Below are 72,089 nucleotides of genomic sequence, written 5' to 3'. Positions count from 1 at the left end.
GTAAATCTTTAAAGATATTCACTAGGAATAGCAGGTAAAATTACTTGTTATTTGGTATCTTTCAGCTATGTCTCCACAGGACACCCAGGATTTGATGCCAAAGAATCCAGCATTGGAAGATGTATTCCGAAAAGTAAACCTAGGAATGTATCAAATATTTCACCTCAAAAACTTAAATTTAATGACGGATTGGGAATATACCAGGGTAAATGAAAGACAGTTCTTCCCCCAACAGATATCTTCTATCCATTCCAAGATGTATAATGTTGATGATAATGGAAGAGATGCAATCCAACCATCATTGTTCAATACATATTGTGGTATGGTTAATACACAACAGCTTTCCATGTATAATAAAATGAGTCAGACCTTAAGTAAGAGCCCCAGCTCCAATAATTACAAGAGTATTTATGGCGGACTGAGAAGATATTCCGGCAATGAAACTAGGTATACATTTGAAGGAGACTCAAACCTTAAGAAACATCAGGGACCTGAATCTTCAAACAAGGATTCAAAAACTAATAATAGTAGAAATACCTTTGATCAAATGTCAGGTTTTTCTCTAGATAAGAGTACTTGTACTGGAGACAGGACTTGTAGTGAATATGGTAAGGTTTCTAATCACTGTTCAGAACTTACTCAACAGGATGCTGTTCAGAATCCACAGAAAGAAAACAAGTGTAAGATAGGTGAGAAAATATTTAGTAAGTCATCCAATCTAAGTAGACATAGGAGAATTCATACAGGAAGGAAACCTTTCAAATGTACAGAATGTTGCAGAGCATTTAACTGTCACTCACTTCTTACTCAACATCAGCGAATTCATGCTGGAGAGAAACCTTATATATGTAAAGAATGTAACAAAGCCTTTCGTCGTTCCTCATTTCTTACTCAACATCAGAGAATTCACGCTGGAGAGAAACCTTATAAATGTACAGTATGTGGCAAAGCCTTTACTTACAACTCAAGCCTTATTAAACATCAGCAAATTCATGCTGGAGAGAAACCTTATAAATGTACAGAATGTAACAAAGCCTTTACTTACAACTCACTTCTTATTCAACATCGGCGAATTCATACTGGAGAGAAACCTTATAAATGTACAGAATGTAGCAAAGCCTTTACTTGCAACTCAGACCTTATTGAACATCAGCGAATTCATACTGGAGAGAAACCTTATATATGCAAAGAATGTAACAAAGCCTTTCGTCGTTCCTCATTTCTTACTCAACATCAGAGAATTCACACTGGAGAGAAACCTTATAAATGCACAGTATGTGGCAAAGCCTTTACTTACAACTCAGGCCTTATTAAACATCAGCAAATTCATGCTGGAGAGAAACCTTATAAATGTACAGAATGTAGCAAAGCCTTTACTTACAACTCACTTCTTATTCAACATCGGCGAATTCATACTGGAGAGAAGCCTTATAAATGTACAGAATGTAGCAAAGCCTTTACTTGCAACTCAGACCTTATTGAACATCAGCGAATTCATACTGGAGAGAAACCTTATATATGTAAAGAATGTAACAAAGCCTTTCGTCGTTCCTCATTTCTTTCTGAACATCAGCGAATTCATACTGGAGAGAAACCTTATAAATGTACAGAATGTAGCAAAGCCTTTGCTTACAACTCATGCCTTATTCAACATCGGCGAACTCATACTGGAGAGAAACCTTATAAATGTACAGAATGTAGCAAAGCCTTTGCTTACAACTCATGCCTTATTCAACATCGGCGAACTCATACTGGAGAGAAACCTTATAAATGTACAGCATGTAGCAAAGCCTTTACTTATAATTCAGACCGTATTGAACATCAGCGAATTCATACTGGAGAGAAACCTTATATATGTAAAGAATGTAACAAAGCCTTTCATCGTTCCTCATTTCTTACTCAACATCAGCAAATTCACACTGGACAGAAACCGTATGAATGTACAGAATGTGGCAAAGCCTGTACTTACAAGTCAAACCTTATTCAACATCAGAGAATTCATGCTCGATAGAAACCTTATAAATGTACAGAATGTAGCAAAGCCTTTACTAAAACTCAAGCCTCATTCAACGTCAGTGAATTCATGATGGAGAGAAACCTTATAAATGTACAGAATGTAGCAAAGCCTTTACTTACAACTCACACCTTTTTCAACATCAGCAAATTTATGCTGGAGAGAAACCTTATAAATGTACAGGATGTAGCAAAGCCTTTGCTTACAACTCAGTTCTTATTAAACATCGGCAAATTCATACTGGAGAGAAACCTTATAAATGTACAGAATATAGCAAAGCCTTTACTTACAACTCACTTCCTATTCAACATTGGCGAAATCATACTGGAGAGAAACCTTATATATGTAAAGAATGTCACAAAGCCTTTCATCATTCCTCATTTCTTACTCCACATCAGAGAATTCACACTGGAGAGAAACCTTATAAATGTACAGTATGTGGCAAAGCCTTTACTTACAACTCAAGCCTTATTAAACATCGGCAAATTCATACTGGAGAGAAACCTTATAAATGTACAGAATGTAGCAAAGCCTTTGCTTACAACTCATGCCTTATTCAACATTGGGGAATTCATACTGGAGAGAAACCTTATAAATGTACAGAATGTAGCAAAGCTTTTACTTGCAACTCAAGCCTTATTCAACATCAGCGAATTCATACTGCAGAGAAACCTTATATATGTAAAGAATGTAACAAAGCCTTTCATCGTTCCTCATTTCTTACTCAACATCAGCGAATTCACACTAGGGAGAAACCATATAAATGTACAGAATATGGCAAAGCCTTTACTTACCAGTCAAACCTTATTAAACATCAGCGAATTCATGCTGGAGAGAAACCTTATAAATGTACAGAATGTAGCAAAGCCTTTACTTACAACTCAGGCCTTATTCAACATCAGTGAATTCATGCTGGAGAGACACCTTATACATGTACAGAATGTAGCATAGCCTTTACTTGCAACTCAGACCTTATTCAACATCAGCGAATTCATACTGGAGAGAAACCTTATATATGTAAAGAATGTAACAAAGCCTTTGTCATTCCTTATTTCTTCCTGGACATCAGCGAATTCACTCTGGAGAGAAATCTTATAAATATTCAGAATGTGGCAAAGCCTTGACTTACAACTCACATCTTACTCAACATTTGCAAATTCATACTGGAGTGAAACCTTATAAATGTACAGAATGAGCAAAGCCTTTATCTGTTACTCAGATCTAACCTCTCATCAGCAAATCCATACTGGAGAGAAGCCTGATATAGGTAAAGAATGTAACAAAGCTTTTCATCATTGCTCAATTCTTACTCGACATCATCGAATCCATTTGGTGAAAAACCATACAAATGTAAAGAATGTGGCAAAGCCTTTATTAGGAGTTCAGCCCTTTTTCAACATCACCCAATTCATACCGGGGATAGACGTTATAAATGGACAGAATGTCTCAAGGCCTTTATTACGCGTTATAATCTTACTGAGCATCGGCGCATGCATACTGGAGAGAGACCATATAAATGTACTGAATATGGCGAAGTCTTTGGTTACAACTCTGCTCTTACTCAACATCGGCGAATGCATACTGGAGAGCGACCTTATGAATGTACTGAATGTGGCAAAGCCTGTAGTCAGAGTGCTTATCTCACTAAACATCTGAGAACACACACTGGAGCGAAATTCTAGTAATGGAACAAGTGATGGAAGAGGTTTGCCCTAAACATGCACCAGAAAACACAAGAGTTTATAGAAAAAAAAAAAAAAAAAACCAATGGAAATGACGTAACCAATATGTAGAAAAGTATTTAATCAAAAGTTAAATGGAAATAAATATCAGAGATTGCATAATAGAAGGCATTTCATCAATCTTGTTTTCAAAAGTTTCTCTGAAGTACAATGACTGTAGGGAGTACTCCATAGTTAAAACACATAGAAAATGGACATATTAGCATGAATCGTGAGATGAAGGTTGGTGGTTAGAAAGTTACAATTCTTAGCAATGTATGTATGAAAGCAAAAGTAAAGTCGCTCAGTTGTGTCCAACTTTGCAACCCCATAGACTGTAGCCTACCAGGCTCCTGTGTCTATGGGATTTTCCAGGCAATAGTACTGGAGTGGATTCCTATCTGTATGCTTGTTTAGAATGACGTGATTTTAGATTCTTTTACATGAATGTAATTGAACACTCCATCCATACTAAGCTTTCTACTGTGTTGGAAAACGTAGTTTTTTTATGGTTTGTTAAAGATTAGCCTTTTTATATTGTGTTGCAACCATTTCTATCTATCCTCCATTAGAAGATGAAGGATACCATAATGTAAAATGGACAGTGACCATCTAAATGGAGGTGTTTGGCACTGATGTGAAATATCTGGAAGTTGCCATGATGTAAGTGATCATTTAATCTTTCCATGTATTAAAGTAAGATAGAAGTTGGTTCTAAAGTTTCAATAGTAATATCCTTGATTTGTAAGAAAAACACAATGAGAGTTCACTGCAATATTGATGTATCTTTATAATATCAACACACAAGTCATGATTATTACTTGACAATGTTGAAATGAAGACAGGTTCTGTGATAACCTGGAAACGTATTAGAAAGTCTTCCTGGAAGAGGTGTGGAATTAGTGTATACCACGCTTCCTAAGTGCTTCCTAGGCTTTGTCTGGTAAGCTGTAAAAGTCACAAATCTCATATCCTTATATCAAAAAATGAATATTGTTGACAATTTCCATAAACTGGTCCATGCTGTTGCTGCCTCAGCATCTGTCTGGGCAGCAGGCAGCCTGCGGTTTCTTGAACTCACAAAAGCCAGTCCTGTGAGCACCTGGTCTAGATGACCAGCTTCCTTGAGATCAACAGTCTTGCTGAACTCCAGGGTCTACTTTACAAGCCCCCCTTCAATGACACCCTCACAGTGCTCACCGGATTTGTTGTATTGGTTTAAATGGGTTAATTCACACACACCCTAGGGATCCCAGAGCACCTCACCCAGCGTAACTTCTACAGGCTAAACTGCAAGAACTGGCGTTCTCTCTGCCTGATTCTAGCTTTGCCCTCTCTCAGAAATCCCTGCCCGAAATCCTCCCCTACAGAGAGGTCTTAGGTGTGGTGAGTGTGAGGCTTTGAGTTCAGGACTCCTGAACGTTGGTTTGGGAGAAGAAACATCAGAAAAAAGTGGGATTTGCTGATGACTCCATTAACGGCCACACTGTAGACCTGCAGATTGATAACTACTTGGAGTGGGGACCTGACCACCAGGGATTTGTATTCATTGAAATGGTTCAGAAAGAATCTTTACCGAAGTAGTTTCCATCTGGTTTTCCATCAGGATCACATGACCAGTGTCAGGAACTGACCTCACTGATGCCCTCCCAACAGAGTTCTAGGTTGGTCCTGTGGGAGCATCACTGTGGTGTCTAAGAAGTGCTCCAGGGCATTCTAAGCAGAGGCCCTGGTTAAGGAAGTGCCTCGTGATCCATCTGTGAGAGCTGAGCCCTGGCTTTCTCCACGGAGAGGCAACAGGTTGGTCTAGCTGGATTTGGACAGGGAAATGCAGTCAGCTCACATCATCTGTGTGAGGAGAATGTTAGGAGCTCTCTATGGGGAGAGAACAATCAAGAAATAAGTTCACAGGCTGGTCTCCAGGTAGGAATTGATTGTTCCTGAATCTCTCCTGAGACAGAGGACAGGAGAGGTCAGTCTTCTCAGCTTTTCAAGGCCCTTCTGTCTGTAGGAGCATTGGTTGTAGGTTAAAGAGCTATTGTGATGCCCTCAACGGTATTTTCTGAAACTTCAGAAGTGCGTTTGCAGCGTAATATCCCCAGAGAAGACAGAGCAGGAGGAAGAAGAGGAGGAAATGGCAATTTCTCAGGTAAATATCCTGTCCTGGGTCTGGGGCTGCATCTGCTTTTCCTCCTGAAATGCCCAAATGAGAATCTGCAAGCCTTTAGCTTTCTGCTCCTAGTTTTTCTTCCCGGGCATCTCATCATCTTATTTCTTCCCATTTCTTCTTATCATAGTGAAGACCAGCCCTTTAGACTTCCTTCTGTCCCAGAGCCTTTGCTCCATTGTCTGCATCCTCGCTTTCTGTGGAGCATAATGAATTCTCAACGTGAATCAGGGACTTTCAACTGTTGAAACTATTCTTTTTGTGAGAGATCAGCATGGGGAGTCACTCCTATCCTCACTCCCACTGGGATGTGGTTTGGTGTTGGGATTTTAGGGATGTTGCGAAATGCAGTGATGACTTAGCACCTGGGTGCAATATAGATATTTAAAACAGAGTTTGAGAGTGCCATTATACAAAGAACCAACTCTCTTCTGTCCATGGGATTTTCCAGGCAAGAATTTTGCATTGGATTCCCATTTCCTCATCCCAGGGATTCTCTCCACCCCGAGACTGAAACTGCATCTCCAGCATTGGCAGGCAGATTCTTTACCACTGAGCCAGCTGGGAAGCCCAGTGACTCAACTCAGAGGAACAGAGTTTTTCAGAAAATTTTCAGAAATAAAACTAGGAGATGCTGTCTTTTGCATTGCTGAGTCTTACTACTTAAATGCATTATTAGGATACTAAACAGGGGAAGTATATGTGAAATGAAATTTGCATAAAATTGAGATTTTTAAATGTTAAATTCAAGTTATAATTTCATTGTTAATTCCAGAATGCCCAGGCAGTGATTGTGCATTTCATGTGATTCATTTACACCGTGACATCTGATGTCCACTGGTTCTGGAGACGTCACTCTGACATCATGAGACTATGAAGTTCATACTTCTCTCTCTCTTTAAACAAGGTTGTGGAAAAAAGGAATAAGGAATGTGTGGAAATGCTCATAGTTAATGGAGAAACTCCCCATCTTCTTGGTTTCTCTTTGCTTCTGAGAATGAACACTCATTGTGTTGATTATAGATAGTGGGTTTTTCAGGTAGACGAAATGATCAGTCAAGCCCAGGTGTGATGTTTCCAGAACACTCCAGGCTCAAATCACAGACACAGTCTTTTTACCACCTCCCTGTACTTCTACCCCATGACTCATGTTCACTGGTTTAAGTGTTTCTGTGAGATTCCCATGCTGTGAATTTGTTTTTTTCCACTTGACTTGAACAAGTGTCTTGGAAAGAAAAATGAGGGATGCGCCTAAACTATCACAATTAATGAAGTAACTTCCTGTCTTCTTACTTTCTTTCTGCTTTGGAAAATGAACACTCGTGTGTGTTTAGCAGAGATTCTGGGTTTGGGGAGTGGTGGTTTTCATCCCAAGCCCAGGTCTGATCTTTTCCAGTACACTCCATGCTCACATCACAGAGTCTCATCACAGCTTTGTATTTTCCAAAATGTTTACAAGAATCTTATTAGTCCTAATCTATGCTCAACTGTATTAAAATTTAAAATACAGCTCAGTGCAAATAAAGAATATCATCCTCTAACACTATGTACTTTTTACTACATTCAAAATTACCTGAGTTTAGTGACATGAAAATGTCTCTCTCTTCCCCCTAATGAGCATATAGCCCCATTTGAGTGTATGTCTGTACTCCGTGGAGATGAGTTTGAGTAGGCTCCGGGAGTTGGTGATGGACCAGGAGGCCTGGCGTGCTGTGGGCCATGGGGTCGCAAAGAATGGAATACGACTGAGCAACTGAACTGAACTCTGTGTATGAAGATATTAACATGACTTGATCAATTTTTTCTTCTTCTTCTTTTCTTTTTGCTTTGTTTTTCTGAAGAACTTCTGGGGAAGGGAATGACTACCCGTTCCAGTATTCCTGCTTGGGAATTTCTTGGACAGCGGAATCTGGCAAGTTAGAGTCCATGGGGTCACTAAGAATGGGACATGACTGAATGACTAAAACTCTTCTTGTCTTTAGTATTGTTTACAGTTACAGAAACTTCTGTCAACTTTTCTTAGAGTTGTCTCTGTGAATCTGTCTATTTTATTAAAGTCTAAAGGACATAAACTGAAGTAACGTTTAAGCTCTGCTATTTAATGGCTATTTGTTAAAATATGTGCCAAAAAGTACAAGAGCAACATTACTGATTTTTAGTTATTTCTCTTGCACTTTCAAGACTCTGATAAAAACAATCAGAAAGATACAGAGTATATACTAAATAGATAAAATGCTTCTTTCTGCCAAGGTTGTGGTTACCCAACGTGTGAAGAGCAGATAAAACCAAGGAGGGTCTTAGAATGCAGAAACTGAAAAACCAGACCTGTATTGTCTCATGTCTGGAAATTCTTTTCCAACCAGCACCCAGACCATGATATTTTTGGTGCCTTGTTCAGGGACTTGGAGTCTCTTGTCCCCGCTCCTCACTTCTCCTTTCTCACAGGGACCCTCTTCCAACGGGCAACTGCTTGGTGGCAACTGAGTTACGCTGGTGAGGGTTACCCTCTGGTGTGTTCCAAAAGCCCCACTGCTCACTGCGCCCAAAGTAGCTGCCACTTGAATGGGTGAGGGTCTCTCCTTTGTCTTTTTTGCAAGTGAGGACTATGCCAACCAATATTCTGTGGGCACCGATCAGATGCGTAAAAGCCATTAGGGCTCCTGCCACAGAAAGACTCCCATGTGAGGATGGGGGCACACAGAATGGATCAGGCCACAAAGGCATCCACCCGCAGCAAGACAACTTCCGTCCACCATGTTGGGCTCATAAAGGTTGAAGCAAAACAGACCATTGTTCCCAGGCCACCGCCTCCCGGATATATTGTTCGGCGGATGCCTCAGCCTTCTTCCCTGTCACTTTCTCTTCTTTCCATTTTGGTTTGGATTGATTTACAGAAGCCTGGGTGTTGCCTTTGAACCATCCCAAGAGTGCCTTCCACGTTTGAGGGAATCACCAAATGGTGAGTCACCTGGTTGCTCCCAGGAATCTCTGTCTTTCTCTGCCCGTGTCACCTGGTGGCTTAGCTGCATGGTTCTCAGAGGTCTCCTCTCACTGTTGGATGTGACTGTTGGGCCACTCGGCCATTCTGTGCCCTCAGTCGCACGGAGAGACCACTGGGGGAAAACGGACGCCTTTCTGTCAGCCAGTGACTCTCAGTACTCCCATTCTGTGGTGGATAGGCTATGAGTGGGTTCTGTTACATCCCAGGAGGCTCTCTCATACTCAACCCTTGGCTACATTCTCAGAAACTGGATACTTTTGACCCTCCGAAAGGCCTGGCTCCAATACAAACGGGGGACCCCCCAAAAATGGCCTCTGAGTGGCACACTAGGTTTTTCCAAAAGAAGGAAAAGGACTCAGAATTTCCTTACGTTCTGTTACCTCCCTGTCTCCTGTTCCTCTCTGCTCTCTCCATCAGATTTCCTAGATGAACTGTATGCGAACTTTTATATCCACATGATCTCTAGGAAAGGATTCTGAGGTTCCCTTTTGCCCAGGTCTTTCTTCTATATTCAAAAGCCTGAAGGATCCAAAACGGTCCTAATATTCTAAAGAATCCCTTTCTAAGGAAGCTTATCTCTCAGGTGGAGAGGGAACCAAGCTTCCCCCACTCCTGTACATCCTAAAGAATTCCCTTCTGAGTACTCCTGTTTCTCAGGGCTGCCAAGGATCAAGCTTCCCCCAGTCCTGCAAATTCCCTTAACCCTTCAGATTCTTCTGATGGGACAAAGACCTCACTTCCCACCACAGGGATGGTCCAAAATTTTTATCAGCTGAAATGCCCCTGATATCAGAGTCAATTTGAGCATTATTTGGTCTATATTTTAGCTATAAAACTAAGACTACAGAAAGGGAAGATAACTTTTTGACAGAGGATGGCCCTGATATTCTTTAGACTCTGGAGAAAACTGGTTAAAATGAAAGTTTCTTTCCCTTGGAAACTGCAAAACCGGTTCCTTTTGCATATGCATTTTAAAACAACTAGCTTGTTAACAACTAGGTTGGAGAAGGAAATGGCAACCCACTCCAGTATTCTTGCCTGGAGATTCCCAGGGATGGGGGAGCCCGGTGGGCTACCATCTATGGGGTCGCACCGAGTTGGACACGACGGAAGCGACTTAGCAGCAGCAGCAGCAGCTTGTTTAAAGGCCTGCCTAGGGAAAAGCTTGTAATTAACCTTTTCCATGTCCTTGAATGTCACTGCCCACTTTGCCTGAGACCTGAGTCAGCCTTGGGCAAATCAGAACTTCAAGCCAAACAAAGAAACAAGCAAACAAAAAAGGGTCAAAGAGATGTTTTAAATCTTAAGCAGGAAACTATGAAATCTCTGTCTGTCTGTCTGGATTTATGTATGTCTCAGTGTGCATTTTTTTTTTTTTTAAATAATATTGCTGAGTTCTAAATGAGTTCTAATTTAATTGGCCTAAAGGGCTTCCCTGGTGGCTCAGAGGTTAAAGCATCTGCCCGCAATGCGGGCGACTTGGGTTCGATCCCTGGGTCGGGAACATCCCCTGGAGAAGAAATGGCAACCCACTCCAGTATTCTTGCCTGGAGAATCCCATGGACGGAGGAGCCTGGTGGGCTACAGTTCACGGGGTCGCAAAGAGTCGGACATGACTGAGCGACTTCACTCACTTCACTCAAAGGAAGGTAAGTGCTTACAGATCAGACAATTCTAACTCCAAGAGAAATTTACCTAAGTGAATTTCAGATTCACGTGAACTGGGAAATATTAAATATCTAGCATTAATGTTTGTTTGCTAATCTAATGTAGATATGTCTAAGAGTCATTAAGCACAGTAATTTCATTGTGCCTAGCTTTATTATTACCTACATATTGTTATATTTTTATATCTGTTCCAAGTTTCTCAACCAGGAAAGTACCTCTAGGAAAGGGAAAACAAAACTTCAAAGAAAATGTAAAAGAGATATGATCTTTCAAAGAAACTCTTTTAAGAATAATTATACTTTAGAAATATCTCTCTAAAACATTCTCTAGATCTCTGTAACCTGACTTTCTAGGGCTGTGCCAAACTAAGTGATGGAAGTTTATGGAATAGCTAGGTCATTTCCAAGTAAAATAAGATTCTGAAACATTCATTACTGAGGACTAACTTCCTCTTACAGAGAAAGTAGAGATGTTGGACTATTCATGACTAATGCTTGATGCCATCCTGAGATGTTCTCTAGAATATTTTTTTTAGAAATTATCACTGGTATTTATGTTCACCAATCCACAGAATGCTTAAGTTCTAGGCTGCTTAAGGAAAGTAGCATGTGTATTTTCAGTAAAGAAGGTATGAGGAAAGAAATTACATTTTATGAAGAGAAAAGGAAGTAGGTCTGACTTTGAGGTGGCTCTTTCATCATGGGAGAACAAAGTAATGGGTACAGAAAGTGATAAGGTTTTATGGAAAGTGAACACCAAGGGAAGAGTTTTGTGCATAAATACATGTTTTCTTGTGATGTTGAGCTGCCTTTGATAATGGGTTTTAAGTTTCTTTATCTCTGAAGTGATCTGTTCTAGGTTTACCTTTGAAATCTTCTTTGTTTTGGGCTAAGTGAATATATTGTTTCCCAGTGATCTATATGATTTTATCTGACTGAGTGTTATAACCCCCTTTGATATTTGTCCACAAAACTTCCTAAATGACTTGACTTCTAGCTGACTTTGGAGTGCTTCAGAGGGCCCGTGAGACATCCCAGGGAGCTATTAAACTACCTGGGTTCATTGGACATGTTAAATTACATGGGAAGTATGGTTGAAGGGGTGATAAATCTTCTCAGATTGTGCTATATGGTTGATGTTACTAATATAGATATCCTAGAATGATGTGGAAGTCATATATAGATCTGATACGCGCTAGTAAAATGTGGTCAACTAGAATTGTACTTATCCTGTTACAGTGTTACAAGTCACAGCAGTGACCAGGCTACATTGTCAATTGCAGTTCAATCAGATTTAAACATGACTTCTATGGTTTCACTCTGATGCCTTTGTAAGAATACTGCTATTTCAAGATTTATGGAAAGGATTTTTCTGAGATTAACCGACAAACAAATTTTGTTTGCTATCTGATGCAAAAGACAAATGGCTGTCTGAGGAGGCCTTACAAGTAGCTATGAAAAGAAAAGAAGCCAAAAGCAAAGGAGAAAAGGAAAGATGTGTCCATTTGAATGCAGAGTTCCAAAGAATAGCCTGGAGAGATAAGAAAGCCTTCCTCAGTAATCAATGCAAAGAAATAGAGGAAAACAATAGAATGAGAAAGACTAAAGATCTCTTCAAGAAAATTAGAGATACCAACCAGTCCATTCTAAAGGAGATCAGTCCTGGGTGTTCCTTGGAAGGACTGATGCTAAAGCTGACACTCCAATACTTTGGGCACCTCATGCGAAGAGTTGACTCATTGGGAAAGACTCTGATGCTGGGAGGGATTGGGGGCAGGAGGAGAAGGGGACGACATAGGTTAGATGGCAGGATGGCATCACTGACTCGATGGACATGAGTTTGAGTAAACTCCGGGAGTTGGTGATGGACAGGGAGGCCTGGCGTGCTGCAATTCATGGGGTCACAAACAGTCAGACACGACTGAGCGACTGAACTGAACTGAAGCTGGTACCAGGCTGGAATTTAGTCTAATCTCTATGTTAATAGAACAAAGTTTTCTTAGAATGCAGCTTTCAATATGAGCTTATGAGTTTCTTTGCCTTTAAGTGATTTATATTCATTTTAAAAACCTTTTGTTACATTGGTAAAGTAAATAAGCATTACTTAAGATTATGGTCCTGTGGTCATGTACGGATGTGAGAGTTGGACTGTGAAGAAGGCTGAGCGCTGAAGAATTGATGCTTTTGAACTGCGTTGCTGGAGAAGACTCTTGAGAGTCCCTTGGACTGCAAGGAGATCCAACCAGTCCATTCTGAGGGAGATCAGCCCTGGGATTTCTTTGGAAGGAATGATGCTACAGCTGAAACTGCAGTACTTTGGCCACCTCATGCGAAGAGTTGACTCATTGGAAAAGACTCTGATGCTGGGAGGGATTGGGGGCAGGAGGAGAAAGGGACGACAGAGGATGAGATGGCTGGATGGCATCACTGACTCGATGGACGTGAGTCTGAGTGAACTCCGGGAGTTGGTGATGCCCAGGGAGGCCTGGCGTGCTGCGATTCATGGGGTCGCAAAGAGTCGGACACGACTGAGCGACTGATCTGATCTGATCTGATCTGAAGATTATGGTACATGTAGACAAAGCTCATTCTTCTTCTACAAAAATAACCCCTCATGGTTAGACTTTTGCCATCCTGATATCCTTAAAACATGGCCATAGTCTGCTCCTAAATCGGGGAATTAAAAAATGGGTGAACCGTAGCTGTAAATCAAAGACTCAGGGCTATGGGAAATCCAACATGGCTGCCTGGCTTTTCCCGGCTCCCTGACAAACCTCATTTCTATATGATGGGTTAAAGCCTTCCCAGGCTACAGGGTTAATGCCCTCAAAATGAAAAAATTGTTTCACTGTATATTAAGTTTTGTTCATTGTTAAACTAAGTTTCTAGTTTTGTTAATTAAAGTGTAGTGTTTACTAAGCCTCACTTCTGAGATAGTTCATTCTTATGTTATCTTTCTAAAAGATTTAATGAAGTTATTAAAAAGGACACTCTAAGTTTGTTTCTAAAGGTAATGTCAGGAAGCAATCTTCAGATAAAGATTAGATGCTCCATGATATACAACCAGGAGATTAACACCTGGCTATAGCCATTTAACAAATGAAGTCAGATGACCTGTGGTATCCTGAGCTCTACTTAATGAAAGTGCTTGACTTATCATTTTTACTTACAACCTGACTAATAACTGCTAGCTAATCCCGTGGACGGAGGAGCCTAGTAGGCTGCAGTCCATGGGGTCGCTAAGAGTCGGACACGACTGAGCGACTTCACTTTCAGTTTTCACTTTCATGCATTGGAGAAGGAAATGGCAACCCACTCCAGTGTTCTTGCCTGGAGAATCCCAGGGACGGGGGAGCCTGGTGGGCTGCCATTTATGGGGTCACACAGAGTCGGACACGACTGAAGTGACTTAGCGTAGCATAGCATAGCTGTATTATTTCCTATGTCGCTTGCTTCAGAAGATTGTTTCTTAGGTTACTAAATGTGTGACTGAGCCTGTGATAAAATGTTGATATGTAGCTCCATATGCTATCAATGATTGTAATCATGTAACTCTAGATATGGGAAGAAGCAACAAGAGGGAATATTTTCCGGGACCTAGAAGCTGTAAGACAGGTATGGTCCAGAGACTTTTGCTACTCACAAGGCCTGCTCTAGAAGCAGCACATTGAGTGGCCTATCAATGGAACTTTCCCTAGACCTGGGAATGAGTCTTGCCAGTGCCGTTGGACACAATGGACAAGAAATGCCCCCAAAGCATGGTTAAATATGTGGCTATGAAGAGACCCTGCTGACTGGACTCTGCCAGCTGTCTCTACAAAGATGACATCATGACCACTGCAAGCTCCTGACTTTCTACACCCCCTGAAAGGAGTTCAGAGTAGAGATCAGAAACAAGGAACCTTGTGCTCTGGGAAAAACCTAGAACTGCCTCCAAAGGTCAGATGTTTTCATGTAAAGATTTTATGAGCCCAAATTCTTGCTGCTTCTTGTACCTAGAGAAACACTAACATCACGAACCGATGTCCGGTTCTGGTTTTCCTGGCTAGCCCCTAATCTTTGGGCCATGTACCTTTAACTTTCTTGTAAAGTTTGTTTCTTCTAAAAGACCACAAATTTCCAAGTGGTCGTGCAAGAATATTCCCTGACCAACACCTAAACAATGCTGAAGCAATTCACCTTATCATTCAATGGACTCTCATCTCTCTCTATAAATGCTCCCTGACAGAGTAGGCAAAGGGAACCCAGAGCCCCATGGCGCCCCTGCTCAGCCTGAAGAAGCCAGAGCAGTCATTGCTCCATTTTCCCTGAAACTGGATTCCCAAATGTGTGAGAAGGGAAATGGGTAGATAGTTGGACATGAGCAGGCTATCAACAAGGGCCAAAGAATTGGCCCTAAAAATAAAGAGAGGGAGGTATGTGGTGACCCAGGGACAAAAGACTAGATAAAACCAAGGAGGGTCTTGGAATGTAGGAATGGAAAAACTAGACCCATTAGCATCTTTCCCTCTCCCATGTTGTAACTGTTGATGGATTTCAGGTCCTCCTCAGCAGTTTAAATGGTCTCCCCTCCTACCCCATAAGGAGAAAGTATTTTTCTTACTCTTCCCCCACCCAGTATAGGTGCCTCATCCAGTCAGCAAATGATCTGCAAGACCCCTGTCCCACTCCTTGTATCCTGCCTATGAAAGTGGACTAAGGACCCCTGTTCAACATCCATTCTCCCTTGAGCTGGCCAACTGTTCTAACAACGTCCCCCATTCTAATAATCTTTATGTCCCTCTCATTTTGTCTCATGTCTGGAAATTCTTTTCCAACAGGAGACGAGACCACAAGAAAGGTTACTATCCTATTAGACCTGTTAAAATCTGTAAAACAATTAGAGTTCCAACTTATGTATGAATTATTACCTTACTGTTCTATTTCATTGTGGTTCAAAAATCGTCATTCATCGAGCAGAATTTTCAACATTACTAACTCAAATAACCTTTCTAAAAATGTGGCACTTTGGCCCCACATCAGAACTCTTGGCTCAGAATACACTTGAAAAAAAAAAAATTCCTGTTTCTTTGATAAACAATTTGTCTTATCTCACACGAGTAGAACACTGAAGAATAAATATGTTAATGTTGCCCTGATTATTTTATAATTGCTCTTTCAGATGAGACTAGTCTCCCTAATGGCTTGTAGATCATAACTCATCCTTTTTTCTCCACATTAGAAATTGGATAGAAAGGAGTACTGTGTAAAAAGTATATTTTGTAATACCAGCCAAGCCACTAAATCACGACCAGTTCTCTGAACTTGCCGTTTTCATCTTGGGTCACATTGTGAAGTCTTCCCACGGCCACATGGCATCTGTACTTTGTATTTCAGGGACGGCTGACGTTCCAGGATGTGGCCATAGACTTGACTCAAGAGGAGTGGGAATGCCTGGACCTCGGTCAGCGGGAATTGTACAGGGACGTGATGTTAGAGAAGTACGGGAACCTGGCCTCCTTGGGTGAGGATAACTGCCTTCCAGAATCCCTTATCTACCCACTGGGTTTTAGTTCCGTCATATCAAGAATGTCTTCTGAAATGTTCTGCTTCCCACAGTTGTTTCAGATCTCTGCTTTCTAGGGGAAAATGGGTATTTGTCAGTTTAGAAAGAAAGGCTTCATGATGATTCGTTATGCTGGTGATGTTTTTCTTCCTTGATGTATTCTACGTCCTTCCTTCTAGGTTCGTGGTAATTGTGTAAGTTCTGTGGTATTAAATAGTTGCACCCTCTCAATTTCACATTGACACTACTTACTTTCACCTTAGTACTACTTGACCATAATCTCAGGATCTGATGTTAGGTGTGTGTTAGTATTGTATAGCTGCTTTGAATAAAGTATTTAAGGAAATCATTTTCTAGAACAAAATGCGTTCTTGTCTCACCTGAATATATATTGGATTCGATACTGATGAATCTCTAACAACACAAATATTTCTTTCTCTGATAAATAGGGCTTGTGTCTACGCTGGACCTGGTCTTCTTTCTGGAGCAATTGAAGGATCTCAGGAATATGAGGAGAATGGAGACAACAGCCATTTACCCACGTGGGTATGAATGGATGGAGATGATGACTCAGATGAGAGGTCCGAGGAGCAGGGAGGAACTAATCTTTTGTCACATGGTTTTGGAAGATTTTCTTCAATAGAAATGGTTTTCAAAAACCTGGGTTTGAGTCTACTACTGTGATAGAAATGTATCACCTGCCCCATTCTCTCTCTAAAAGCATTCATAAATTTATCTCGTGATTACTTTTCTCCATCACAGTATGACCTAAAACTCTCCTCTTGGCTTGTGACAAACTGCATTCATTCGTTGCTCTTCCATTTCTGGGGACCCTAGGAAAACTCTGCTCCTTTCTGAGTAACCATATGACAGTCCTTTTAAAGTTTCCTTCTACCTCTAGACAGAAACGTGTGAGTGAAGTCGTAGACAAACTGCCAAACTTCTAGGAATACTGGGGACGGGTTTTTGTTCTCTGATTCATAATTTCCTATCCACTGGGAGGGACACATAGGACCTTCTGAATAAATTTCAAATTCAAGTAATTTTTCACTGCAGAAAGCAAAACCTGGTGAAAATGAAACAATGCACATCTCAGGTTGACTTGAAAGTTTCTCTTTTCCTTATATGATCTCATACTAAACATCTTTAGTGTATCCCCCCCAATTCTAACATATTAAAATACTTATTATATTCTATTACCTCATGGAATTTTAAAATACATTGACATAAAATCTTAGCACTTTTCCCACTACATTATTAATGGTTGATTCAAATTATGACAATTTTTAGATTATATAAAGAAATCTTTATTAAAAGTTCTAATTGGAATATAGATGTTTTCCAATTTTGTACTTCTATACAGCAAAGATAATCAATTATACATATCAGTCAGTTCTGTTCAGTCACTCAGTCAAGTCTGAGTCTGCGATCCATGGTCTGCAGCAGGCCAGGCTTCCCTGTCCATCACCAACTCCCAGAGCCTGCTCAAACTCATGTCCATCGAGTCAGTGATGCCATGCAACCATCTCACCCTCTGTCATCCCCTTCTCCTCTCATCTTCAATCTTTCCTGGCATAAGGGTCTTTCTCAGTGCATCAGTTCTTTGCATCATGTGGCCCAAGTATCGGAACTTCAGCTTTACCATGTCCTTCCAATGAATATTGAGGACTGATTTCCTTTAGGATGGAGTGGTGTGATCTTCTTGCAGTCCAAGGGACTCTCAAGAGTCTTCTCCAACACCACAGCTCAAAAGCATTAATTCTTCGGCACTCAGCTTTTTCATGGTCCAACTCTCACATGCATACATGACTACTGGAAAAACCATAGCTTTGACTAGATGGACCTTTGTCAGAAAAGTAATGTTTCTGCTTTTTAATATGCTGCCTAGGTTGGTCATACCTTTTCTTCCAAGGAGCAAGCGTCTTTTACTTTGATGGCTGCAGTCACCATCTCCAATGATTTTCAAATCCCAAAACTTAAAGTCTCTCACTGCTTCCACTGTTTCTCCCACTGTTTGCCATGAAACGATCTGACTGATGCCATGATCTTTGTATTTTGAAGGTTGAGTTTGAAGCCAGCTTTTTCAGCCTCTTCTTTCAGTTTCATCAAGAGACTCCTCAGTTCCTCTTTGCTTTCTGCTGTAAGGTGGTGGTGGTGTCATCTGTGTATCTGAGATTATGGATATTTCTCCCTGAAATCTTGATTCCAATTTGTGCTTCATCCAAACCGGTATGTCACATGAAGTACTCTGCATATAAGTTAAATAACCAGGGTGACAAATGATGTGCTCCTTTCCTAATTTGGAATCAGTCCGTTGTCACATGTCCAGTTCTCACTGTTGCTTCTTGACATGCATACAGATGTCTCAGCAGACAGGTAAGGCAGTCTGGTGTTCCCATCTCTATAAGAATTTTCCACAGTTTCTTGTGATCCACACAATCAAAGGCTGTGGGGTAGTCAGTAAAGCAGATGTATTTGTTTTTCCAGAACTCTCTTGCTTTTTATATGATCCAAGGGATGTTGGCAATTTGATCTCTGATTCCTCTGCCATTTCTAAATCCAGCTTGAACATCTGGAAGCTCTCGGTTCACGTGCTGTTAAAGCCTCACTTGGAGAATTTTGAGCCTTTGCTATTGTTTGAAATGAGGGAAATTGTGTAGTAGTTTGAGCGTTCTTTGGCATTGCCTTTCTTTGTGATTGGAATGAAAACTGCCTTTTTCCCGTCCTGAGGCCACTGCTGAGTCTCCAAAATTTGCTGGCTTATTGAGTGCAGAACTTTAGCATTATCATCTTTTAGGACTTGAAATAGCTCAGCTGGAGTTCCATCAGCTTTGTTGGTCATCATGCGTTTGAAGGCTGACTTGACTTTGGATGCCGGGATGTCTGTTACTAGGTGAGTAATACCACCATCGTGGTTATCTCGGCCATTAAGATTTTTTTTGTATACTTATTCCATGTATTCTTGCCAAGTTCTCTTAATATCTTCTTCTTCTTTTAGGTCCATCCCGTTTCTGTCCTTTATTGTTCCCCTCTTTGCATGAAATATTCCCAGTACCTCTAATTTTCTTAAAGAGATCTCTAGTCTTTACCATCCTATTGATTTCCTTCCCATTTAGGTCTCCACAGAGCAATGAGTAGAGTTCCCTCTTTCAATCATAGTTTTAAAGTCTCTCTTCTTTTTTAATTTCTGAAAACTAGTACTATATTAAGTTTATCTTATTTGTATTCAGCTTCCTCGGACACTGTCTTATGTGTCCTCAGTTTCTGACTAGTTCTCTGTCACTATCATTTATGATTTTTAGATCAAAAGACCGAATAGAACATTCTCAGAAATATGTGTGGCAAGAAGTGCATTAAAGAATTACTAGGCACCTAGGATTTGTGAAAGTGTTTGGTGTCTCCACTTAAGATGACTAAAAGCAAGATGGAATCATTAGATTGCCTATCACCTCTTAATTCAGTGGTCCTTGGAGGTTTTTATCTTGTTTCTTCCCCTATAACCTATTTCTTTGCCATCTCATTTTGTCCAGCGTTCTGTTTGTGGTCTCTGTTTTGAAGGGTGCAGAAACTTAGTTAATCTTCCTTTTGGTATCTGCACCTTGGTGGGTGAGGTGGGTCCAGAGGTTTGTACCCTTTTCCTCTCTTGATCTGTGCTTTGATTGCTGTTAACTGTGACCAGAACCTGCTGGGGATATTCAGGGCTGTTTCCCCCTTGTCCTGTGGTTGTTACTGCCCTGTCTCTGGTGGTGCCTGCTCCCTGCGTGGTGGAATAGAGCTCCCAGATCTGAGTCTTCGCTGTGATTCTGATCTGTGGTGCCAGGCAGGTGGGATTGGAGCACACCCACCGAGAGAGAAGTCACTGAGTATTACTCCTCTAGGAATGTGCACCTCAGGGTGTGCTCTGGTGTCCCCTCTCATGCGTTCTGCAGGCTCTCATGATATGTAGTGTTGGCACTGGTCTTGGACCACCTTAACCATGGGCATGATGGCACATGGCCCTGGTGTCTCTCAGATGTTGTGTTCGCAAGGTCACCAGCATAGATTCAGTGAAGTCAGGTCCTGGGATTGCATTGAGTGTGCAGCTGGACCCGCTGTGGTGCTACGCAGCAGCTCTGGCTCTGTCCTGGCCCAGCCCCCTTGTGTAGGAGCCCCCAAAGTCTACAGCTGTTAAAGCTACACCTGCCATGACTGGGAGAGCCCTGGTTGTTGATTCAGATGCTCTGTAGGGGCTGAGGTTACAAGGCCGGTCATCAGTGTAAGACCATGGCTTATGTTGCTCCAAGGAGAGGTTTCAGCTTTTCTTCTTTATCCCTGGGTTTCACCTGTGCTTTCAGCTCCATCTGTGTGTGTGGCCAACTCACAGGTGTCTTCTCCTGAAGCTGCCCCAGAGCACAGGATTCTGCTCATTGTGGAAGAGATCGATGGGGGAGGCCGTGGCTGGGGGCTCAAAAGTCCTATAGTCCTTGACGAGCAGAGGGCAACACAAGGAACATGGGATGCAATGGGCTTCTTGTTTGGGCGTCACTCACCAATGGCACTCTGCTCTATTGTGGTTCAGGCTTCACCACAAGCATCTTGTTTGCAGAGCTCCTCCCTCATGGCCATCCCTTCAGGATGTTTCCTCATAGCCAGCAGTAGTCCTCTGCCTCGGTCCACTTTACAAAGCCCACATTTCAGCACCCATCCCTTGTCTGCATTGCTGGACATGCCTCTAAGGCTGGGTGGGCAGGGCTGGGGTCAGCACCCTGTGTGCAGGTCTCACTCTGTCCTGCTGCCACACGCTGGTTGCCATGTTTTCTTCCCACAGAGAATGAGGCTCTCCTTCTCTCCAAACTGAGCTCCCCCAGTGAGACTCTCTAAATCTTTAAAGATATTCACTGAGAATAGCAGGGAAAATTACTTGTTATTTGGTATCTTTCAGCTATGTCTCCACAAGACACCCAGGATTTGATGCCAAGGAATGCAGCGTTAGAAGATGTATTCCCAAAAGCAAACCTAGGAATATATCAAATATTTCACCTCATAAACTTAAATTTAATGAAAGACTGGAAATATACAAGGGTATATGAAAGACAGAGAGGATGTTTATATGGACATAAAGAAATGGAGACAGTTACACATAATGCTAACAATACTGCCAAAAGCAATGAGCAACGTGAGTCAAACTGGGAAAAACACCAACTTCAGTCTTCAACATCTAACAAGAAGTGTAAGTGTTTAAGAAAAGATTTCCATCCTTTTTTGAAACGTACATATTCTCTAAAAGGACACGTGGAAAATATGCAAGGTAATTTAGTCTCTATTGCAAATACTCATTCAGACAATTGTGAACGTAGGCTTCGACTAAACATACATTCAAGGATGTCTGAACACCTACAATTTAACAATGAGTGGGAAAATTCACTATCTAATCAATTTGAGAGGTCCAAGAGAAGAGAGTCATTTTTCTTCCCCCAACGGATATTTTCTCTCCATTCCAAGATGTATAATGTTGATAATAATGGAGGAGACATAATCCAGCCATCATTGTTCAATAAATATTGTGATATGGTTAATACACAACAACCTTCTTTATGTAATAAAATGAGTCAGACCTTAAGTAACAGCTCCAGCTCCAATAATTACAAGAGTATTTATGGTGGACTGAGAAGGTATTCAGGCAATGAAAATGGGTATAGGGTTGAAGGAGACTCAAACCTTATGAAACATCAGGGTTCCGAATCATCAAACAAGGATTCTAAAAGTAATGAATGTACAAATACCTTTGATCAAATGTCAGGTTTTTCTCTAGATAAGAGTACTTGTACTGAAGAGAGAACTTGTACTGAATATGGGAAGGTTTCTAATCGGTCTTCAGAATTTATTCAACAGCAGACTGTTCAGAATCCACAGAAAGAAAACAAGTGTAAGATATGTGGGAAAATATTTAGTAACTCATGCCATCTACGTAGACATAAGAAAATTCATACAGGAAGGAAACCTTTCAAATGTACAGAATGTACCAAAGCATTTAACCATAGCTCACTTCTTACTAAACATCAGAGAATTCACGCTGGAGAGAAACCTTATAAATGTACAGAATGTGGCAAGGCCTTTAACCACAACTCAAACCTCATTCAACATTGGCGAATTCATATGGGAGAGAAGCCTTACAAATGTACAGAATGTAGCAAAGCCTTTATCTGTTCCTCACATCTAATCTATCATCAGCAAATTCATACTGGAGAGAGACCTTATAAATGTACAGAATGTAGCAAAGCCTTTATCTGTTACTCACAGCTAAGCTATCATCAGCGAATTCATACTGGAGAGAAGCCTTATAAATGTAAAGAATGTGACAAAGCCTTTATTCAGTGCTCACATCTTACTCAACACCAACGAATTCATACTGGAGAGAGACCTTATAAATGTACAGAATGTGACAAAGCCTTTAGTCATAGTAGTAATCTCACTAAACATCTGAGAACACACACTTGAGAGAAACCCTAGTAATGGAACAAGTGATGGAAGAGTTTGGTCCAAACATGCATCAGAAAACACAAAAGTTCATATAAGAAACCAATGTAAAATATTTTCCCACATATCTTACACTTGTTTTCTTTCTGTGGATTCTGAACAGTCTGCTGTTGAATAAATTCTGAAGACTGATTAGAAACCTTCCCAATGTATATTCCCAAAAGCAAACCTAGGAATATATCAAATATTTCACCTCATAAACTTAAATTTAATGAAAGAATGGGAATATACAAGGGTATATGAAAGACAGAGGAGCAACGTGACAAATATATAGAAAGGTATTTAATCAAAAGTTAAATCGAAGTAAATATGCGTGCTGCTGCTGCTAAGTCACTTCAGTCGTGTTTGACTCTGTGCGACCCCATAGACGGCGGCCCACCAGGCTCCCCCGTCCCTGGGATTCTCCAGGCAGGAACACTGGAGTGGGTTACCATTTCCTTCTCCAATGCATGAAAGTGAAAAGTGAAGTCGCTCAGTCGTGTTCGACCCCCAGCAACCCCATGGACTGCAGCCTTCCAGGCTCCTCCATCCATGGGATTTTCCAGGCAAGAGCACTCCATAGTTAAAACAGATCGAAAATGGATATTTTAGCATGAATCGTGAGATGAAGGTTGACGGTTAGAACATTACAGTTCTTAGCAATGTATATATGCTTGTTAATAATGATGTGATGTGAGGTTATTTGGACTGAATGTAATTCACCACTCAAATAATCCACGTTATGCTTTCTTCCTAGTGTGTTTGCAAACATAGGTTTTTGATGATTTATTAAAGATTAGCCTATTTATATTGTGTTGCAACCATTTCTATCTAATCTCCATTAGAAGATTGAGGATGCCATAATGTAAAATGGACAATGAACATTTAAATAGAGGTGTTTGTCATTGACGTGAAATATCTGGAGGTTGCCATGAAGTAAGTGATCATTTAGTCTTTCCGTGTATTAAAGTAAGACAGAAGTTCGTTACAATAGTAATATCCTTCATTTGTAAGAAGAACACAATGACAGTTCACTGCAATATTGATGTATCTTTATAATATCAACACAAGTCATGATTATTACTTGACAGTGTTGAAATAAGGACAGTAATAAGCTAGAAACATAAGAAACCCTTCCTGGAAAAGGCATGGAATTGGTGTATATCATGCTTGCTAAGTGCTTCCTAGTCTTTGTTTGGTAAGCCATGGAAATCAGAAATCTCACATAATTCTATCAACAAAAGAATATCTTTCTCCGTACTTTTGATCTGTATTTAATCATGGATCATACCGCGGATTGTAAAAGGTTTTATTTCAACTATGTGTGAAATTTAATACATGGTTATTCATAAAAGTGAATGGCTTTTATTGTTTTGGTTGGTTGTAATAAATGAAATGTTAACCCACCACCAACAGCAACCTCGCCCACCTTATTTAAGGTTGTAGTGAAGAGACCGCAATTAACTGTTCGGTAACACACAAAGATGGCATATGGGGAAATTAGTTTACTCACTGGATTTAACTTCTCATAACTTCATGTACATTCCCTCATTTCTAGGTTGTATCTCCTCTCTCATTTTGTAACTACTTAGACACTGGGATGATTCTAGTAAGAAAGATGATACAGAGTATTGTTGACAGTTTCCCTAAACTGCTCCATGATGTTGCTGCCTCAGCATCTGTCTGGGGATCAGGCAGCCTGCAGGTCCTTGAGCTCACACCAGCCAGTCTTGTGAGCACATGCACTAGATGAACCCCTTCCTTGAGACCAGCAGTCTTGCTGGACCTCAGGGTCTATCCACAGACCCCCGTTCAATCACACTGAGAGAGTCAATTTCTTGGCAGGTTCATAAGTCCAGGGGTCCCCAAGGAGAGAGGAGTCTGGAATTCTCAAGGAGGAAGAAAGGACAAACGTGGTTTTTTCCTGCTTGAGGACACTCTCTGGAAAAAAACTTTCTGGCTAATCTTGTTGTCTTAAAATGTAAATTATGGGAGTGGGTCTAGTGAGGTCTTTACAACCACCAGACATTCTTTTGATTAACTGGAATAACTAACTAAAAGTATGTAACCCCTTCTGAAGTCTATGTCAGAAGCTTTCTCTATCTCTTTTATACTTTAATAAAACTTTATTACACAAAAGCTCTGAGCGATCAAGCCTCATCTCTGGCTCCAGATTGAATTCTTCTCCTCAGGAGGCCAAGAATCCAGGGGTCTTTTTGGTTGAACAACAACCTTTCAACACCCTCACAGTGCTCACCAGAGTCCTTGACTTGGTTTGAATGAATTAACCCACACTCAGCCTAGAGAGCCTGAGGCAAAGACTCAGGGTAAAGTGTAAAAGCTGAACTGCAAGTACTCCTGTTTTCTCTGCCTGATTCTAGCTTTAACCTCTCTCAGAAATTCCTGCCCTAAATCGTCCCCTACAGAGAAGTCTTAGGTGTGGTGAGTGTGAGGCTTTGAGCTCAGGACTCCGGAACGTTGGTTTCGGGGAAGAAACATCAGGAAAAAAAGGGATTTGCTGATGACTGCTTTCACGGCCCGACTGTAGACCTGCAGATTCATAAGTTCTTGGAGTGGGAACCTGACCACCAGGAATTTGTATTCATTGAGATGGTTCAGAAAGAATCTTTAGCCAAGTGGTTTCCTTCTGGATTCCCATCAGGATTACGTGACCCGTTTCAGAAATGACCTCACTGATGCCCTCCCAACAGAGTTCTGTGTGGTCCTGTGGGAGCATCACTGTGGTGTCTAGGAAGTGTTCCAGGTGATTCTAAGCAGAGGCCCGGGTTAAGGACGTGGCTCCTGGCCCATCTGGTCCATCTTAGAGCTGAGCCCCAGAGTCTTTCTGAGGAGAGGCAGCAGGGTTGGTCTAGCTGGATTTGGACTGCGGAAGTCAGTCAGCTCACATCATCTGTGTGAGCAGAGTGTTAGGAGCTCTCTATGGGGAGAGAACAATCAAGAAATGAGTTCACAGGCTGGTCTCCAGGTAGGAATTGATTGTTCCTGAATCTCTCCTGAGACAGAGGACAGGAGAGGTCGGTCTTCTCAGCTTTTCAAAATCCTTGTTTGTAGGAGCGGTGGTTGCAGGTTAGAAAGTTGTGTTGATGCCCTCCAAGGTATTTTCTCAAAACTCATAAGTGCGATTGCAGCGTAATATCCCCAGAGAAGACAGAGCAGGAGAAGAAGAGGAGGAAATGGCAGCTTCTCAGGTAAATATCCTGTCCTGGGTCTCAGTCTGTGTCTGCTTTTCCTCCTAAAATGCCCGAATGAGAATATGCAAGCCTTTAGCTCTCTGCTTCTAATTTTTCTTCCCGGGCATTTATTATCATCTTATTTTTCCTATTTCTTCTTATGATAGTGCAGACCAGCCCTTTAGACTACTTCCTTCTGTCCCAGAGCCTTTTCTCTGTTGTCTGCAGCCTCGGTTTCTATGGAGCATGATGAATTCTCAGCGTCGATCAGAGACTTTCAACTGTTGAAAATATTCTTTTTTGTGAGAGATCAGCATTTGCAGTCACTCCTATCCTCACTCCCACTGGGATGTGGTTTGGTGTTGGGATTTTAGGGACGTTGGGAAATGCAGTGATGACTTAGCACCTGCATGCCATTTAGATATTTAGAACAGAGTTTGAAAGTGCCATTATACATAGAATCAACTCTCTTCTGTCCATGGGATTTTTCCGGGCAAGAATTCTGCAGTGGGTTGCCATTTCCTCCTCCCCGGGATTCTCTCCACCCCGAGACTGAAGCCGCATCTCCAGCACTGGAAGGCAGATTCTTTACCACTGAGCCATCTGGGAAGCCCAGTGACTCAACTCAGTGGTCCAGAATTTTCACAAAATTTTCCATGGGCACTGTACAGGGACGTGATGTGAGAGCACTCTAGGAAGCTGGCCTGCTTGGATGATGACAGCTTCCTTCCAGAATCCCTTATCTACCTACTGGGTTTTGGTTCCATCATTTCTAGAATGTTTCTGAAAATTTCTGATTCCCACAATAGTTTGAAATCTCTCCTTTCTAAGGGAAATGGGTATGTATGAATTTGGAAAGAAAGGCTTCAGGATAATTCATTATGCTTGTAACCTTTTTCTTCCTTGATGTACTCTGCCTCCTTCTGTGAGAGTCAATTCCTAGGCAGGTTGATAAGAAGTCCAGGGTCCCGAGGAGGAAGGGGGAGGGAGGTGGTCTGGGACTCTCAAGGAGGAGATAGGGGTCTGCAATTCTCAAGGAGGAGGAAAAGACAAATACCTTCTTTCCCTTTACATTCCTTGGTCTTAGACACATAAAATGACTTTTTAAAGTCTTTATGTGTCTTAGACACAGCACTTTTTCTTTAAGCCGAGAGCTGATGATTATACAACAAAAAACTCGGTTTAAACTTTGTACTAGGGATTATATAACAAAATGTATCCTGCTTGAGATCTTAGAATTTATATTATGGGAGAGGGTCTGGTTCAGTTCAGTTCAGTTGCTCAGTCTTGTCTGACTATTTGCGACCCCATGGACCGCAGCACACCAAGCCTCCCTGACCATCACCAACTCACGGAGTTTACTCAAACCCATTGAGTCGGTGATGCCATCCAACCATCTCATCCTCTGTCGTCCCCTTCTCCTCCCACCTTCAATCTTTTCCAGCCTCAGGGTCTTTTGAAATAAGTCAGCTCTTCGCATGAGCTTGCCAAAGTATTGGAGTCTTAGTTTCAGCATCAGTACTTCCAATGACTATTCAGAACTGATTTCCTTTAGGATTGTGGGAGTGGGTCTGGTAAAAATTTTAAAACCTTGAGACATTCTTTTGATTTATTGTAATTACTGATTTAAAAAGTATATAGCTCCCTTGCTTAGACTAGCAAGGGGGGCACTCTCCACCCCCTTCTGATGTCTACGTCAGAAACTTCTCTGTCTCTTTTTCACTTTAATAAAGTTCTGCTACACAAATGCTCTTCAGCGATCAACCCTGGTGCCTGGTCCCTGGTCCCAGAGTTAAATCTTCTTGTTTGGAGATCATGAATCTGACACCCTTCACTGGAACCTATCACTGCATTCTAGGTTAGTGGTAATTGTATAAGCTCTGTAGTATTAAATAGGCTCACCTTTTCTTTTTTAATTTTTTCTTTTTTTTTAGTTTTATTATTATTATTATTTTACTTTACAAGATTGTATTGGTTTTGCCATACATCAACATGCATCCGCCAGGGTGTACACGTGTTCCCCATCCTCAACCCCCCTCCCACCTCACTCCCCATACCATCCCTCAGGGTCATGCCAGAGGCACACCTTTTCTTAATTTCACAGTTACACACTTACTTTACCTTCGTCGTACTTGACCAGTATCTCAGGATCTGATGTTATGTATTTGTCAGTGTTATATAGGTGATTTGAAAAAACTATTTGGGGAAATCATTTTCCAGGCTGTATTAACATTGTCTCTTGCGTTCTTGTCTCAACTGAACATATATTGGATTGGACACTGATGAGTCTCTGAAACACAAATATTCCTTTCTCTGATGAACAGGTCTTGTGGGCTCTAAGCTGGACCTGATTACCTTTCTGGAGCAATTGAATGATCCCAGGAGTATAAGGAGAATGGAGTCAACAGCAGTATTCCCAGGTATGTATGAATGGATGGAGATGATGACTCAGATCAGAGGTCCAAGGAGTAGTGAGGAAGTCATCCTTTGTCAGGTGGTTTTGGAAGATCATCTTTGGTGGAAATGATTTTGGAAAACCTGGGTTTGTGTCCACTGCTGTCATAGAAATGTATCAGTGTGAACTAAAAGTCTCCTCTTGTCTTGTGAGAAACTGCATTCATTGGTTGCCCTTCCATTTCTTGGGGGTCCAAGAAAACTGTACCCATTTTGAGTAACTGTATGACAGTCCTTTTAAAGTTTCTTTGTACCTCCAGGCAAAAATGTGTGAGTGAAGTGGTAGACAAACTGCTAAATTTCTAGGAATACTGGGACAGGTTTTTGTTTTCTGATTTATAACTTCCTATTCACTGGGATCTAGAAGGACCTCCTAAATAAATTTCAAACTCAAAAACTTTTTTCACTACAGAAAGCAAAACATCCCGAAAATGAAAGACTGCACATCTCAGGTTTCTCTTTTCCTTATATGATCTCCTATTAAATATCTTAAATATATTTGCCCCAATTCTAAAATGCAAAAATATTTACTATATTCAATTACCTCATAGAATTTTAAAATGAACTGGCATAAATGCTTAGCACATTTCGCACCATATTATTAATACTTGATTCAAGTTATAAACATTTCTAGATTATATAAAGAAATTAGTTTGAAAAGTTCTAACTGGAATATAGCTGTTTTACAATTTTGTACTACTGTATAGAAAAGAGAATCAATTATATCTATCAGTCAGTTCAGTTCCGTCACTCAGTCGTGTCCAATTCTTTGGGACCCCATGGATTACAGCATGCCAGGCTTCCGTGTCCATCACCAACTCCCAGGCCCTGCTCAAACTCACGTTCATTGAGTCAGTGATGCCATCCAACCATCTCATCCTCTGTCGTCCCCTTCTCCTCCTGCCCTCAGTCTTACCCAGCATCAGGATGTTTTCCAACGCATCAGTTCTTCACATCAGATGGTCAAAGTATTGGCGCTTCAGCCTTAGCATCAGTCCTTCCAATGAATATCCAGGATTGATTTCCTTTAGAATAGAGTGGTGTGATCTCCTTGCAGTCTAAGAGACTCTCAAGAGTCTTCTCCAACACCACAGTTCAAAAGCATCAATTCTTCGATGCTCAGGCTTCTTTATGGTTCAAGTCTCACATCCATACATGACTACTGGAAAAACCATATCTTTGAGTACACAGACATTTGTCTGCAAAGGAATGTCTCTATTTTTTGGTATGCTGTCTATATTGCTCATAGCTTTCCTTCCAAGGAGCAAGCGTTTTCTACTTTCATGGTTGAAGTCAACATCTGCAGTGATTTTGCAGCCCAAGAAAAGAAAGTCTGTCACTGTTTTGATTGTTTTCCCATCTATTTGCCATGAAGTGATGGGACCATATGCCATGATCTTAGTTTTCTAAATGCTGAGTTTGAAGCCAACTTTTTCACTCCTCTCTTTCAGTTTCATCAAGACACTCTTCAGTTCCTCTTTTGTTGGGGGCCAGCGTGAGGCACTCCACCCATGGCAAAGGTCATGAGGAAGGAGGCTCAACATACACAAAGGCGGGATCGAGCCTCAGGAGTCCCCCTGGAAATCCTCGAGCATCTACCCCCATAACCAGAGCCTGCCTACTTGACTACTTTGTGCTCTCACCTACACCTCTGACTTTAAGGGGGGGGGGGGGCTGTTCCCCACCACCTCTTTTGGAGAAGGAGTTAACTTAGAGCTCCAGTTAATAAAAACTCCTGGGTGTGACAAGAGTATTTCAACCTACAAACTCCTCTGAAGGTTCTCTAGCCTGCCTGACAGGCTTGTCCAGCCACATGTGATTGCTCACAGCCTCCCAACAGTGAGAGGCATGAGATGCTTTAAACCTTCTAAAAACAGGTTCTTTAGAGAAGTTAGAAAAGCATTAGTATAAGTATAGTGGGCTGATTAGAAATTGTATTGGTGAAGGGTTTTTCATTTGTTGAGCAAATGCTTACTGCTAAGTCTCCACATCCCCTGCCCTTATACACATTAATGAATATATAGAAGAAATAAGTATTAACCTTTGATATTAATCACATTAGACCTTAGGCTAAGTAAATTCTTTCCTTAATTAAAACCCACTACACCCTCACCCTATAGGAATGTAACGTTATTTGGGTGGCATCTGTTTTAAGAATAATCACCCCTGGAGAAATAAGTGTTGACTGACCGCTGTCACAAGGAGAGGGTCTTAAATTGTCAGCAGGCCCCCTGGCCAGAAGATGATGTAACACCCCTAATACCTCTGTATACATTTGTATGAAGCACTTGACTTTAATAAAAGTCAGGACTGCTGTCCCCACGTGACTTTTGCATAACATCTCAGTGTATAAAAACAGACTCTGGAAAATAAAGAATTGGGATCAGTTCCTTGAAATACTGGTCTCCCCATGTCTCTCTCTCTTTCTCTCAAACTCTGGCTGAGTCTCCATCTGGAGCACGAAACCCACCATGCTTACTAGTTATCCCTGGGCTTCTAAGATCCGACTGGGGAGGCCTCAGTGCCTCCTCTCCTTCAGGAGAACAGAAGGACGCCTGTGGCCTACGTAAGTGGTGCAAACTTCTTGTCTTGAAGTTTTATTGGTCTCCTGCGTAAACCAAGCTACTCAGACTCTTCTCCACTGAATTTCCCTATTGAGCTATCTTCATTCTATTACTCTTTATATCTCTAATTAATATCTAATTGAAGTTATTGTATCCTGATCCTCACGACGTCGGCCCCGCTTCGAATACTCTGGATCAGCCGGGGCTGGACCCCGGCACTCTTTGCTTTCTGCAATTAGGGTCGTGTCATCTGTATATCTGAGGTTATTGATATTTCTCCCTGCAGTATTGATTCCAGTTTGTGCTTCTTCAAGCCCGACATTTCACATGATGCAAAGTGAAAGTGAAAGTCAATCATATCAGATCAGATCAGCCTCTCAGTCGTGTCTGACTCTTTGCGACCCCATGAATCACAGCACGCCAGGCCTCCCTGTCCATCACCAACTCCCAGAGTTCACTCAGACTCACGTCCATCGAGTCAGTGATGCCATCCAGCCATCTCATCCTCGGTCGTCCCCTTCTCCTCCTGCCCCCAATCCCTCCCAGCAGCAAAGTCTTTTCCAATGAGTCAACCCTTCCCATGAGGTGGCCAAAGTACTGGAGTTTCAGCTTAGCAGCATTCCTTCCAAAGGAATCCCAGGGCTGATCTCCTTCAGAATGGACTGGTTGGATCTCCTTGCAGTCCAAGGGACTCTCAAGAGTCTTCTCCAACACCACAGTTCAAAAGCATCAATTCTTCGGCGCTCAGCCTTCTTCACAGTCCAACTCGCACATCCATACATGACCACAGGAAAAACCATAGCCTTGACTAGACGAACCTTTGTTGGCAAAGTAATGTCTCTGTTTTGAATATGCTATCTAGGTTGGTCATAAATTTTCTTCCAAGGAGTAAGCGTCTTTTAATTTCATGGCTGCAGTCACCATCTGCAGTGATTTTGGAGCCAGAAAAATAAAGTCTGACACTGTTTCCACTGTTTTCCCATCTATTTCCCATGAAGTGCTGGGACCAGATGCCATGATCTTCGTTGTCTGAATGTTGAGCTTTAAGCCAACTTTTCACTCTCCACTTTCACTTTCATCAGAGGCTTTTGAGTTCTTCTTCACTTTCTGCCATAAGGGTGGTGTCATCTGCATATCTGAGGTTATTGATATTTCTCCCAGCAATCTTGATTCCAGCTTGTGTTTCTTCCAGTCCAGAGTTTCTCATGATGTACTCTGCATATAAGTTAAATAAACAGGGTGACAATATACAGCCTTGATGATCTCCTTTTCCTATTTGGAACCAGTCTGTTGTTCCATGTCCAGTTCTAACTGTTGCTTCCTGACCTGCATACATTTCTCAAGAAGCAGATCAGGTGGTCTGGCATTCCCATCTCTTTCAGAATTTTCCACAGTCTATTGTGATCCACACAGTTAAAGGCTTTGGCATAGTCAAGAAAGCAGAAATAGATGTTTTTTCTGGAAATCTCTTGCATTTTCTGTGATCCAGTGGATGTTGGCAATTTGATCTCTGGTTCCTCTGCCTTTTCTAAAACTAGCTTGAACATCAAGATGGTCCACATATTGCTGAAGCCTGGCTTGGAGAATTTTGAGCGTTACTTTACTAGCGTGTGAGATGAGTGCAATTGTGCGGTAGTTTGAGCATTCTTTGGCATTGCCTTTCTTTGGGATTGGAATGAAAACTGTCCTTTTCCAGTCCTGTGGCCACGGCTGAGTTTTCCAAAATTGCTGGCATATTGAGTGCAGCACTTTCACAGCATCATCTTTCAGGATTTGGAATAGCTGAACTGGAATTTCATCACCTGCAAACTCACTCAGTTCTGACCAACTCTTTGTGACCCTATGGACTATACAATCCATGGACTTCTTCAGGCCAGAATACTGGAGTGGGTAGCCATTCCCGTCTCTAGGGGATCTTCCCAACCCAGGGACCGAGCTTAGAGCTCCTGCATGATGTACTCTGCATATAAGTTAAATAAGCAGGGTGACAATAGGCAGTCTTGACATATTCCTTTCCCAATTTGCAACTAGTCCATTGTTCCATCTCCGGTACTGTTTCTTCTTGACTTGCATACAGATTTCTCAGGAGGCAGGTAAGGTGGTCTGGTATTCCCATCTTGTTAAGAATTTTCCACTTTATTTTGATCCACACCATCAAAGGCTGTGGCGTAGTCAATAAGGCATAAGTAGATGTTTTTCTGGAACTCTCTTGCTTTTTCTATGATTCAACGGATGTTGGCAGTTTAATCTCTGGTTCCTCTGCCTTTTGTAAATCCAGCTTGAACATCTGGAAATTCTCGGTTCATATACTGTTGATGCCATGCTTGGAGAATTTTGAACCTTACTTTTGTAGTATGTGAAATGAGTGCAATTGTGCACTAGTTTCATCATTCTTTGGCATTGTCTTTCTTTGGGAATGGAATGAAAACTGACCTTTTCCAGTCCTTGGCCACTACTGAGGTCTCCAAATTAGCTGGCATACTGTCTGCAGCACTTGAGCAACATCATCTTTTAGGACTTGAAACAGCTCAACTGGAATTCTATCACCTCCACTAGCTTTATTCATAGTGATCCTTCCCATGGCCCACTTGACTTCAAACTCCAGGATGTCTGTCTCTAGCTGAGTCATCACACGATCCTGGTTATATTGGTCATTATGATCTTTTTTGTATATCTCTCCTTGTATTCTTGTCACTTTTTCTTAATTATTCTCCACTTCTGTTAGGTCCATACCATTTCTGTCCTTTATTGTGCCCATCTTTGTATGAAAAGTTCCCTTGGTATATCAATTTCCGTGAAGAGATCTCCAGTCTTCCCCATTCTATTGATTTCTGTACCACTTTGGTCTCCACAGAGCTATGAGTACACTTGCCTGTGTTTCAACCATATTTTTAAAAGGCTCTCTTCTTATTTAATTTCTTAAGAACTAGCACTTTATTTAGTTTATCTTATTTGTAATCCACTTCCTCGGACACTGTCTTACGTGTCCTCAGTTTCTGATTCGTTTTCTGTCACTATCATTTATGATTTTTAGATTGAAACATCTAATAGAGCACTCTCAGAAACATGTTTGAAAAGAAGTGGATTAAAGAATTATCAGGAGCCTACGATTTGTGAAAACGTCCGGTGTCTTCACTTAAGATGACTCAAAGCAAGAAGTAATTTTTAGATTGCTTATCTTCTCTTCATTTAGTGGTTCTTGTAGGGTTTGATGTTGCTTTCCTCTATATAACCTATTTCTTTGCCATCTCATTTTGTCCAGTTTTCTGTCTGTGATCTCTGTTTTGACGGCTACAGGAGCCCAGTTAGTCCTCTGTCTGGTGTCTGCAACTTGGTGGGTGAAGTTGATCCAGAGGTTTGTGCCCTTATCCCCTCGATCTGGGCTTTGATTGGATTACTATGACCAGAGCTTGCCTTGGATATTGAGGGGATCTTCCCAATTGCTCTGTGGTTTTCACTGCCCTCTCTGTGGTGATACCTCTCCCTGGTTGGTGGAATAGAGCCCCAGATCTGTTTCTGAGCTGTGTTTCTGATCTGTGGTGCGAGGCTGGTGGGATTCGGGCACACCCACTGGGAGAGAAGCCACTGAATATTTCTCCTCGCAAAATATTCTCCACGGGGTGTGCTCTGTGTGTCACCTTTCATGCTCTAGCAAGGTCTTGTGTGATCCTATTATTGGCATTGCTCTTGGCCCCACCCTAAGCATGGGTCACCCTGTTTATTTAACTCATATGTAGAGTACATCATGAGAAATGCTGGACTGCATGAAGCACAAGCTGGAATCAAGATTGCTGGTAGAAATACCAATAATCTCAGGAATGCAGATGACACAACCCTTAGGGCAGAGAGCGAAGAAGAGTTAAAGAGCCTTTTGATGAAACTGAAAGAGGAGAGTGAAAAAGTTCGCTTAAAACTCAACATTCCGAAAACTAAGATCATGGCATCTGGTCTCAACACTTCATGGGAAATGGATGGGAAACAATGGAAACAGTGACAGACTTTATTTTTTGTGGTTCCAAAATCACTGCAGATGGTGACTGCAGCCATATAATTTAAAGACGTTTATTCCTTGGAAGAAAAGTTATGACGAACTTAGATAGCATATTAAAAATCACAGATATTATTTTGCCAACAAATGTCCGTGTAGTCAAGGGTATGGTTTTTCCAGGAGTCATGTACGGATGGCACAGTTGGGCTATAAAGAAAGCTGAGCACTGAAGAATTGATGCTTTGTAACTGTGGTGGTGAAGACTCTGAGTCCCTTGGAGAGCAAGGAGATCCAACCAGTCCATCGTAAAGGAAATCAGTCCTGAATATTCATTGAAAGGACTGTTGCTGAAGGTGAAACTCGAATACTTTGGCCACCTGATGCGAATAAGTGACATTAGAAAAGACCCTGATACTGGGATAGGTTGAAGACAGGAGCAGAAGGGGACAATAGAGGATGAGATGGTTGGGTGGCATCACTGACTCAATGGGGTCCCAAAGAGTCGGACACGACTGAGCGACTGAACTGAATTGAATCACTCAGATGAACCGTTGGGAGGAAACTGTAACCAGAGACCTGCTTACAACAGGGCAGTTGGCTTTTCTCTTAGGAAGTGAGTCCAGAAAGAAAGAGGGAGACCGGAACCCACATTGTTGTTTATAACATAACCACAGAAGTTACTCCTGCCAGAGTCTGTTGATACACAGATTGCTTCTGTTAATTGTTGTTGCGGCTGCTGCTGAAGTGATTACGTTCTTCTTTTCGTCACTGAGGAGACACCCATCTTCACACACTCACACAAAGGGCTTTTGAATTTTCCCCGTTTTTCAACTTGCTGAAAACACCTCGGCTTCCCATAGAGACACCTCTCAAAATTTTTCTCTTTTGCCTTAATTGTCTGAAACACTAGTTAGAACAGGCAAGAAGCAGCTCTGCTCCAGAAGGAATCCAAGAGATTTAAAGGCATCAAAAGGCAGAGAAAGGAAGCACAACTGGACAGAAGGACCAACAGACCCAAAATTGACAGGAGTGGGGTTGAGGGGAGGCAAGGTTCCACCCCCACTGGCCCCTCCCCTACGTACCTGCGCTTGTGGCCTCGTCCTACCTTCTACCTTACGACGCCTCTCCTTGGCCGCGGCGTAGCGCACTCACCTGCCTCCGTACCGGATCATCCTCCCGCGCGTGCGCAGTATCCTGCAGACCCGGAATTGCTTTTAAATGAGTGACAGAGTGTCCTGCTGAGTTTTGTTTGTTTAAAACCCGATTCCTAGTCCCACAGCCTTTTGTCTTTCACACGTGGGTTTCCGGGGTCTCTGTGAACGTTCAAACTACCGTCTCCATTTTCCCGTCCCCAGTGTATGTCCTCGTATCGCCGTGAGAAGTTCTGAAGTCCTTCATCTTAGCTGCCGGCTCCCTGGGGTCCACATCCGCTTCCTGTTACTATCGTTCTAGAGTCCACGTCCTTCTCTGGGAGTTCTGCCTTCTAACTTGTGGAGACCGCTGCTTAAAGTCCTGCATTGCCCAACCCCTAAGTCCCTGATCCACGAAGAAGTGAAGGAGGCTGTATCTGTATGGAGTTTGGTCAGAGTCTCGCCTACGGTTTGAAGGGGAGGGTCAGCCTAGAACGTGTGGTTTTCACAGGAAGGGCCGCAAGTTCTGAAGAAAAGAATAAAACTAAAAACACCACGTTTGAGTCTGTGTTCCAGAATCCCTGCTGTGTCAGTGGCCGTAGAGGATTGTATTTTGTACCTCTTGTGATCCTCCCTTTGTGTGGGGCTGTGTTATAGAGAGCTCAGTGTGGTTTTCTAGGTATTGAACAGTCTATTTTCAACATTCAGGGGTCACTTCCCAAGACTGATCTTACGTGAGAAGGAAGCCCAGAGGAAGAGGAAAGCAAGGAGTCAGAAATGACTCATTCCGAGGTAAGAGGCATAGTCCTTTTGTTTGTTTATTCTGTCTCTTTCCTGAAATGCTGTTTCTTTGGACTTGATAAGCTTCTTAACTTCTGAACGGGTTTGTTTACACTTACCCATAATCATGATCCCAAGGAACCCATTGTCCTCCTGACACATCAGAATGACAGAAAACACAGTATTGCCAGCCAAAGAAGCTCAGTTCAGTGCAGTTCAGTCGCTCAGTCGTGTCCGACTCTTTGCAACCCCATGAATCGCAGCACGCCAGGCCTCCCTGTCCATCACCAACTCCCGGAGTTCACTCAGACTCACGTCCATCGAGTCAGTGATGCCATCCAGCCATCTCATCCTCGGTCGTCCCCTTCTTCTCCTGCCCCCAATCCCTCCCAGCATCAGAGAATTTTCCATTGAGTCAACTCTTCACGTGAGGTGGCCAAAGTACTGCAGTTTCGGCTTTAGCGTCATTCCTTCCAAAGAAATCCCAGGGCTGATCTCCTTCAGAAAAGACTGGTTGGAACTGCTTGCTGTCCAAGGGACTCTCAAGAGTCTTCTCCAGTATCACAGTTCAAAACCATCAATTCTTCGGCGCTCAGCCTTCTTCACAGTCCAACTTTCACATCCATACATGACCACAGGAAAAACAATAGGCTTGACTAGAGGGACCTTTGTTGGCAAAGTAACGTCTCTGCTTTTCAATATGCTATCTAAGTTGGTCATAACTTTCCTTCCAAGGAGTAAGCGTCTTTTAATTTCATGGCTGCAGTCACCATCTGCAGTAATTTTGGAGCCCAAAAAATAAAGTCTGACACTGTTTCCACTGTTAACCCATCTATTTCCTATGAAGTGATGGGACCAGATGCCATGATCTTCGTTTTCTGAATGTTGAGCTTTAAGCCAACTTTTTCACTCTCCACTTTCACGTTCATCAAGAGGCTTTTGAGTTCCTCTTCACTTTCTGCCATAAGGGTGGTGTCATCTGCATATCTGAGGTGATTGATATTTCTCCTGGCAATCTTGATTCCAGCTTGTGCTTATTCCAGTCCAGTGTTTCTCATGATGTACTCTGCATATAAGTTAAATAACCAGGGTGACAATATACAGCCTTGACATACTCCTTTTCCTATTTGGAACCACTCTGTGGTTCCATATCCAGTTCCAACTGTTGCTTCCTGACGTACATACAGATTTCTCAAGAGGCAGGTCAGGTGGTTTGGTAGTCCCATCTCTTTCAGAATTTTCCAGTCTATTGTGATCCACACAGTCAAAGGCTTTGCATAGTCATTAAAGCAGAAATAGATGTTTTTCTGGAACTCTCTTGCTTTTTCCATGATCCAGCGGATGTTGGCAATTTGGTCTCTGGTTCCTCTGCCTTTTCTAAAACCATCTTAAACATCAGGAAGTTGACAGTTCACGTATTGCTGAAGCCTGGCTTGGAGAATTTTGAGCATTACTTTACTAGAATGTGAGTTGAGTACAATTGTGCAGTACTTTGAGCATTCTTTGGCATTGCCTGGGATTGGAATGAAAACTGAGCTTTTCCAGTCCTGTGGCCACTGCTAAGTTTTCCAAATGTGCTTGCATATTGAGTACAGCACTTTCACAGCATCATCTTTCAGGATTTGAAAGAACTCATCTGTAATTCCATCACCTCCACTAGATTTGTTCGTAGTGATGCTTTCTTTTTTTTTTTATTTCCTTAATGATGCTTTCTAAGGCCCACTTGACTTCACATTCCAGGATGTCTGGCTCCAGGTCAGTGATCGCACCATCGTGATTATCTGGGTCGTGAAGATCTTTTTTGTACAGTTCTTCTGTGTATTCTTGCCACCTCTTCTTAATATCTTCCGCTTCTGTTAGGTCCATACCATTTCCGTCCTTTATCGAGCCCATCTTTGCATGAAATGTTCCCTTGGTATCGCTAATTTTCTTGAAGAGATCTCTAGTCTTTGCCATTCTGTTGTTTTCCTCTATTTCTTTGCATTGATTGCTGAGGAAGGCTTTCTTATCTCTTCTTGCTATTCTTTGGAACTCTGCATTCAGATGCTTATATCTTTCCTTTTCTCCTTTGCTTTTCGCTTCTCTTTTTTTCACAGCTATTTGTAAGGCCTCCCCAGATAGCCGTTTTGCTTTTTTGTATTTCTTTTCCATGGGGATGGTCTTGATCCCTGTCTCCTGTACAATGTCCCGAACTTCATTCCATAGTTCATCAGGCACTCTATCAGATCTAGGCCCTTAAATCTATTTCTCACTTCCACTGTATAATTATAAAGGATTTGATTTGGGTCATACCTGAATGGTGTAATGGTTTCCCCTACTTTGTTCAAGTTAAGTCTGAATTTGGTAATAAGGAGTTCATGATCTGAGGCATAATCAGCTCCTGGTCTTGTTTTTGTTGACTGTATAGAGCTTCTCCATCTTTGGCTGCAAAGAATATAATCAATCTGATTTCGGTGTTGCCCATCTGGTGATGTCCATGTGTAAAGTCTTCTCTTGTGTTGTTGGAAGATGGTGTTTGTTATGACCAGTGCATTTTCTTGGCAAAACTCTGTTAGTCTTCGCCGTGCTTCATTCCGTATTCCAAGGCCAAATTTGCCTGTTACTCAGATCTTATCTGACAGATTGTTATAATAACCCCTTTTGATATTTGTCCACAAAGCTTCCTAAATGATTTGACTTCTAGCTGACTTTCAAATGCTTCAGAGGGCCCCTGAGACATCCCAGGGAGCTATTAAACTACCTGGGTTCATTGGACATGTAAAGTTATATGGGAAGTCCTGTTGAGCGGGTGATAAATATTCTCAGATTATAGTGTATGGTGGATTTTACCAATATAGATATCCTAAAATTATGTGGAGTTCATATAGATCTGATATGCCCTAATAAAATCAGGTCAACTATAATTCTACTTATCCTGTTAAAGTGTTACAAGTCACAGCAGTGACCAGGCTACACGGTCAATTGCAGTTTAATCAGATTTAAACATGCCTTCTATGGTTTCACTCTGATGCCTTTGGAAAAATACTGCTACTTCATGATTTATGGAAAAGATTTTTCTAAGGTTAACCGATAAACAGCTTTTGTTTGCTATCTGGTAAGCTGGTAGCAGACTGGAATTTCGTCTAATCTCTATGTTAATACAACAAAGTTTTCTTAGAATGCAGCTTTCAAGAAGAGATTATGAATTTCTTTGCCTTTAAGTGATTTACTTTCATTTTTAAAATCTTTTGTTACTTTGGTAAAGTAAATAAGCATTACTTAAGGTTATGGTACATGTAGACAAAGCTTATTCATCTTCTCCAAAAGTAACCCCTCATGGTTAGACTTTTGCCATCCTGATGCCTTAAAACATGGCCGTGGTCTGCTCCTGAATCACGGAATAAATATGCTACTGTGGCCCTGATTATTTTATAATTGCTCTTTCAGATGAGAATAGTTTCTCTAATGGCTTGTGGATCATAACTCATCCTCCTTTCTTCACATTAGAAATTGGGTAAATAGGAAAACTGTGTAAAAAAATATATTTTATAATACCAGCCAAGCCACCAAATCACGACCAGGTCTCTGAACTTGCCATTTTCATCTTGGATCACATTAGGAAGACTTCCCACGGCCTATTGGCATCTGTACTTTGTATTTCAGGGACGGCTAATGTTTCAGGATGTGGCCATAGACTTCACTCAAGAGGAGTGGGAATGCCTGGACCCCAGTCAGCGGAAATTGTACAGGGACGTGATGGTAGAGAACTACAGGAACCTGGCCTCCTTGGGTGAGGATAACTGCCTTCCAGAATCCCTTATCTACCCACTTTGTTTTTGTTCTGTCATTTCTAGAATGTCTTCTGAAATTTTCTGCTTCCCACAGTATTTTCAGATCTGTGCTCTCTAGGGGATAATAGGTTATTTCTGAGTTTAGAAAGAAAGGCTTCATGATGAATCGTTGTGCTGGTGATGTTTTTCTTCCTTGATGTACTCTGCATCCTTCATTCTAGCTTAGTGGTAATTGTGTAAGTTCTGTGGTATTAAATAGTTGCACCCTCTCTTAACCTCACATTGACACTACTTACTTTTGCCTTAGTACTACTTGACCAGAATCTCAGGACCTGATTGTTAGGTGTGTGTTAGTATTGTATAGCAGCTTTGAATAAAGTATTTCAGGAAATCGTTTTCTAGAAGAAAATGCATTTTCGTCTCACCTGAATACATATTGGATTCGATACTGATGAATCTAACAACACAAATATTCCTTTCTCTGATCACCAGGGCTTCTCTCTAAGGTGGACCTGGTCACCTTTCTGGAGCTATTGAAGGATCCCAGGAATATGAGGAGAATGGAGGCAACAGCCATTTACCCAGGTAGGTATGAATGGCTGGAGATGATGACTCAGATGAGAGGTCCAAGGAGCAGCAAGGAACTCATCCTTCATCACGTGATGTTGGGAGATTTGCTTCAATGGAAATGGTTTTTGAAAACCTGGGTTTGTTCTGCTACTGTGATAGCAATGTATCACCTGCCCCATTCTCTCTTTCTGAAATCTTCATGAATTTATCTCCAGTGATTACTTTTCTCCATCACAGTGTGACCTAAAAGTCTCCTCTTGGCTTCTGACAAACTGCATTCATTCATTGCTCTTCGATTTCTTGGGGGCCCTAGGAAAACTCTGCCCATTTCTGAGTAACTGTATGACAGTCCTTTTAAAGTTTCCTTCTATCTCTAGACAGAAATGTGTGAGTGGAGTGGTAGACAAACTACCAAATTTCCAGGAATACTAGGGACGGGTTTTTGTTCTCTGATTTATAACTTCCTATCTACTGGGAGCGACCCAGAGGACCTTCTAAGTAAATTTCAAATTCAAGTAATTTTTCACTGCAGAAAGCAAAACCTGGTGAAAATGAAACAATGCACATCTCAGGTTGACTTGAAAGTTTCTCTTTACCTTATATGATCTCATACTAAATATCTTTAGTGTATTTGCCCCAATTCTAATGTGCTAAAATACTTTATTGTGTTTTATTACCTCATAGAATTTTAAAATAAATGGACATAAAATCTAAGCACATTTTCCACTACATTATTAATGGTTGATTCAAACTATGACAATTTTTAGATTATATAAAGAAATCTTTATTAAAAGTTCTAATTGGAATATAGCTGTTTTCCAATTTTGTACTCCTATACAGCAAAGAGCATCAATTATACATATCAGTCAGTTCAGTTCTGAGTCTGCGATCCATGGTCTGCAGCAGGCCAGGCTTCCCTGCCCATCACTAACTCCCAGAGCCTTCTCAAACTCATGTCCATCGAGTCAGTGATGCGATGCAATCATCTCACCCTCTGTCGTCCACTTCTCCTCTCATCTTCAATCTTTCCCAGCATCAGGGTCTTTCTCAGTGGGTCAGTTCTTCATATCAGGTGGCCAGAGTATCAGAACTTCGGCTTCACTATGTCCTTCCAATGAATATTGAGGACTGATTTCCTTTAGAATGGAGTGGTGTGATCTTCTTGCAGTCCAAGGGACTCTCAAGAGTCTTCTCCAATAGCAGAGTTCAAAGGCATCAGTTCTTCAGCAGTCAGCTTTCTTCATGGTCCAACTCTCACATCCGTAAATGACTACTGGAAAAACCATAGCTTTGACTGGATGGACCTTTGTCAGCAAAGTAGTGTTTCTGGTTTTTAATTTGCTGCCTAGGTTGGTCATAGCTTTTCTTCCAAGGAGCAAGCATCTTTTACTTTCATGGCGGTAGTCACCATCTGCAGTGATGTTGGAACCCCCCAAAAATAAAGTTTCTCACTGTTTCCACTGTTTCTCCCACTATTTGCCATGAAACGATCTGACCGGTGCCATGATCTTTGTTTTTTGAAGATTGAGTTTGAAGCCAGCTTTTTCAGGCTCTTCTTTCAGTTTCATTAAGAGACTCCTCAGTTCCTTTTGGCTTTCTGCTCTAAGGGTGGTGTCATCTGTGTATCTGAGATTATGGATATTTCTCCCTGAAATCATGATTCCAATTTGTGCTTCATCCATCCCAGTATGTCCCAATATGTACCGTGCATATACATTAAATGAGCAGGCTGACAATGTACAGCCTTGACGTACTCCTTTCCCAATTTGGAATCAGTCCGTTGTCACATGTCCAGTTCTCACTGTTGCTTGTTGACATGCATAGAGATTTCTCAGGAGGCAGGTAAGGTAGTCTGGTGTTCCCATCTCTTTAAGAATTTTTCACAGTTTCTTGTCCACACAATCAAAGGCTGTGATATAGTCAATAAAGCAGATGTCGTCGTTTCTCCAGAAATCTCTCGCTTTTTATATGATCCCAGGCATGTTGGCAATTTGATCTCTGGTTCCTCTGCCGTTTCTAAGTCCAGCTTGAACATCTGGAAGCTGTCGGTTTACGTACTGTTAAAGCCTGGCTTGGAGAATTTGGAGCCTTTGCTATTGTTGGAAATGAGGGAAATTGTGTAGTAGTTTGAGCGTTCTTTGGCATTGCTTTTCTTTGTGATTGGAATGAAAACTGACCTTTTTCCGTCCTGAGGCCACTGCTGAGTTTTCCAAATTTGCTGGCTTATCGAGTGCAGAACTTTAGCATTATCATCTTTTAGGACTTGAAATAGGTCAGCTGGAGTTCCATCACCTGCACTAGGTTTGTTGGTCCTCATGCCTTCTAAGGCCGACTTTACTTTGGATGCCAGGATGTCTGTTACTAGGTGAGGGACCACACCATCGTGGTTATCTCGGTCATTAAGATCTTTTTTGTATAGTTCTTCCATATATTCTTGCCAACTTCTCTTAATATCTTCTTCTTTTAGGTCCATCCTGTTTCTGTCCTTTATCGAGCCCATGTTTGCATGAAATATTCTTAAAAGAGATCTCTAGTCTTTACCGTCCTATTGATTCCTTCCCATTTAGGTCTCCACAGAGCAATGAGTAGAGTTCCCTCTTTCAATCATAGTTTTAAAGTCTCTCTTATTTAATTTCTTAAAACTAGTACTTTATTAAGTTTATCTTATTTGTATTCAGCTTCCTTGGACACTGTCTTATGTGTCCTCAGTTTCTGACTAGTTCTCTGTCACTATCATTTATGCTTCTTAGATTGAAACAGCTAATAGAACATTCTCAGAAACATGTGTGGCAAGAAGTGGATTTAAGAATTACTAGGCACCTAGGATTTGTGAAAGTGTTTAGTGTCTCCACTTAAGATGACTAAAAGCAAGAAGTAATCATTAGATTGCCTATCACCTCTTAATTCAGTGGTCTTTGGAGGGTTTTATCTTGTTTCTTCCCCTATATCGTATTTCTTTGCCATCTCATGTTGTCCTGCGTTCTGTATGTGGTCTTTGTTTTGAAGCATGCAGCCACCTAGTTAATCTTCCTTCTGATAGCTGCACCTTGGTGGGTGAGGTTGGTCCAGAGGTTTGTGCCCTTGTCCTCTCTTGATCTGTGCTCTGATTGCTGTTAACTGTGACCAGAGCCTGCCCTGGATATTCAGGGCTGTTTCCCCCTTGTTCTGTGGTTGTTAGTGCCCTCTGGTGGTGTCTGCTCCCTGCATGGTGGAATAGAGCTCCCAGATCTGAGTCTTTGCTGTGATTCTGATCTGTGGTGCCAGGCAGGTGGGATTGGGGCACACCCACTGGGAGAGAAGTCACTGAATATTACTCCTCTAAGAATGTTCCCCTCAGGGTGTGCTCTGGTGTCCTCTCTCATGCGTTCTGCAAGCTCTCATGTTATGAGGTGCTAGCACTGCTCTTGTCCCCACCTTAACCATGGGCATGATGGCACACGGCCCTGGTGTCTCTCAGCTGTTGTTTTCACAAGGTCACCAGCATAGATTCAGTGAAGTCAGGTTCTGTGATTGCATTCAGCATGGAGCTGGACCCGCTGTAGTGCTATGGAGAAGCTCAGGCTCTGTCCTGGCCCAGCCCCCTTGGATAGGAGCCCACAAAGTCTACAGCTACTAAAGCTATACCTGCCGTGAATGAGAGAGCCCTTGGTTGTTGGTTCAGATGCTCTGTAGGGGCTGAGGTTACAAAGCTGGTCATGGGTATAATACCGTGGCTTGTGTTGCTGCAAGGAGAGTTTTCAGCTTTTCTTCTTTATTGCTGGCATTCACCTGTGCTTTCTGCTCCATCTGTGCATGTGGCCAACTCACAGGTGTCTTCTCCTGAGGCTGCCCCAGAGCTCCGGATTCTGCTGATTGGGGAGGAGGTTGATGGGGGAGGCCATGGCCGGGGGCTCAAATGATCCCAGGCTGTGTAGAGTTCTTCATAGTCCTTGGATAGCAGGGGCAGGCATAAGGGACAAAGGATGCAGCTGGCTCATTCTCTGGGCATCAGTCAACAATGACACTTTCTCTGTAGTGGTTCACGCTTCCTCCACAAGCATCCTGTTTATAGACCTCCTCCCTCACTCCCATCCCCTCAGTATGTCTCCTCACAGCACACCGCAGTCCTCTGCCTGGGTCTGCTCTCCAAACCCCACATTTCAGCACCCAGCCCTTGTCTGCATTGCTGGACATGCCGCTAAGGCTGGGTGGGCAGGGCTGGGGTCAGAACCCTGTGTGCAGGTCTCACTCTGTCCTGCTGCCACACACTGTTTGCCGTGTTCTCTTCCCACAGAGAATGAGGCTCTTCTGTCCAAATTGAGCTCCCCCAGTGAGGGGATTCCTTGAATATGGAGACATCTCCTCACTTTCATCTCCCTGCAGGGTTGCAGGCCCCAACCCACTTCCTCTCCTCTTCTTTTTCCTTCTTCTTTCTTTTGTCCTACCCTACAGAGCAGGAATCTTTCTTTTCCTTTCAGATTTCCAAGGGCCTCCGCTAGTGTTCAGCTGGGCTCTGTGAGAATTGTTCCCATTTCTCATTCATTTGTGGAGAGAGAGATGAGCTCCACATCTGCCTAAGCCTCTGGCATCTTGATCCTTCCATCTCCATTGTATTTTTAAACTAGCTATGGTCATCAATTTTCTGTAAATCTTTAAAGATATTCACTAGGAATAGCAGGTAAAATTACTTGTTATTTGGTATCTTTCAGCTATGTCTCCACAGGACACCCAGGATTTGATGCCAAAGAATCCAGCATTAGAAGATGTATTCCAAAAAGTAAACCTAGGAATGTATCAAATATTTCACCTCAAAAACTTAAATTTAATGACGGATTGGGAATATACCAGGATAAATGAAAGACAGTTCTTCCCCCAACAGATATCTTCTATCCATTCCAAGATGTATAATGTTGATGATAATGGAAGAGATGCAATCCAACCATCATTGTTCAATACATATTGTGGTATGGTTAATACACAACAGCTTTCCATGTATAATAAAATGAGTCAGACCTTAAGTAAGAGCCCCAGCTCCAATAATTACAAGAGTATTTATGGCGGACTGAGAAGATATTCCGGCAATGAAACTAGGTATACATTTGAAGGAGACTCAAACCTTAAGAAACATCAGGGACCTGAATCTTCAAACAAGGATTCAAAAACTAATAATAGTAGAAATACCTTTGATCAAATGTCAGGTTTTTCTCTAGATAAGAGTACTTGTACTGGAGAGAGGACTTGTAGTGAATATGGTAAGGTTTCTAATCACTGTTCAGAACTTACTCAACAGGATGCTATTCAGAATCCACAGAAAGAAAACAAGTGTAAGATATGTGAGAAAATATTTAGTAAGTCATCCAATCTAAGTAGACATAGGAGAATTCATACAGGAAGGAAACCTTTCAAATGTACAGAATGTTGCAGAGCATTTAACTGTCACTCACTTCTTACTCAACATCAGCGAATTCATGCTGGAGAGAAACCTTATATATGTAAAGAATGTAACAAAGCCTTTCGTTGTTCCTCATATCTTTCTGAACATCAGCGAATTCATACTGGAGAGAAACCTTATAAATGTACAGAATGTAGCAAAGCCTTTGCTTACAAATCATGCCTTATTCAACATCGGCGAACTCATACTGGAGAGAAACCTTATAAATGTACAGAATGTAGCAAAGCCTTTGCTTATAACTCATGCCTTATTCAACATCGGCGAACTCATACTGGAGAGAAGCCTTATAAATGTACAGAATGTAGCAAAGCCTTTGCTTACAACTCATGCCTTATTCAACATCGGCGAACTCATACTGGAGAGAAACCTTATAAATGTACAGAATGTAGCAAAGCCTTTACTTATAATTCAGACCGTATTGAACATCAGCGAATTCATACTGGAGAGAAACCTTATATATGTAAAGAATGTAGCAAAGCGTTTAACCGTCATTCATATCTTACTCAACATCAGCGAATTCACACTGGAGAGAAACCGTATGAATGTACAGAATGTGGCAAAGCCTGTACTTACAAGTCAAACCTTATTCAACATCAGAGAATTCATGCTCGATAGAAACCTTATAAATGTACAGAATGTAGCAAAGCCTTTACTAAAACTCAAGCCTCATTCAACGTCAGTGAATTCATGATGGAGAGAAACCTTATAAATGTACAGAATGTAGCAAAGCCTTTACTTACAACTCACACCTTATTCAACATCAGCAAATTCATGCTGGAGAGAAACCTTATAAATGTACAGGATGTAGCAAAGCCTTTGCTTACAACTCAGTTCTTATTAAACATCGGCAAATTCATACTGGAGAGAAACCTTATAAATGTACAGAATATAGCAAAGCCTTTACTTACAACTCACTTCCTATTCAACATTGGCGAAATCATACTGGAGAGAAACCTTATATATGTAAAGAATGTCACAAAGCCTTTCATCATTCCTCATTTCTTACTCCACATCAGAGAATTCCCAGTGGAGAGAAAACTTATAAACGTACAGTATGTGGCAAAGCCTTTACTTACAACTCAAGCCTTATTAAACATCGGCAAATTCATACAGGAGAGAAACCTTATAAATGTACAGAATGTAGCAAAGCCTTTGCTTACAACTCATGCCTTATTCAACATTGGCGAATTCATACTGGAGAGAAACCTTATAAATGTACAGAATGTAGCAAAGCTTTTACTTGCAACTCAAGCCTTATTCAACATCAGCGAATTCATACTGCAGAGAAACCTTATATATGTAAAGGATGTAACAAAGCCTTTCATCGTTCCTCATTTCTTACTCAACATCAGCGAATTCACACTAGGGAGAAACCATATAAATGTACAGAATATGGCAAAGCCTTTACTTACCAGTCAAACCTTATTAAACATCAGCGAATTCATGCTGGAGAGAAACCTTATAAATGTACAGAATGTAGCAAAGCCTTTACTTACAACTCAGGCCTTATTCAACATCAGTGAATTCATGCTGGAGAGACACCTTATACATGTACAGAATGTAGCATAGCCTTTACTTGCAACTCAGACCTTATTCAACATCAGCGAATTCATACTGGAGAGAAACCTTATATATGTAAAGAATGTAACAAAGCCTTTGTCATTCCTTATTTCTTCCTGGACATCAGCGAATTCACTCTGGAGAGAAATCTTATAAATATTCAGAATGTGGCAAAGCCTTGACTTACAACTCACATCTTACTCAACATTTGCAAATTCATACTGGAGTGAAACCTTATAAATGTACAGAATGAGCAAAGCCTTTATCTGTTACTCAGATCTAACCTCTCATCAGCAAATCCATACTGGAGAGAAGCCTGATATAGGTAAAGAATGTAACAAAGCTTTTCATCATTGCTCAATTCTTACTCGACATCATCGAATCCATTTGGTGAAAAGCCATACAAATGTAAAGAATGTGGCAAAGCCTTTATTAGGAGTTCAGCCCTTTTTCATCATCACCCAATTCATACCGGGGATAGACGTTATAAATGGACAGAATGTCGCAAGGCCTTTATTACGCGTTATAATCTTACTGAGCATCGGCGCATGCATACTGGAGACAGACCATATAAATGTACTGAATATGGCGAAGTCTTTGGTTACAACTCTGCTCTTACTCAACATCGGCGAATGCATACTGGAGAGCGACCTTATGAATGTACTGAATGTGGCAAAGCCTGTAGTCAGAGTGCTTATCTCACTAAACATCTGAGAACACACACTGGAGCGAAATTCTAGTAATGGAACAAGTGATGGAAGAGGTTTGCCCTAAACATGCACCAGAAAACACAAGAGTTTATAGAAAAAAAAAAAAAAAAAACCAATGGAAATGAAGTAACCAATATGTAGAAAAGTATTTAATCAAAAGTTAAATGGAAATAAATATCAGAGATTGCATAATAGAAGGCATGTCATTAATCTTGTTTTCAGAAGTTTCTCTGAAGTACAATGACTGTAGGGAGTACTCCATAGTTAAAACACATAGAAAATGGACATATTAGCATGAATCGTGAGATGAAGGTTGGTGGTTAGAAAGTTACAATTCTTAGCAATGTATGTATGAAAGCAAAAGTAAAGTCGCTCAGTTGTGTCCAACTTTGCAACCCCATAGACTGTAGCCTACCAGGCTCCTGTGTCTATGGGATTTTCCAGGCAATAGTACTGGAGTGGATTGCTATCTGTATGCTTGTTTAGAATGACGTGATTTTAGATTCTTTTACATGAATGTAATTGAACACTCCATCCATACTAAGCTTTCTACTGTGTTGGAAAACGTAGTTTTTTTACGGTTTGTTAAAGATTAGCCTTTTTATATTGTGTTGCAACCATTTCTATCTATCCTCCATTAGAAGATGAAGGATACCATAATGTAAAATGGACAGTGACCATCTAAATGGAGGTGTTTGGCACTGATGTGAAATATCTGGAAGTTGCCATGATGTAAGTGATCATTTAATCTTTCCATGTATTAAAGTAAGATAGAAGTTGGTTCTAAAGTTTCAATAGTAATATCCTTGATTTGTAAGAAAAACACAATGAGAGTTCACTGCAATATTGATGTATCTTTATAATATCAACACACAAGTCATGATTATTACTTGACAATGTTGAAATGAAGACAGGTTCTGTGATAACCTGGAAACGTATTAGAAAGTCTTCCTGGAAGAGGCGTGGAATTAGTGTATACCATGCTTCCTAAGTGCTTCCTAGGCTTTGTCTGGTAAGCTGTAAAAGTCACAAATCTCATATCCTTATATCAAAAAATGAATATTGTTGACAATTTCCATAAACTGGTCCATGCTGTTTCTGCCTCAGCAACTGTCTGGGCAGCCGGCAGCCTGCGGTTTCTTGAACTCACAAAAGCCAGTCCTGTGAGCACCTGGTCTAGATGACCAGCTTCCTTGAGATCAACAGTCTTGCTGAACTCCAGGGTCTACTTTACAAGCCCCCCTTCAATGACACCCTCACAGTGCTCACCGGATTTGTTGTATTGGTTTAAATGGGTTAATTCACACACACCCTAGGGATCCCAGAGCACCTCACCCAGCGTAACTTCTACAGGCTAAACTGCAAGAACTGGCGTTCTCTCTGCCTGATTCTAGCTTTGCCCTCTCTCAGAAATCCCTGCCCGAAATCCTCCCCTACAGAGAGGTCCTAGGTGTGGTGAGTGTGAGGCTTTGAGTTCAGGACTCCTGAACGTTGGTTTGGGAGAAGAAACATCAGAAAAAAGTGGGATTTGCTGATGACTCCATTAACGGCCACACTGTAGACCTGCAGATTGATAACTACTTGGAGTGGGGACCTGACCACCAGGGATTTGTATTCATTGAAATGGTTCAGAAAGAATCTTTACCGAAGTAGTTTCCATCTGGTTTTCCATCAGGATCACATGACCAGTGTCAGGAACTGACCTCACTGATGCCCTCCCAACAGAGTTCTAGGTTGGTCCTGTGGGAGCATCACTGTGGTGTCTAAGAAGTGCTCCAGGGCATTCTAAGCAGAGGCCCTGGTTAAGGAAGTGCCTCGTGATCCATCTGTGAGAGCTGAGCCCTGGCTTTCTCCACGGAGAGGCAACAGGTTGGTCTAGCTGGATTTGGACAGGGAAATGCAGTCAGCTCACATCATCTGTGTGAGGAGAATGTTAGGAGCTCTCTATGGGGAGAGAACAATCAAGAAATAAGTTCCCAGGCTGGTCTCCAGGTAGGAATTGATTGTTCCTGAATCTCTCCTGAGACAGAGGACAGGAGAGGTCAGTCTTCTCAGCTTTTCAAGGCCCTTCTGTCTGTAGGAGCATTGGTTGTAGGTTAAAGAGCTATTGTGATGCCCTCAACGGTATTTTCTGAAACTTCAGAAGTGCGTTTGCAGCGTAATATCCCCAGAGAAGACAGAGCAGGAGGAAGAAGAGGAGGAAATGGCAATTTCTCAGGTAAATATCCTGTCCTGGGTCTGGGGCTGCATCTGCTTTTCCTCCTGAAATGCCCAAATGAGAATCTGCAAGCCTTTAGCTTTCTGCTCCTAGTTTTTCTTCCCGGGCATCTCATCATCTTATTTCTTCCCATTTCTTCTTATCATAGTGAAGACCAGCCCTTTAGACTTCCTTCTGTCCCAGAGCCTTTGCTCCATTGTCTGCATCCTCGCTTTCTGTGGAGCATAATGAATTCTCAACGTGAATCAGGGACTTTCAACTGTTGAAACTATTCTTTTTGTGAGAGATCAGCATGGGGAGTCACTCCTATCCTCACTCCCACTGGGATGTGGTTTGGTGTTGGGATTTTAGGGATGTTGCGAAATGCAGTGATGACTTAGCACCTGGGTGCAATATAGATATTTAAAACAGAGTTTGAGAATGCCATTATACAAAGAACCAACTCTCTTCTGTCCATGGGATTTTCCAGGCAAGAATTTTGCATTGGATTCCCATTTCCTCATCCCAGGGATTCTCTCCACCCCGAGACTGAAGCTGCATCTCCAGCATTGGCAGGCAGATTCTTTACCACTGAGCCAGCTGCGAAGCCCAGTGACTCAACTCAGAGGACCAGAGTTTTTCAGAAAATTTTCAGAAATAAAACTAGGAGATGCTGTCTTTTGCATTGCTGAGTCTTACTACTTAAATGCATTATTAGGATACTAAACAGGGGAAGTATATGTGAAATGAAATTTGCATAAAATTGAGATTTTTAAATGTTAAATTCAAGTTATAATTTCATTGTTAATTCCAGAATGCCCAGGCAGTGATTGTGCATTTCATGTGATTCATTTACACCGTGACATCTGATGTCCACTGGTTCTGGAGACGTCACTCTGACATCATGAGACTATGAAGTTCATACTTCTCTCTCTCTTTAAACAAGGTTGTGGAAAAAAGGAATAAGGAATGTGTGGAAATGCTCATAGTTAATGGAGAAACTCCCCATCTTCTTGGTTTCTCTTTGCTTCTGAGAATGAACACTCATTGTGTTGATTATAGATCGTGGGTTTTCCGGGTAGACGAAATGATCAGTCAAGCCCAGGTGTGATGTTTCCAGAACACTCCAGGCTCAAATCACAGACACAGTCTTTTTACCACCTCCCTGTACTTCTACCCCATGACTCATGTTCACTGGTTTAAGTGTTTCTGTGAGATTCCCATGCTGTGAATTTGTTTTTTTCCACTTGACTTGAACAAGTGTCTTGGAAAGAAAAATGAGGGATGCGCCTAAACTATCACAATTAATGAAGTAACTTCCTGTCTTCTTACTTTCTTTCTGCTTTGGAAAATGAACACTCATGTGTGTTTAGCAGAGATGCTGGGTTTGGGGAGTGGTGGTTTTCATCCCAAGCCCAGGTCTGATCTTTTCCAGTACACTCCATGCTCACATCACAGAGTCTCTTCACAGTTTTGTATTTTCCAAAATGTTTACAAGAATCTTATTAGTCCTAATCTATGCTCAACTGTATTAAAATTTATAATACAGCTCAGTGCAAGTAACGAATATCATCCTCTAACATTATGTACATTTTACTACATTCAAAATTACCTGAGTTTAGTGACATGAAAATGTCTCTCTCTTCCCCCTAATGAGCATATAGCCCCATTTGAGTGTATGTCTGTACCCCGTGGAGATGAGTTTGAGTAGGCTCCGGGAGTTGGTGATGGACCGGGAGGCCTGGCGTGCTGGTCATGGGATCACAAAGAGTGGGATACGACTGAGCAACTGAACTGAACTGTGTGTATGAAAATATTAACATGACTTGATCAATTTTTTCTTCTTCTTGTCTTTTTGCTTTGTTTTTCTGAAGAACTTCTGGGGAAGGGAATGACTACCCGTTCCAGTATTCCTGCTTGGGAATTTCTTGGACAGAGGAATCTGGCAAGTTAGAGTCCATGGGGTCACTAAGAATGGGACAGACTGAGTGACTAAAGCTTTTCTTGCCTTTAGTATTCTTTTCAGTTACAGAAACTTCTATCAACTTTTCTTAGAGTTGTCACTGTGAATCTGTGTTTTATTAGTTAAAGTCTGAAGTACATAAACTGAAATAATGTTTAAGCTCTGCTATTTAATGGCTATTTGTTAAAATCTGTGCCAAAAAGTACAAGAGCAACATTACTGATTTTTAGTTATTTCTCTTGCACTTTCAAGACTCTGATAAAAGCAATCAGAAAGATACAGAGCATATACTAAATAGTTAAAATGATTCTTTCTGCCAAGGTTGTGGTTACCCAAAGAGTGAAGAGCAGATAAAACCAAGGAGGGTCTTAGAATGCAGAAACTGAAAAACCAAACCCGTATTGTCTCATGTCTGGAAATTCTTTTCCAACCGGCACCCAGACCGTGACATTTTTGTGGCTTGTTCAGGGACTTGGAGTCTCTTGCCCCCCCCACCCCAACCCACCCCTGCCCTCACTTCTCCTTTCTCACAGGGACCCTCATCCAAAAGGCAACTGCTCTGGAGGCAACTGAGGAATGCTGGCCAGGGTTACCCTCTGGTGTGTTCCAAACGCCCCACTGCTCACTGCGCCCAAAGTATCTGCCACTTGAATGGGTGAGGGTCTCTCCTTTTTTTTTTTTTTTTTGGCAAATGAGGACTATGCCAACCAATATTCTGTGGGCGCAGATCAGACACGTAAAAGCCATTAGGGCTCTTGCCACAGAAAGACTCCCATGTGAGGATGGGGGGCACACAGAAAGGATCAGGCCACAAGGGCATCCACCCGCAGCAAGACAACTTCCGTCCACCATGTCAGGCTCATAGTGGTTGAAGCAAAACAGAGAGCATTCTTCCCAGGCCACCGCCTCCCGGATATATTGTTCGGCGGATGCCTCAGCCTTCTTCCCTGTCACTTTCTCTTCTTTCCATTTTGGTTTGGATTGATTTACAGAAGCCTGGGTATTGCCTCTGAGCCATCCCAAGAGTGCCTTCCACGTTTCAGGGAATCACCAAATGGTGAGTCACCTGGTTGCTCCCAGGAATCTCTGTCTTTCTCTGCCCGTGTCACCTGGTGGCTTAGCTGCATGGTTCTCAGAGGTCTCCTCTCACTGTTGGATGTGACTGTTGGGCCGCTCGGCCATTCTGTGCCCTCAGTCACACGGAGAGACCACTGGGGGAAAAGGGACGTCTTTCTCTCAGCCAGTGACTCTCAGTACTCCCATTCTATGGTAGATAGGCTATGAGTGGGTTCTGTTACATCCCAGGAGGCTCTCATACTCAACCTTTGTCTACATTCTCAGAAACTGGATGCTTGTCACCCTTCAAAAGGCCTGGCTCCAAAACAAACAGGGGACCGCCAAAAATGGCCTCTGAATGGCTCACTAGGTTTTGCCAAAAGACGGGAAAGGATTCAGAATGTCCTTACATTCTGTTGCCTGCCTGTCTCCTGTCCCTCTCTCTCTCTCCATCAGATTTCCTAGATGACCTCTATGTGACCTTTTATATCCCCATGATCTCTAGGAAAGGATTCTGAGGTTGCCTTTCGTCCAGGTTTCTTCTATATTCAAAAGCCTGAAGGATCAAAAACTGTCCTAACATTTCTAAAGAATCCCTTTCTAAGGAAGCTTATCTCTCACGTGGAGAGGGAACCAAGCTTCCCCCACGCCTGAACATCCTAAAGAATTCCCTTCTGAGTACTCCTGTTTCTCAGGGCTGCCAAGGACCAAGGTTCCCCCAGTCCTGCAAATTCCCTTAGGCCTTCAAATTCTTCTGATGGGACAAAGACCTCACTTTCCACCACAGGGACAGTCCAAAATTTTTATTAGCTGAAATGCCCCTGATATTAGAGTCAATTTGAGCATAATTTGGTCTATATTTTAGCTATAAAACTAAGACTACAGAAAGGAAAGGTAACTTTTGGACACAGGATGGCCCTGATATTCTTTAGACTGGAGAAAACTGGTTAAAATAAAAGTTTCTTTCCCTTGGAAACTGCAAAACCGGTTCTTTTTGCATATACATTTTAAAACAACTAGCTTGTTAACAACTAGGTTGGAGAAGGAAATGGCAACCCACTCCAGTATTCTTGCCTGGAGAATCCCAGGGATGGGGAGCCCAGTGGGCTACCGTCTATGGGGTCGCACCGAGTCGGACACGACGGAAGCGACTTAGCAGCAGCAGCAGCAGCTTGTTAAAAGGCCTGCCTAGGGAAAAGCTTGTAGTTAACCCTTTCCATGTCCTTGAATGTCACTGCCCACTTTGCCTGAGACCTGACTCAGCCTGGGGCAAATCAGAACTTCAAGCCAAACAAACAAACGGTCAAAGAGATGTTTTAAATCTTAACCAGGAAACTATGAAATCTCTGTCTGTCTGTCTGGATTTATGTATGGCTCAGTGTGCTTTTTTTTTTTTTTATAATATTGCTGAAGTTCTAAATGAGTTCTAATTTAAATGGCCTAAAGGGCATCCCTGATGGCTCAGAGGTTAAAGCATCTGCCCGCAATGCAGGAGACTTGCGTTCGATCCCTGGGTTGGGAAGATCCCCTGGAGAAGGAAATGGCAACCCACTCCAGTATTCTTGCCTGGAGAATCCCATGGACGGAGGAGCCTGGTGGGCTACAGTTCACGGGGTCGCAAAGAGTCGGACATGACTGAGCGACTTCACTCACTTCACCTCAAGGAAGGTAAGTGCTTACAAATCAGACAATTCTAACTCCAAGAGAAATTTACCTAAGTGAATTTCAGATGCACGTGAACTGGGAAATATTAAATATCTAGCATTAATGTTTGTTTGCTAATCTAATGTAGATATGTCTAAGAGTCATTAAGCACAGTATTTTCATTGTGCCTAGGTTTATTATTACTTACATATTGTTATATTTTTATATCTGTTACAAGTTTCTCAACCAGGAAAGTACCTCTAGGAAAGGGGAAGAAAAAAGAAAAAAGAAAAAAAAAAAACTTCAAAGAAAATGTAAAAGAGATATGGTCTTTCAGAGAAACTCTTTTAAGAATAATTATACTTTAGAAATATCTCTCTAAAACATTCTATAGATTTCGGTATCCTGACTTTCTAGGGCTGTGCCAAACTAAGTGATGGAAGTTTATTGACTACCTAGGTCATTTGCAAATAAAATAAGATTCTGAAACATTCATTACTGAGGACTAACTTCCTCTTACAGAGAAAGTAGAGATGTTGGACTATTCATGACTAATGCTTGATGCCATCCTGAGATGTTCTTTAGAATATTTCTTTTAGTGCTTATCACTGGTATTTATGTTCACCAATCCACAAAATGCTTAAGTTCTAGGCTGCTTCAGGAAAGTAGCATGTGTATTTTCAGTAAAGAAGGTATGAGGAAAGAAATTACATTTTATGAAGAGAAAAGGAAGTAGGTCTGACTTAGAGGTGGCTCTTTCAGCATGGGAGAACAAAGTAATGGGTACAGAAAGTGATAAGGTTTTATGGAAAGAGGACACCAAGGGAAGAGTTTTGTGCATAAATACATGTTTTCTTGCGATGTTGAGCTGCCTTTGATAATGGATTTTAAGTTTCTTTACCTCTGAAGTGATCTGTTCTAGGTTTACCTTTGAAATCTTCTTTGTTACTTGGGCTAAGTGAATACATTATTTCCCAGTGATCTATATGATTTTCCAAAGTAGTTTTTATACCTTAAGTTATGCATAGAGGATAATGGGGGAAGGGGTAGAGTCATGCAGTAAGCCAGGCTTTCTTCCTGCAAACTTATCATATGCAAAAGTTTAGGTGATTTGCATCATCTTCTGGCCCGGAGGCCTGTTAACATGTTAAGAAACTTATTTTTCTCTAAAGGTGATTAAAGTCAGGCGCCACCCTCCAAAAGCATTAGATAAAGTTGCATTCCTATAGGGCAAGGGTGTGGTGGGGTATAACAAGAAAAAGAATTAACTCAAGGGCCCAAGATTACAAACATTAAAGCTACTACTTACACCAATTATATTAATCAATACACTGCCAGGAACACAGCAGGTAAGGGATATGGAAACTTAGCAGCAAACATTGGCGCAAGAAGTGAAAAACCCTTCACCAATACAATTTCTAATCAATCTTTTAACTGCTCAAAGGAATCTGTATTCAGACAGTTTAGAACATCTCATGCCTCTCACAGTTGGGAGGCTCTGAACAAACACATGTGGCTGGAAAAACCTATTCAGGCAGGCTAGAGGACTTCCAAAGGAGTTTGTAGGTTGAAACACTGTCACACCCAGGAATTAGTAACAGGAGCTGTAAGTTAATTCGTTTTTCAGAGAGAGGTAGTGGGGGACGGCCCCCCAAAAAGTCAGAGGTGTAGGTGAGAGCACAAAGCAGAAAGTAGGCAGACACTGATTTTGGAGGGTAGATGCTCGAGAATTTCCAGGGGGACTCCTGAGGCTCGATCCCGCCTTTGCGTATGCCGAGCCTCCTTCCTCATGACCTTTGCCAGGGGCAGAACTACTGCTCCCAGCAGAATATGCTATCTAGGTGGGTCATAACTTTCTTTCCAAGGAGTAAGCGTCTTTTAATTTCATGGATGAAGTCACCATCTGCAGTGATTTTGAAGCCCGAAAAAATAAAGTCTGACACTGTTTCCCCATCTATTTCCCATGAAGTGATGGGACCGGATGCCATGATCTTCGTTTTCTGAATGTTGAGCTTTAAGCCAACATTTTCACTCTCCGCTTTCACCTTCATCAAGAGGCTTTTTAGTGCCTCTTCACTTTGTGCCAGAAGGGTGGTGTCATCTGCATATCTGAGGTTATTGATATTTCTCCCGGCAATCTTGATTCCAGCTTCTGTTTCATCCAGTCCAGCGTTTCTCATGATGTACTCTGCATATAAGTTAAATAAACAGGGTGACAATATACAGCCTTGACGTACTCCTTTTCCTATTTGGAACCAGTCTGTTGTTCCATGTCCAGTTCTAACTGTTGCTTCCTGACCTGCATACAAATTTCTCAAGAGGCAGATCAGGTGGTCTGGTATTCCCATCTCTTGAAGAATTTTCCACAGTTTATTGTGATCCACATAGTCAAAGGCTTTGGCATAGTCAATAAAGCAGAAATAGATGTTTTCCTGGCACTCTCTTGCTTTTTCCATGATCCAGCGGATGTTGGCAGTTTGATCTCTGGTTCCTCTGCCTTTTCTAAAACCAGCTTGCACATCAAGAAGTTCACGGTTCATGTATTGCTGAAGCCTGGCTTGGAGAATTTTGAGCATTACTTTACTAGTGTGTGAGTTGAGTGCAATTGTGCGGTAGTTTGAGCGTTCTTTGGCATTGCCTTTCTTTGGGATTGGAATGAAAACGGACCTTTTCCAGTCCTGTGGCCACTGCTGAGTTTTCCAAATGTGCTGGCATATTGAGTGCAGCACTTTCACAGCATCATCTTTCAGGATTTAGAATAGCTCAACTGGAATTCTGTCACCTCCACTAGCTTTGTTTGTAGTGATGCTTTCTAAGGCCCCTTGACTCCACATTCCAGGATGTCTCGCTCCAGGTCAGTGATCACACCATCGTGATTATCTGGGTCGTGATGATCTTTTTTGTACAGTTTCTCTGTGTATTTTTGCCATCTCTTCTTAATATCTTCTGCTTCTGTTAGGTCCATACTATTTCTGTCCTTTATCGAGCCCATCTTTGCATGAAATGTTCCTTTGGGATCTCTGATTTTCTTGAAGAGATCTCTAGTCTTTCCCATTCTGTTGTTTTCCTCTATTTCTTTGCATTGATTGCTGAAGAAGGCTTTCTTATCTCTTCTTGCTATTCTTTGGAACTCTGCATTCAGATGTTCATATCTTTCCTTTTCTCCTTCGCTTATTGCTTCTCTTCTTTTCACAGCTATTTGTAAGGCCTCCCCAGACAGCCATTTTGCTTTTTTCATTTCTTTTCCAATGGGATGGTCTTGATCCCTGACTCCTGTACATTGTCACGAACCTCATTCCATAGTTCATCAGGCACTCTATCTATCAGATCTAGGCCCTTAAATCTATTTCTCACTTCCACTGTATAATCATAAGGGATTTGATTTAGGTCATACCTTAATGGTATAGTGGTTTTCCCTACTTTCTTCAATTTAAGTCTGAATTTGGCAATAAGGAGTTCATGGTCTGAGCCACAGTCAGCTCCTGGTCTTGCTTTTGCTGACTGTATAGAGCTTCCCCATCTTTGGCTGCAAAGAATATAATCAATCTGATTTCGGTGTTGACCATCTGGTGATGTCCATGTGTAGAGTCTTCTCTTGTGTGGTTGGAAGAGAGTGTTTGTTATGACTAGTGCATTTTCTTGGCAAAACCCTTTTAGTCTTTGCCCTGCTTCATTCCGTATTCCAAGGCCAAATTTGCCTGTTACTCCAGGTGTTTCTTGACTTCCTACTTTTGCATTCCAGTCCCCTATAATGAAAAGGACATCTTTTTTGGGTGTTAGTTCTAAAAGGTCTTGTAGGTCTTCATAGTACCGTTCAACTTCAGCTTCTTCAGCGTTACTGATTGGGGCATAGACTTGGATCAGTTATATTGAATGGTTTGCCTTGGAAACAAACAGAGATCATTCTGTCATTTTTGAGATTGCATCCAAGTACTGCATTTCGGACTCTTTTGTTGGCCATGATGGCTACTCCATTTCTTCTGAGGGATTCCTGCCCGCAGTAGTAGATATAGTGGTCATCTGAGTTAAATTCACCCATTCCAGTCCATTTCAGTTCGCTGATTCCTAGATTGTCAACATTCACTCTTGCCATCTCTTGTTTGACCACTTCCAATTTGCCTTGATTCATGGACCTGACATTCCAGGTTCCTATGCAATATTGCTCTTTACAGTATTGGACCTTGCTTCTATCATCAGTCACATCCACAGCAGGGCATTCTTTTTGCTTTGGCTCCATCCCTTCATTCTTTCTGGAGTTATTTCTCCACTGATGTCCATTCTCCATCACAGTGTAAACTAAAAGTCTCCTCGTGCCTTGTGACAAACTGCATTCATTCGTTGTTCTTCCATTTCTGGGGGCCCTAGGAAAACTCTGCCCATTTCTGAGTAGCTGTATGACAGTCCTTTTAACATTTCCTTCTACCTCTAGACAGAAATGTGTGAGTGAAGTGGTAGACAAACTGCCAAACTTCTATGAATCCTAGGGACGGGTTTTTGTTCTCTGATTTATAATTTCTTATCCACTGGGAGCGACACATAGGACCTTCTAAATAAATTTCAAATTTAAGTAAGTTTTCATTGTAGAAAGCAAAACCTGGTGAAAATGAAACAATGCACATCTGAGGTTGACTTCAAAGTTTCTCTTTTCATTATATGATCTCATATTAAATATCTTTAGTGTATTTGCCTGAATTCTAACATGCTAAAATACTTATTATATTCTATTACCTCATAGAATTTTAAAATAAATGGACATAAAATCTTAGCACATTTTCCACTATATTATTAATGGTTGATTTAAACTATGACAATTTTTAGATTATATAAAGAAATCTTTATTAAAAGTTCTAATTGGAATATAGCTGTTTTCCAATTTTGTACTCCTATACAGCAAAGAGAATTAATTATAAATATCAGTCGGTTCACTTTAGTTGCTCAGTAAAGTCTGAGTCTGCGATTCATGGTCTGCAGAAACCAGGCTTCCCTGTCCATCACCAACTCCCAGAGCCTGCTCAAACTCATGTCCATTGAGTCAGTGATGCCATGCAACCATCTCACCCTGTGTCGTCCACTTCTCTCATCTTCAATCTTTCCCAGCATAAGGGTCTTTCTCAGTGCATCAGTTCTTTGCATCAGGTGGCCAAAGTATCGGAGCTTCAGCTTCACCATGTCCTTCCAATGAATATTGAGGACTGATTTCCTTTAGGATGGAGTGGTGTGGTCTTCTTGCAGTCCAAGGGACTCTCAAAAGTCGTCTCCAACACCACAGCTCAAAAGCATGAATTCTTCGGCATTCAGCTTTTTCATGGTCTAACTCTCACATCCATACATGACTACTGGAAAAACCATAGCTTTGACTAGATTGACCTTTGTCAGCAAAGTAATGTTTCTGCTTTTTAATATGCTGCCTAGGTTGGTCATACCTTTTCTTCCAAGGAGCAAGCGTCTTTTACTTTCATGGCTGTAGTCTCCATCTGCAGTGATTTTCGAAGTCCAAAACTTAAAGTCTCTCACTGTTTCCACGGTTTCTCCCCTTGTTTGCCATGAAACGATCTGACCACTGCCTTGATCTTCGCTTTTTGAATGTTGAGTTTCAACCAGCTTTTTCACCCTCTTCTTTCAGTTTCATCAAGAGACTCCTCAGTTCCTCTTTGCTTTCTGCTGTAAGGTGGTGGTGGTGTCATCTGTGTATCTGAGATTATGGATATTTCTCCCTGAAATCTTGATTCCAATTTGTGCTTCATTCAACCCGATATGTTGCATAAAGTACTGTGCATATAAGTTAAATAACCAGGGTGACAAATGATGTGCTCCTTTCCCAATTTGGAATCAGTCCGTTGTCACATGTCCAGTTCTCACTGTTGCTTCTTGACATGCATACAAATTTCTCAGCAGACAGGTAAGGTAGTCTGGTGTTCCCATCTCTTTAAGAATTTCCCACAGTTTCTTGTGATTCACAAATCAAAGGCTGTGGTGTAGTCAATAAAGCAGATGTAATTGTTTTTCCAGAGCTCTCTAACTTTTTACATGATCCAAGGGATGTTGGCAATTTGATCTCTGATTCCTCTGCCGTTTCTAAATCCAGCTTGAACATCTGGAAGCTCTCGGTTCAGGTACTGTTAAAGCCTCAATTGGAGAATTTTGAGCCTTTGCTATTGTTTGAAATGAGGGAAATTGTGTAGTAGTTTGAGCGTTCTTTGGCCTTGCCTTTCTTTGTGATTGGAATGAAAACTGACCTTTTCCCGTCCTGCGGCCACTGCTGAGTTTTCCAAAATTGCTGGCCTATCGAGTTGCAGAACTTTAGCATTATCATCTTTTAGGACTTGAAATAGCTCAGCTGGAGTTCCATCAGCTTTGTTCGTGTTCATGCCTTCTAAGGCTGACTTGACTTTGGATTCCGGGATGTCTGTTACTAGGTGAGTGATCACACCATCGTGGTTATCTCGGTCATTAAGATCTTTTTTGTATACTTATTCCCTGTATTCTTGCCAACTTCTCTTAATATCGTCTACTTCTTTTAGGTCCATCCCGATTCTGTCCTTTATTGTTCCCATCTTTGCATGAAATATTCCCAGTACTTCTAATTTTCTTAAGGAGATCTCTAGTCTTGACCGTTCTATTGATTTCCTTCCCATTTAGGTCTCCACAGAGCAATGAGTAGAATTCCCTCCTTCAATTATAGTTTTAAAGTCTATCTTCTTATTTAATTTCTTAAAACCAGTACTATATTAAGTTTATCTTATTTCTATTCAGCTTCCTCGGACACAGTCTTATGTGTCCTCAGTTTCTGCTTAGTTCTCTGTCACTATCATCTATGATTTTTAGATTGAAATATCTAATAGAACATTCTCAGAAACATGTGTGGCAAGAAGTGCATTTAAAAATTACTAGGCACCTAGGATTTGTGAAAGTGTTTGGTGTCTCCACTTAAGATGACTAAAAGCAAGATGGAATTATTAGATTGCCTATCACCTCTTAATTCAGTGGTCCTTGGAGGTTATTATCTTGTTTCTTCCCCTATAACCTATATCTTTGCCATCTCATTTTGTCCAGCATTCTGTGTGTGGTCTCTGTTTTGAAAGGTGCAGAAACCTAGTTAATCTTCCTTCTGGTATCTGCACCTTAGTAGATGAGGTTGGTCCAGAGGTTTGTGCTCTTATCCTCTCTTGATCTGTGCTTTGATTGCTGTGAACTGTGACCAGAGCCTGCCGTGGATATTCAGGGCTGTTTCCCCCTTGTTCAGTGGTTGTTACTGCCCTGTCTCTGGTGGTGCCTGCTCTCTGCGTGGAGTAATAGAGCCCCCAGATCTGAGTCTTTGCTGTGAATCTGATCTGTGGTGCCAGGCAGGTGGGATTGGAGCACACCCACTGGGAGAGAAGTCACTGAGTATTGCTCCTCTAGGAATGTGCACCTCAGGGTGTGCTCTGGTGTCCCCTCTCATGCGTTCTGCAGGCTCTCATGATATGTAGTGTTGGCACTGCTCTTGGACCACCTTAACCATGGGCATGATGGCACATGGCCCTGGTGTCTCTCAGATGTTGTTTTCGCAAGGTCACCAGCATAGATTCAGTGAAGTCAGGTCCTGGGATTGCATTGAGTGTGCAGCTGAACCCGCTGTGGTGCTACGGAGAAGCTCAGGCTCTGTCCTGGCCCAACCCCCCTTGTGTAGAAGCCCCCAAAGTCTACAGCTGCTAAAGCTACACCTGCCATGACTGAGAGAGCGCTGGTTGTTGATTCAGATGCTCTGTAGAGGCTGAGGTTACAAGGCCGGTCGTGGGTGTTAGCCCATGGTTTGTGTTGCTCCAAGGAGAGGTTTCAGGTTTCTTCTTTATCCCTGGGTTTCACCTGTGCTTTCAGCTCCATCTGTGCGTGTGGCCAACTCACAAGTGTCTTCTCCTTAAGCTGCCCCAGAGCACAGGATTCTGCTGATTGTGGAGGCGTTGGATGGGGGAGGCCCTGGCTGGGGGCTAAAAGTCCTACGTGGATGGAGTTCTTCATAGTCCTTGGAGAGCAGAGGCCGGCACAAGGGACAAGGGATGCAATGGGCTTCTTGTTTGGGCGTCACTCACCAATGGCACTCTGCTCTATGGTGGTTCAGGCTTCACCACAAGCATCTTGTTTGCAGAGCTCCTCCGTCATGGCCATCCCTTCAGGATGTTTCCTCATAGCCAATGGTAGTCCTTTGCCTTGGTCCGCTCTACAAACCCCACATTTCAGCACCCAGCCCTTGTCTGCATTGGTGGACATGCCTCTAAGGCTGGGTGGGCAGGGCTGGGGTCAGCACCCTGTGTGCAGGTCTCACTCTGTCCTGCTGCCACACGCTGGTTGCCATGTTTTCTTCGCACAGAGAATGAGGCTTTCCTTCTGTCCAAACTGAGCTCCCCCAGTGAGAGTCTTCCCCGGATATGGAGACATCTCCTCACTTTCATCTCCCGGCTGGGTTACACGCCCCAACCCACTTCCTCTCCTCTTCCTTTTCCTTCTTTCTTTTGTCCTACCTGGCTCAGCAGGAATCTTTCTTGTCCTTTCAGATATCCAAGGGCCTCTGCTACTGTTCAGCTGGGCTCCGAGAGAATTGTTCCATTTCTCATTCATTTGTGGACAGACAGATGAGCTCCGCATCTGCCTAAGCCTCTGGCATCTTGATCCTTCGGTCTCTATTTTATTTTTAAACCAGCTAATGGTCATCAATTTTCTTTAAATCTTTAAAGATATTCACTGAGAATAGCAGGGAAAATTACTTGTTATTTGGTATCTTTCAGCTATGTCTCCACAAGACACCCAGGATTTGATGCCGAGGAATGCAGCGTTAGAAGATGTATTCCCAAAAGCAAACCTAGGAATATATCAAATATTTCACCTCAGAAACTTAAATTTAATGAAAGACTGGGAATATACAAGGGTATATGAAAGACAGAGGGATGTTTATATGGACATAAAGAAATGGAGGCAGTTACACGTAATGCTAGCAATACTGCCAAAAGCAATGAGCAACGTGAGTCGAACTGGGAAAACACCAACTTCAATCTTCAATATCTGCCGAGAAGTGTAAGTGTTTAAGAAAAGATTTCCATCCTTTTTTGAAACCTACATATTCTCTGAAGGGACATGTGGAAAATATGGAAGGTAATTTAGTCTCTACTGCAAATCCTCATTCATACAATTGTGAACGTAGGCTTCGGCTAAACATACATTCAGGGATGTCTGAACACCTACAATTTAACACTGAGTGGGAAAATTCACTATCTAATCAATTTGAGAGATCCGTGAGCAGAGAGTCATTTTTCTTCCCCCGACAGATATTTTCTCTCCATTCCATGATATATAATGTTGATAATAATGGAGGAGACATAATCCAGCCATCATTGTTCAGTAAATATTGTGATATGGTTAATACACAACACCTTTCCATATGTAATAAAATGAGTCAGACCTTAAGTAACAGCTCCAGCTCCAATAATTACAAGAGTATTTATGGTGGACTGAGAAGGTATTCAGGCAATGAAAATGGGTATAGGGTTGAAGGAGACTCAAACCTTAGGAAACATCAGGGTACCGAAACATCAAACAAGGATTCTAAAAGTAATAAATGTAGAAATACCTTTGATCAAATGTCAGGTTTTTCTCTAGATAAGAGTACTTGTACTGAAGAGTGGACTTGTACTGAATATGGGAAGGTTTCTAATCAGTCTTCAGAATTTATTCAACAGCAGACTGTTCAGAATCCACAGAAAGAAAACAAGTGTAATATATGTGGGAAAGTATTTAGTAACTCATGCCATCTACGTAGACATTAGAAAATTCATACAGGAAGGAAACCCTTCAAATGTACAGAATGTACCAAGGCGTTTAACCATAGCTCACTTCTTACTAAACATCGGAGAATTCACGCTGGAGAGAAACCTTATAAATGTACAGAATGTGGCAAAGCCTTTAATCACAACTCAAATCTTATTCAACATTGGCGAATTCATACGGGAGAAAAGCCTTACAAATGTACAGAATGTAGCAAAGCCTTTATCTGCTACTCACAGCTAACCTATCATCAGCGAATTCATACTGGAGAGAAGCCTTATAAATGTAAACAATGTAACAAAGCCTTTATCCGTTCCTCACATCTTACTGGACATCAGTGAATTCATTCTGTGGAGAGACCTTATAAATGTAAAGAATGTAACAAAGCCTTTATTGTGGCTCACATCTTACCGAACATCAGCAAATTCATACTGGAGAGAGACCTTATAAGTGTAAAGAATGTGGCAAAGCCTTTATTACGAAAACACCCTTACTCAACATCACCGAATTCATACTTGGGATAGATGTTATAAAGGTACAGAAAGTGGCAAGGCCTTCATTAAGGGTTCTAGTCTTACTAAGCATCAGCGAATGCATACTGGGGAGAGACCGTATGAATGTACAGAATGTGGCAAAACCTTTAATCGGAATTCAATTCTTACTACACATTTTCGAGTTCATACTGGAGAGAAACCTTATAAATGTAAAGAATGTAACAAAGCCTTTCATCGTCCCTCACTTCTTACTCGACATCAGCTAATTCATTCTGGGGAGAGACCGTATAAATGTAAAGAATGTGACAAAGCCTTTATTCAGTGCTCACATGTTACTCAACATCAGCGAATTCATACTGGAGAGAGACCTTATAAATGTACAGAATGTGACAAAGCTTTTAGTCATAGTAGTAATCTCACTAAACATCAGAGAACACACACTTGAGAGAAGCCCTAGTAATGGAACAAGTGATGGAAGACGTTTGCCCTAAACATGCATCAGAAAACACAAGAGTTTATATAAGAAACCAATGGAAATGATGTAACAAATATATAGAAAGGTATTTAATCAAAAGTTAAATCGAAGTAAAGATGCGTGCTCCTGCTGCTAGGTCGCTTCAGTCGTGTCTGACTCTGTGCGACCCCGTAGATGGCAGCCCACCAGGCTCCCCCGTCCCTGGGATTCTCCAGGCAAGAACACTGGAGTAGGTTGCCATTTCCTTCTCAATGCATGAAAGTGAAAAGTGAAGTAGCTCAGTCGTCTCCGACTCTTTGCGACCCCAAGGACCGCAGCCCAGCAGGCTCCTCCATCCATGGGAATTTCCAGGCAAGAGTACTGGAGTGGGGTGCCATTGCCTTCTCCGAAATATGCGTACTAGAAGGCATTTCATCAATTTTCCTTTCAGAAGTTTCTCTGAAGGAGAATGACTGCAGGGAGCACTCCATAGTTAAAACTGGTGGAAAATGGATATTTTAGCATGAATCGTGAGATGAAGGTTGATGGTTAGAACATTACAGTTCTTAGCAATGTATATATGCTTGTTAATAATGATGTGATGTGACATTATTTGAACTGAATGTAATTCACCACTCATAATCCACGTTATGCTTTCTTTCTAGTGTGTTTGCAAACATAGGTTTTTGATGTTTTATTAAAGATTAGCCTTTTTATGTTGTGTTGCAACCATTTCTATCTAATCTCCATTAGAAGATTGAGGATAGCATAATGTAAAATGGACAATGAACATTTAAATAGAGGTATTTGTCGTTGACGTGAAATATCTGGAGGTTGCCATGAAGTAAGTGATCATTTAATCTTTCCGTGTATTAAAGAAAGACAGAAGTTCGTTCTAATGTTTCAATAGTAATATCCTTCATTTGTAAGAAGAACACAATGACAGTTCACTGCAATATTGATGTATCTTTATAATATCAACACAAGTCATGATTACTACTTGACAGTGTTGAAATAAGGACAGTAATAACCTAGAAACGTAAGAAACCTTTCCTGGAAAAGGCATGGAATTGGTGCATATCATGCTTGCTAAGTGCTTCCTAGTCTTTGTTTGGTAAGCCATGGAAATCAGAAATCTCACATCATTCTATCAACAAAGGAATATCTTTCTCCGTACTTTTGATCTGTATTTAATCATGGATCATACCGCGGATTGTAAAAGGTTTTATTTCAACTATGTGTGAAATTTAATACATGGTTATTCATAAAAGTGAATGGCTTTTATTGTTTCGGTTGTTGTAATGTATGAAATGTTAACCCACCACCAACAGCAACCTCGCCCACCTTATTTAAGGTTGTAGTGAAGAGACCGCAATTAACTGTTCGGTAACACACAAAGATGGCATATGGGGAAATTAGTTTACTCACTGGATTTAAACTTCTCATAACTTCATGTACATTCCATCATTTCTAGGTTGTATCTCCTCTCTCATTTTGTAACTGCTTAGACACTGGGATGATTCTAGTAAGAAAGATGATACAGAGTATTGTTGACAGTTTCCCTAAACTGCTCCATGATGTTGCTGCCTCAGCATCTGTCTGGGGATCAGGCAGCCTGCAGGTCCTTGAGCTCACACCAGCCAGTCTTGTGAGCACATGCACTAGATGAACCCCTTCCTTGAGACCAGCAGTCTTGCTGGACCTCAGGGTCTATCCACAGACCCCCGTTCAATCACACTGAGAGAGTCAATTTCTTGGCAGGTTGATAAGTCCAGGGGTCCCCAAGGAGAGAGGGGTCTGGAATTCTCAAGGAGGAAGAAAGGACAAACGTGGTTTTTTCCTGTTTGAGGACACTCTGGAAAAAAACTTTCTGGCTAATCTTATTGTCTTAAAATGTAAATTATGGGAGTGGGCCTAGTGAGGTCTTTACAACCTCCAGACAGTCTTTTGATTCACTGGAATAACTAAATAATACTATGTAACTCCTTTGCTAACACTAGCGAGGGGGCACTCTTTCTGCCCCTTCTGAAGTCTATGTCAGAAGCTTTCTCTATTCTCTTTTATACTTTAATAAAACTTTATTACACAAAAGCTCTGAGCGATCAAGCCTCATCTCTGGCTCCAGATTGAATTCTTCTCCTCAGGAGGCCAAGAATCCAGGGGTCTTTTTTGGTTGAACAACAACCTTTCAACACGCTCACAGTGCTCACCGGAATCCTTGACTTGGTTTGAATGAATTAACCCACACTCAGCCTAGAGAGCCTGAGGCACTTCACTCAGGGTAAAGTATAAAAGCTGAACTCCAAGTACTCCTGTTTTCTCTGCCTGATTCTAGCTTTAACCTCTCTCAGAAATTCCTGCCCTAAATCGTCCCCTACAGAGAGGTCTTAGGTGTGGTGAGTGTGAGATTTTGAGCTCAGGACTCCGGAACGTTGGTTTCGGGGAAGAAACATCAGAAAAAATGGGATTTGCTGATGACTGCTTTCACGGCCCGACTGTAGACCTGCAGATTCATAAGTTCTTGGAGTGGGAACCTGACCACCAGGGATTTGTATTCATTGAAATGGTTCAGAAAGAATCTCTAGCCAAGTGGTTTCCTTCTGGTTTCCCATCAGGATTACGTGACCCGTTTCAGAAATGACCTCACTGATGCCCTCCCAACAGAGTTCTATGTGGTCCTGTGGGAGCATCAGTGTGGTTTGTAGGAAGTGTTCCAGGAGATTCTAAGCAGAGGCCCGGGTTAAGGATGTGACTCCTGGTCCATCTGGTCCATCTTAGAGCTGAGCCCCGGAGTCAGTGTGAGGAGAGGCAGCAGGGTTGGTCTAGCTGGATTTGGACCGGGGAAGTCAGTCAGCTCACATCATCTGTGTGAGCAGAGTGTTAGGAGCTCTCTATGGGGAAAGAACAATCAAGAAATGAGTTCACAGGCTGGTCTCTAGGTAGGAATTGATTGTCCCTGAATCTCTCCTGAGACAGAGGACAGGAGAGGTCGGTCTTCTCAGCTTTTCAAAATCCTTGTGTTTGTAGGAGCGGTGGTTGCAGGTTAGAAAGTTGTGTTGATGCCCTCCAAGGTATTTTCTCAAAACTCAGAAGTGCGTTTGCCGCGTAATATCCCCAGAGAAGACAGAGCAGGAGGAAGAAGGGGAGGAAATGGCAGCTCAGGTAAATATCCTGTCCTGGGTCTCAGGCTGTGTCTGCTTTCCTCCTAAAATGCCCGAATGAGAATATGCAAGCCTTTAGCTCTCTGCTTCTAATTTTTCTTCCCGGGCATTTATTATCATCTTATTTTTTCCTATTTCTTCTTATGATAGTGCAGATCAGCCCTTTAGACTACTTCCTTGTGTCCCAGAGCCTTTTCTCTGTTGTCTGCAGCCTCACTTTCTGTGGAGCATGATGAATTCTCAACGTCAATCAGCGACATTCAACTGTTGAAAATATTCTTTTTGTGAGAGATCAGCATTTGCAGTCACTCCTATCCTCACTCCCACTGGGATGTGGTTTGGTGTTGGGATTTTAAGGACGTTGGGAAATGCAGTGATGACTTGGCACCTGCATGCCATTTAGATATTTAGGACAGAGTTTGAAAGTGCCATTATACATAGAATCAACTCTCTTCTGTCCATGGGATTTTCCGGTCAAGAATTCTGCAGTGGGTTGCCATTTCCTCCTCCCCGGGATTCTCTCCACCCCGAGACTGAAGCCGCATCTCCAGCACTGGAAGGCAGATTCTTTACCACTGAGCCAACTGGGAAGCCCAGTGACTCAATTCAGTGGTCCAGAGTTTTTCACAAAATTTTCCATGGGCACTGTACAGGGACGTGATGTGAGAGCACTCTAGGAAGCTGGCCTGCTTGGATGATGACAGCTTCCTTCCAGAATCCCTTATCGACCTACTGGGTTTTGGTTCCATCATTTCTAGAATGTTTCTGAAAATTTCTGATTCCCACAATAGTTTGAAATCTCTCCTTTCTAAGGGAAATGGGTATGTATGAATTTGGAAAGAAAGGCTTCAGGATAATTCATTATGCTTGTAACCTTTTTCTTCCTTGATGTACTCTGCCTCCTGTGAGTCAATTCCTAGGCAGGTTGATAAGAAGTCCAGGGTCCCGAGGAGGAAGGGGGAGGGGGGTGGTCTGGGACTCTCAAGAAGGAGATATGGGTGTGCAATTCTAAAGGAGGAAAAGACAAATACCTTCTTTCTCTTTACATTCCTTGGTCTTAGACACATAAAATGACTTTTTTATGTCTTTATGAGTCTTAGACACAGGACTTTTTCTTTAAGCCCAGAACTGATGATTAAACAACAAAAAACTCGGTTTAAACTCTGTACTAGGGATTATATAACAAAATGTATCCTGCTTGAGCACAGTTTCTCCTTCCTGAAAACATTCTGGCTAATCCTGATATCTTAGAATTTATATTATGGGAGAGGGTCTGGTTCAGTTCAGTTCAGTTGCTCAGTCTTGTCTGACTATTTGCAACCCATGGACCTCCGCACACCAAGCCTCCCTGTCCATCACCAACTCGCGGAGTTTACGCAAACCCATTGAGTCGGTGATGCCATCCAGCCGTCTCATCCTCTGTCGTCCCCTTCTCCTCCAGCCTTCAATCTTTCCCAGCATCAGGGTCTTTTGAAATAAGTCAGCTCTTTCCATCATCTTGACAAAGTATTGGAGTCTTAGTTTCAGCATCAGTACTTCCAATGAATATTTAGAACTGATTTCCTTTAGGATTGTGGGAGTGGGTCTGGTAAAATTTTTACAACCTTGAGACATTCTTTTGATTTATTGTAATTACTGATTAAAAAAGTATATAGCTCCCTTGTTTAGACTAGCAAGGGGTCACTCTCCACCCCCTTCTGATGTCTACGTCAGAAACTTCTGTCCCTTTTTCACTTTAATAAAACTCTGCTACACAAATGCTCTTGAGCCATCAACCCTGGTGCCTGGTCTGTGGTCCCAAAGTGAAATCTTCTTGTTTGGAGATCATGAATCTGACACCCTTCACTGGAACCTATCACTACATTCTAGGTTAGTGGTAATTGTTTAAGCTCTGTAGTATTAAATAGACACCCCTGTTATTTTTTATTTTTTATTTTTTTTCCCCTTTTTTTTTAGATTATTTTTTATTATTATTTTTACTTTACAATATTGTATTGGTTTTGTCATACATCAACATGCATCCACCACAGGTGTACACGTGTTCCCCATCCTGAACCCCCCTCCCACCTCACTCCCCATACCATCCCTCTGGGTCATCCCAGAGGCACACCTTTTCTTAATTTCACAGTTACACACTTACTTTGCCTTCGTAGTACTTGACCAGTATCTCAGGATCTGATGTTATGTATTTGTTAGTGTTATATAGGTGATTTGAATAAAGGATTTGGGGAAATCATTTTCCAGGCTGTATTAACATTGTCTCTTGCGTTCTTGTCTCAACTGAACACATATTGGATTGGACACTGATGAGTCTCTGAAACACAAATATTCCTTTCTCTGATGAACAGGTCTTGTGGGCTCTAAGCTGGACCTCAATACCTTTCTGGAGCAACTGAGCAATCCCAGGACTATAAGGAGAATGGAGGCAACAGCCATATTCCCAGGTAGGTATGAATGGCTGGAGATGATGACTCAGATAAGAGGTCCAAGGAGCTAGAGGAAGTCATCCTTTGTCAGGTGGTTTTGGAAGATCATCTTCAGTGGAAATGATTTTGGAAAACCTGGGT

The 72,089-nt window shown here is 41.7% G+C and overlaps 3 protein-coding genes and 2 long non-coding RNA genes across 6 annotated transcripts in view; all 5 read left to right on the top strand.

Moving 5' to 3' along the window:
* The window catches only part of LOC129631146 (zinc finger protein 883-like), a 6,842-nt gene extending 4,696 nt beyond the window's left edge, over window positions 1–2,146 (top strand). The window contains exon 2 of the mRNA XM_055551961.1: window positions 66–2,146. Coding sequence (XP_055407936.1) covers window positions 66–2,011 — 1,946 coding nt within the window. The 3' untranslated portion in view covers window positions 2,012–2,146. The remainder of the gene's footprint in view (window positions 1–65) is intronic.
* On the top strand, window positions 2,083–3,754 carry LOC129630723 (zinc finger protein 883-like; the record flags this gene model as incomplete). Its single annotated transcript, XM_055551220.1, has 1 exon — window positions 2,083–3,754. A coding segment is annotated over one exon (837 nt), but the record flags the coding sequence as incomplete, so codon positions are not given.
* Window positions 3,755–8,798: 5,044 nt separating this feature from the next.
* Window positions 8,799–17,516, top strand: LOC129631395 (uncharacterized). 2 transcript variants are annotated; one of them, XR_008704022.1, is made up of 4 exons: window positions 8,799–8,861; window positions 10,332–10,552; window positions 15,947–16,073; window positions 16,565–17,516. It is a non-coding gene; the product is annotated as an uncharacterized LOC129631395 (long non-coding RNA). The 2 variants fall into 2 exon arrangements; XR_008704021.1 differs by lacking the exon at window positions 8,799–8,861 and having other exon boundaries at window positions 10,086–10,552.
* Window positions 17,517–18,958: 1,442 nt separating this feature from the next.
* Window positions 18,959–47,706, top strand: LOC129630722 (zinc finger protein 502-like). Its single transcript, XM_055551219.1, has 3 exons — window positions 18,959–19,008; window positions 22,067–22,572; window positions 46,577–47,706. The coding sequence occupies exons 1-3, from the start codon at window positions 18,959–18,961 to the stop codon at window positions 47,101–47,103; spliced, it is 1,083 nt and encodes a 360-aa protein (XP_055407194.1). The 3' UTR covers window positions 47,104–47,706.
* On the top strand, window positions 25,727–30,535 carry LOC129631396 (uncharacterized). Its single transcript, XR_008704023.1, has 3 exons — window positions 25,727–25,819; window positions 28,126–28,221; window positions 29,707–30,535. It is a non-coding gene; the product is annotated as an uncharacterized LOC129631396 (long non-coding RNA).
* Window positions 47,707–72,089: the final 24,383 nt, after the last annotated feature.

Source organism: Bubalus kerabau, chromosome 17 (genome assembly GCF_029407905.1).
Source record: "Bubalus kerabau isolate K-KA32 ecotype Philippines breed swamp buffalo chromosome 17, PCC_UOA_SB_1v2, whole genome shotgun sequence".
Classification (NCBI taxonomy): Eukaryota; Metazoa; Chordata; class Mammalia; order Artiodactyla; family Bovidae; genus Bubalus; species Bubalus kerabau.
This window is presented reverse-complemented; position numbering and strand designations above follow the sequence as displayed.

Coding starts and splice junctions, on each gene's coding strand:
- LOC129630722 (XM_055551219.1), top strand. CDS start 18,959: ATGCGTTTGAAGGCTGACTTGACTTTGGATGCCGGGATGTCTGTTACT. Junction 19,009..22,066: donor GCCGGGATGTCTGTTACTAG/GTGAGTAATACC, acceptor CCATCTACGTAG/ACATAAGAAAATTCATACAG. Junction 22,573..46,576: donor TAGTAGTAATCTCACTAAAC/ATCTGAGAACAC, acceptor ATCTTTCTGAAC/ATCAGCGAATTCATACTGGA.